Source organism: Oryctolagus cuniculus, chromosome 7 (genome assembly GCF_964237555.1).
Source record: "Oryctolagus cuniculus chromosome 7, mOryCun1.1, whole genome shotgun sequence".
Lineage (NCBI taxonomy): Eukaryota > Metazoa > Chordata > Mammalia > Lagomorpha > Leporidae > Oryctolagus > Oryctolagus cuniculus.
Genome location: NC_091438.1, coordinates 150,151,553 through 150,220,864, shown reverse-complemented (window position 1 = coordinate 150,220,864; position 69,312 = coordinate 150,151,553). Strand labels below are relative to the sequence as shown.

The 69,312-nt window shown below is 56.8% G+C and overlaps 2 protein-coding genes across 3 annotated transcripts; both read left to right on the top strand.

Moving 5' to 3' along the window:
• Positions 1-14,188: 14,188 nt before the first annotated feature.
• FAM43B (family with sequence similarity 43 member B) lies at positions 14,189-16,647 on the top strand. Its single transcript, XM_070079201.1, has one exon. It carries the CDS (start codon positions 14,659-14,661, stop codon positions 15,664-15,666), a length of 1,008 nt encoding a protein of 335 aa, XP_069935302.1. The 5' UTR covers positions 14,189-14,658; the 3' UTR covers positions 15,667-16,647.
• Positions 16,648-49,382: 32,735 nt separating this feature from the next.
• CDA (cytidine deaminase) lies at positions 49,383-69,088 on the top strand. 2 transcript variants are annotated; one of them, XM_051858023.2, is made up of 4 exons: positions 49,383-50,017; positions 59,540-59,651; positions 63,879-63,936; positions 64,046-64,255. In XM_051858023.2, exons 1-4 carry the CDS (start codon positions 49,864-49,866, stop codon positions 64,223-64,225), a joined length of 504 nt encoding a protein of 167 aa, XP_051713983.1. In that variant the 5' UTR covers positions 49,383-49,863; the 3' UTR covers positions 64,226-64,255. The 2 variants fall into 2 exon arrangements, with proteins under 2 accessions (XP_051713983.1, XP_051713984.1); XM_051858024.2 differs by lacking the exon at positions 64,046-64,255 and adding an exon at positions 68,377-69,088 and having other exon boundaries at positions 49,427-50,017.
• The last annotated feature ends 224 nt before the right edge of the window (positions 69,089-69,312 follow it).

The window sequence follows — 69,312 nt, the reverse complement described above, 5'->3', positions numbered from 1 at the left end:
AACAGTGTGCATAACGCATGTCACACACACACACACACACACACACCCGCACAAGTGTCCCTCTCCCAAACAAGACTGAGCGCCGTGGGGGTGGGGACATTGGTGCCTCCCTCACACAACGCCTGGCACAGCGGTTGCTGAAGGAATGAATGAATGAGGCCGGCGGTGGCAAGATGAGGGGCTCAGGTGGAGGAATCCACGGGAACATCAGCTTCGGCACAGCCTGCCTCCAAATCCCCTCCCATCTGCTCTGGCTCGGGGCCTGCTGGCTGCAGGTGTCTCCTCTGGTCTGCATTCCTGACACCCAGCTGCGTCCAAATCCTGGCCTTTGTTTAGACTGCACTGCTGTTTGTGGTGCAAACATGACTTTGCTGTGAACCGGAATGTAATTTGATAGATGCCGGAGAGCTTATCTCCTAAGCACAGGTGCTCCGCAGGTGCCTTGCCAGCCCTCAGCTTTGCTCACTCCTACATTCAGACTGCTCCCTAGTCGGCCCCTGACCCTAAACCAGTGCTATTCTGATGGCTCCTTTTCATTGGAAATACTTCGGAATGAGAAGTAATTTTTGTCTATTTGTTTTTCCTTATTTTTTAAAAACATTTATTTCTCTATTTTCATCTTCTTGAATGGGAGGGAGAGAGAGAGAGAGAGAGGGAGAGAGAGAGAGATCTCCCATCCACTGATCTACTGCCCAAATACCTGCAATAGCTAGGGCTGGCCAGGCTGCACCGGGAGCCCAGAATTCCATCCAGGCCTTCCACGTGGGTCACAGGGACCCAAGCACTCGACCCATCATCTGTGGCCTTCCAGGGTGCACATTAGCAGAAGCTGGGTCAGCACAGTAACGCAGCACCGGCACCTGGCCCAGTCCTGGGGAGTGAACCAGCAAGCAGGCAAAAGAGCTGTGTGTGTGTGTGTCTGTCTGTCTGTCTCTGTCTCTCCTTCCTTCTGTCAAGGATGCTTACATTTCAAGTAAGCAAATCAATATAGCTCTTAAAAAAAAAAAAAAAAGATTCTGGGGCCAGCATTGAGGCATGGCAGGTTAAACCATTGCCTGCAGTGCTGGTATCTTGTATGGGCTCCTATTCAAATCCCAGCCACTCCACTTTCAGTCCAATCCCCTGCTAATGTGCCTGGGGAAGCAGCGGAAGATGACCCAGGTCCTTGGGCACCTGGCTCCTGGCTTCGGATCAGCTCATCTCTGGCCATTGCAGCCATCTGGGGAGTGAGCCAGCAAGATGGAAGACCTCTCTCTCTCTCTCTGTCTCTAGCTCTCTCTGTAACTCTTTCAAATAAGTAAAATAAATTGGAAAAAAAAAAAAAGTAACAGTAACCAGAACTTGAAGCAGCACTCTGATACGACATGTGGGTGTCCCAAGGCAGGAGCTTAACCTGCTGCACCATAACACCTACCCACCTTGTTCCTTTTTCTCTTAGTCACAAATACACAAGCACAATTTTGCCAAAACTCAAGGAGCGCACAGATTTCAGTTACTGCTCTAACGTGTACTAGCTGTGGGACCATAGGCAAGTTATTTGACTTTTCCCAGCCTCAGTTCTGTCATCTGTGTCATCTATAATGGGGATTCTATTAGTTCCAACCTTGAAAAAACAGTTGTGAGCACCAGCTTTGGTAAAGAAAAAGAGTTTGCATAGCGCCTGGCACCAAGTAAGATGTAAGTCAATATCAATTTGTTTCTAGAAATGAATACAGCGTCAAAGTCAAATCATTACATCTTAAATATATCCGCGGCAGAATTTAGGATGTTCATGAGCATTCTAGAGCAAACGGAGACTCTTCAAAATAATCTGCAGGGGCTAAACAGATGGAGCTGCAGATCACCAAGCTAAATGAAGTAAGCCAGATGCGGGAAGACAAATATTGAACGTTCTCCCTCGTGTGATGGTAAAGAACAGTTGATCTGGGGTGGGCATTCGGCTGAGTGATTAAGATGCCACGGCCCATATCAGAGTGCCTGGGTTTGAGTTCTCTTTCCACGCCCAATTCCAGCGTCCTACGAATGTGCACCCTGGGATACAGCTTGTGTGTTGAGTCCCTGTCACCCACATGGGAGACCTGGATTGAGCTCCTGGCTCCTGGCCCAGCCCCAGCCATCCCAGCAAATAGGCTCATGCTCTCTCTTTCTCTCTCTCTCTGCCTAGCAAATCAATTAAATAAATAAACATTTTTTTTTAAGATTCATTTATTTATTTGAAAGTCAGAGTTATATAGAGAGAGGAGAGGCAGAGAGAGGCAGAGAGAGAGAGAGAGAGAGAGAGGTCTTCCATCCGATGGTTCACTCCCCAAATGGCTGCAACAGCCAGGGCTGGGCCAGGCTGAAGCCAGGAGCCAGGAGCTTCTTCCAGGTCTCCCACATGGGTACAGGGGCCCAAGGACCTGGGCCATCTTCTACTGCTTTCCCAGGCCATAGCAGAGAGTGGGATCAGAAGTGGAGCAGCCAGGTCTCAAACCAGCACCCATATGGGATGCCGGCACTTAAGGCTAGGGTGTTAACCTTCTTTGCCACAGCCCCGGCCCCAAACATTTGTTTTAAAGAAAGAATAGTTGATCAGAATATAGACTAGCGACTGGCAGAGGCCGAAAGTGGGGGGAGTAGTGGGGTTGGATAACAGGTACCCAGACACAGTCAGGTAGAAATGTCAGTTCTACTGTCGCCATAGCAACGCGTCACCTAGTGTGTAGGGAAGTGCAGGAGAGGAGCTGGCAGGCCCCAACCACGGGAAAGGCTAAGAGTGAAAGCCCCGCCACCCGGCTTGACTGGCTTGAGCTGTGTCCACGTGGGGAGCACTGCACCATGGCCTTTAAAGCTGGACGTGCATTGGCGTGCACGTTTGGCCGCGCGGCTCAGACGCCAGTTAGCAAGCCCACATCCCCTATCAGAGCACCTGGGTTCAATTCTGATTCAAGCTTTCTGATAACATATACCCTGGGAGGCAGCAGGTGACAGCTCAAATAATTAGGTTCCTGCCACCCATGAGGGAGACCTGGATTGAGTTCCTGCCTCCCAGCCTTGGACCCTTACCCTCACAGCAGGCATTTGGGGAATGAGCCAACAGAAGGGGTCTCTCTATGTCTCTTAAAAATATATATAAATGTAAATGTATATATATATATATGGTAATCAAGTTCTATACTTAAAAAGGAAAAAAATCTGCATACACAAATGTATACCAATCTAACACCAAAAAGTGCAGACACACACACACACACACACCCCGCCAACGGAGCTCCATCCACACGGTGAGCCGTAGCTCATTTCCATTCACTACTTATATAATCACTTACAACCACCTGGATAGTAAGAAAATCGAACGCTGGGAACACTGAAAGCCCTGCCAGCATCTCTCGCTCCCAGCCTTCCCGAGCAGCCTGGTACCCATCGCTACCCCGCTTTTCCAGACAGGAAGGGCAAGCAGCCCAAGGTCACGAGATGAGTCAATGGCAGAAGTGAGACTTTCTGTCTTTAAATCAAAGTGGATGTGCTGTCCTTCGAGAACAAGGTGCGGACCTGACATCCATTAGGGGATTGCTCCGAGCTGTTTTCCTGGCAGAGGAAGTGGTGGCGATGCATGCGCCGGCAGGAGCCTGCCTCACCCAGCCCTCCCGCAAGCGAGCCTCCTCTGTTCCAGGCGCTGTCCAGGGCACTTGCAGCCAGCAGGGCCTCAGACAGACATGGTCTCTACCCGCAGAGCACTCAGTCTTAGGAGGAGACAGGCATGTATACGCTTACACAAACAATACATTGGCTGCTATTCTTTTTTTTTTTTTTTTTTTGACAGGCAGAGTGGACAGTGAGAGAGAGAGACGGAGAGAAAGGTCTTCCTTTGCCGTTGGTTCACCCGCCAATGGCCGCCGTGGCCAGCGCGCTGCGGCCGGCGCACTGCGCTGATCCGATAGCAGGAGCCAGGTACTATCCTGGTCTCCCATGGGGTGCAGGGCCCAAGCACTTGGGCCATCCTCCACTGCACTCCCTGGCCACAGCAGAGAGCTGGCCTGGAAGAGGGGCAACCGGGACAGAATCCGGCACCCCAACTGGGACTAGAACCTGGTGTGCCGGCGCCGCAAGGCGGAGGATTAGCCTAGTGAGCCGTGGCGCTGGCCCATTGGTTGCTATTCTAACAGAAGCGTGGAAGGCACCTTGAGGTCAGGACTCTGGGCGCACTTAGGGGTGTAGTCTGGCCATGGTCAGGGTCATTCACAAAGTGACACTGGACACAGGAGCTAGGGCCACAGCCGAAGGCGTGGCTGGGCCTAGAGGGTCCGCTCCCAAGATGGCGCACTCCTGTGGCAGGTGGACGGTGCTGGCGTCGGCGGAAGGCTCAGGTCCTAGCTCTGTGGTGACCTCCCGACCTGGCAGCTGGTTTCTGTAATGGCCAGTGATCCAAGAGGCCGGCTCAGCAGGTGGCCTGCAAATCTCTGTGCACGCCCGCAAGTCCCCTTTGTTGGCTCCATTTTGTGTTTTTTTTTTTTTTTTTAGATTTATTTATTTATTTGAAAGGCAGAGCATCAGGAAGGGAGAGAGACAGAAAGTGAAAGAGAAAGAGAGAGAGAGAGAGGTCTTCCATCCATTGACTCACTCCCCAAATGGCTGCAACAGCCAGGGCTGGGCCAGGCTGAAGCCAGGAGCCCAGAGCCCCATCTGGGTCTCCCATGTGAGTAGCAAGAGTCCAACTACTTGGGCCATCCTCTGCTGCCTTCCCAGGTGCATTAGCAGGAGCTGGAAGTGGAGCAGCCGGGACTTGAACCGGTGCTCCCATATGGGATGCCAGCAGCACAGATGACAGTGTGGTTCACAGCCCCACAACGCCAGCCTCCATGTCTGGCTTTGAGCACGGCACTCAATAAAATGATTCCTCAGCTGATAGAATGTCTAAACCAGAAAGGAATGGGCCAATGACTTCAACTTTCTCATTTGATGGAAGAAAATTGCTGAATGAATTTCATAAATAAATATGAATTAATCAGTTGCTATGCAGTGAAGGCCTTTTGTGCTCCCAGGAACAAATGACAATGAGAGCGAGGCTCTAAGACACATGAATCCCAAGCAGTCATGAACCATGAACAGTCTCGTTAACGAGGCAAATTGAGACACAGTCCCCGCTCCCGCCCCAAGCCTCAACACAAAGGAATCAACGTGGCGGAAACGGACAAGGACAGAGAGAGGTGGCGGCTGAGAGAGTTCACTGCATTTTGGTGGATGGAGGATGAGAACAAGAGGTGGGGAAGGTTGATACCTACAGCATCAGCCACGTGACCGCGGACCCTGGAAACCCAGGGTCGCCAGCCATAGCCATGGCTGGTGACGGAGGCACAGGATCCATGGGACGCCTACAGTGGGGACCCTAGGGTCCCTCTCTGTCCTGAGCACCACAGAGACACCACTTCCTCTTTGCCCGCTGGGCACCCCAGCCAGAGGGCCCCTGCAGGCACAGGCCAGGCAAGGGAGCCCCAACTCCAGCCACAGGGTGCACTGACCAGGGAGCTGTCCCAGCCCCATCGCCACACCACTCCCAGAGTCGGGGCAGCTCGGTTCACACCTCCCCACACCCCCCCCCCCAAGAATGGGGACAGCTCGGTTCACACACCCCGTCCCCCAGGACAGAACACTGTGCCAGCGCCCTCTAGGGCCACTGACCAGCTTACAAGCAAAGACTCCTGACCTCCCCAAGCGCTGCCTTGCCTGATGAGGCCAACATCTGGCCAGCCCGGTCCACCCTTCCCTGCCCCGCCCCCGTACCCAAAGCACTTCCTCAGAGAGGACAGGACCACAATGATCACAAGCAGAGAGCCACAGACCTGACAGCCAGAGTCACATTTGTTAAATTATTAAAAAAAAAAAAAAAAAAAAACCACCACAAATACAGTGAATGCAGGGAGCAGATCAATACAGGAAACTGAAGAAATCTTTAAAAAATATTATGGGGTGGGCATTTGGTCGAGCAGGGAAGACACAGGTGAGAGGCTTAACCTAGAGAGCCCAGGTTTGAGCCTGCTCTGCTCCCATCCAGCCCCTGATGGTGGTGCACCTTGGGAGACAGCGGCGATGGCTCAAGTAGTTGCATCCCTGCCACTCACATGGGAGACCTGGACTGAAGTCCCGGCTCCTGACTCACGCTGCTGCAGGCATCGGGGATGACCCAGTGGAGAAGAGTGCTCCCTCCTTCTCCGCCTCTCAAATAAATAAATACTTTTTAAAATAAAAACAGCTATAGCTAGAAAACCCTAAAGATGCCATCAACATAACTTTACGACTAACAAATTCAGTAAAGCTGCAGGTTATAAAATCAACATACAAATAATAGTCGTGTTTTTATACACTGACAGTGAACAATCTGAAATAGAAATTAAGAAAACAATTCCACTTACAATACCATACAAAGGAGTAAACTTATTACAAAGCTACAGCAATCAAAACAGTCGGGTACAACATAAAAACAGACATGTAGACGCACGGAATAAAACAGATAAACAAATCGTCATTAAACATTATATAAATAAATATCCAAAAATAAATGTTTGCATATATGTTCAAATGATTTTCTAATGAAGATACCAAGAACATTTAGTGGGGACATGATAATTTTTTCAATAAGTGGTATTGGAAAAACTGGGTCAGGGTTGGCACTGTGGCGCAGTGGGTTAAAGCTCCGGCCTAACGTGCCAGCATTCCATATGGGCGCCGGTTCAAGTCCCGGTTGCACCTCTTCTGATCCAGCTCTCTGCTATGGCCTGGGAAAGCAGTAGAAGATGGCCCAAGTCCTTGGGCCCCTGCACCCGCGTGGGAGACCCGGAAGAAGTTCCTGGCTCCTGACTTCAGATCGGCTCAGCTCCGGCCCTTATGACTATTTGTGGAGTGAACCAGTGGATGGAAGACCTCTCTCTCTCTCTCTCTCTCTGTGTGTGTGTGTGTGTGTGTGTGTGTGTGTCTCTACTTCTCTCTGTAATCTGTCTTTCAAATAAAAATAAAAATAAATTTAAAAAAATCCACTGGGTCTCCACTTGTCAAAGCACAACCATTAGCAGATACACCATACACCACGATCAGCTCAAGTGGATCAAAGTCCTAAACATAACACCTGAAACCGTGCAACTTAAAAGAAGCACAGGAACAAGACCCACAATAATGGAATTGGCATTGATTTCTTGAATATGACATCAAAAGCACAGGCAACCAAAGAAAACAATAGATAAACTGGAGTATATACCAAAATTTTAAACTTCTATGCTGGTCTGGCATTGTGGTGCAGTGGGTTAAGCCATAGCCTACAATGCCAACACTCCCTATCCAAGAACCAGTTCTAGTCCCAGATACGCCACTTTTTTTTAAAAGATTTATTTATTTATTTGAAAGGCAGATTTACACAGAGAGGCAGAGAGGGAGAGAGAGAGTCTTCCATCCTCTGGTTTACTCCCCAGATGACCGCAATGGCCAGAGCTGCGCCGATCCAAAGCCAGGAGCCTCATCCGGGTCTCCCACATGGGTGCAGAGGCCCAAGGACTTGGGCCATCTTCTACTTCTTTCCCAGGCCACAGCAGAGAGCTGGATGGGAAGTGGAGCAGCCAGGACTAGAATCGGTGACCATATGGGATGCCAGCATTGCAGGCAGCAACTTCACCTGCTATGCCACAGCGCCATCCCAGATGCTCCACTTCTGATATGGTTCCCTGCCAATACGTCTGAGAAAGCAGAAGATGGCCCAGGTACTGGGGCCCTGCACCAGGATAAGTACCTGGCTCCTGCCATCGGATCAGCGTGGTACGCCGGCCGCAGCGGCCATTGGAGGGTGAACCAACGGCAAAGGAAGACCTTTCTCTCTGTTTCTCTCTCTCACTGTCCACTCTGCCTGTCAAAAAATTTAAAAAAAAAAAAGTTACATAAAAAAGTTAGAAGAGAAAGTTGAGATAGTATACCAGAAAAGAGAACAAATATTTTCTAGAACAGAAAACTGGAAAGAACATTTTGAAAACACAGAAACTCAACCCCAGAGAACCAACCAAAATAGATCTGGAAAAAACAAAAACAGAGAAAATGAACCGGAGGAAATGAACACAGAAAAGTCCCCAAAATCGATCCCCAGATTAAAAGAGACTGATGTTCAGAACAAGGGGCGCACCGCCAATGCACATCATCAGAGACTTCAGGCCCCTGAGCACCCCAAAATCTCCCAGAGAGGAAAAGCACACACAGGGGATCAGACGTCAGAAAGCCGTCTGAGGGACAGCACTGTGGCACGCGGGTTCACCCTGCCTTCCAGTCCACAGCACCTGCTTCCGATGCAGCTCCTGCCAATGCGCACCCGGGAGGCAGCCATGACAGCTCAAGGACTTGAGTCCCTGCCACCCACCTGGGAGACCCGGATGGAGTTCCAGGCTCCTGGCTTTGCCCAGCCAGACTTTGGCAGACATTTGGGGAATGAGTGAGTGAAGGCACATCTCTCTCTAGCTCTGCGTGTGTGTGTGTGCATGCGTGCACATGTACCTTTCAAATAAAAATAAATAAATTTAAAAAAAGATTGTCATTTGACTTTTCAACAGTGGAGCAGATCTTCAAAATTCCAAGGGAAATGCATTTCCGTCTGGAATTCGATGCCAGGCCAAACCCCATCAAGGCTACTGGGGCCCACACTTTGCCAAAGCAAGGAAACAAACCGAGGTTGACACAGCGGGAAGCAAGAGATCCGGAGAACAGGATCACAGACAGAAAAGAAGCAAAGGCAGGCACCAGGATGGCTAACGTGTAGAGCAAAAGTCCAGGCCAGAGGGCCCCAGTGTGCGGAGTGACCAGCCCAGAGGCAGCCCCGGGAGGCGCGACTGAGAAGCACAAAAACCTGAGCACGCGTGGGCTGTGCGCAACCAGGCAGGAGGGACTGTGTGCAACCAGGCAGGGAGGGGCCAACCAGGCAGGGAGGGGCTGCACTGTCTGTCCAGGGCTGGGGGAGGCATAGTGATGGGGACAACAGCGAGCTGCTTCTTTTTTTTTTTTTTTTTTTTTTTTTTTTACAAAAAAGGAGACAATCACTAAGTTCTGATAAAGCAGACAAGCTGTCCCGTGAGGAAATGGAGCCCAGCACGGCTCACAAAGCTGGGCTTTGACCCCATTCACACCTCGTAGGAATTAAACACTGAATATTGTGCACCTGCAAAGTGTTCCGACTGAACGGAGACGGGAGGAGGGAGGGAGGAAGAATAATGTGTGGGTGGGGTGGACAAAAGGGCAAGGATCTCCAACGTCCACTGAGAGAACGCTTCAAACACGGGAAAAGCTGCATTAGAAGCGCTCTGGGGGGCCCGGCACTGTGGCGTAGCAGGTAAAGCCTCCGCCTGCAGTGCCAGCATCCCACATGGGCACCGGTTCAAAACTCGGCTGCTCCACTTCCTATCCAGCTCTCTGCTATGGCCTGGGAAAGCAGTAGAAGATGGCCCAAGTCCTTGGGCCCCTGCACCCATGAGGGAGACCCGGAAGAAGCTCCTGGCTTCGGATCGGCACAGCTCTAGCCATTGGGGTAAATTGGGGAGTGAACCAGCAGATGGAAGACCTCTCTCTCTCTCTCTCTCTCTCTCTGCCTCTCCTTCTCTCTCTGGGTAACTCTGACTTTCAAATAAATAAATAAACCTTAAAAAAAAAAAAACGAAGCCCTCTAGGAATACATAGGCAATGACAAAACGCCATCTAAAATGTGTACCATCGTAGTTGACTGTGCAAGGGAGAATTGAGACCAGGGAAGGGGGAGTGCCAGGGATTTTGTTTTTATTAACATAAACAAACTGTTTGACTTTTTAAACTAATTATATATAAATATATTAGAAGCAAAAATTAACCTGGGGGCAGGCATGGTGGTGCAGCAGGTTAAGTCATCACCTGTAACGCGGGCACCATGCATGAGCACTGGTTCAAGTCCCGGCTGCTCCACTTCCAACCCAGCTCCCTGCTTAGGAAAGCAGCGGAAGATGGCCCAAGAGCTTGGGCCCTGCCACCCACATGAGAAACACGAACGGAGTTCCAGTCTCCTAGCTCAGCCTGGCCCTGGCCCTGGCCCAGCTTCAGCTGGTGTGGACATTTGGGGAGTGAACCAGTCAATGGATGGAAGATCTCCTCTCTCTCTCTCTCTCTAACTCTGCCTTTCAAGTAAATTACATAAATCTTTGAAAAGAAAATGCAGTTGAAAAAGTCCGACTACATGCCCGTCTGTGAGTTAGTGAGGATTCAGTGCGCAGTCCGGCGCCCTCACCACGGACCGACGTGAAGGGATCGTCAAGAGCAGGGACAGCCTTGGGCTCTGCCTCTGTGCCCGAGACCAGGCCAGCTTTCCTCGCTGTCTGACAGACAGCGGCAGTGGGAGCTCCGAGACCAGCTGCATGAGGACCAAGTTTGGAAGAAGAAGAGCAGAAGATGAGCAGGAGCCTGGGGGGAGACAGGGAACCAGGGCGGGGGTGAGGAGAATGGAGACCAGGTGGGCGTGGGTAAGCAACACAGTGCCCCCCACCCACCCACCCACTAGGGCTGTGTTCCAAGCCTCTCGGTGAATGCCTGAAACCTTGGATAGGACCTCACACTGTCTACACCACACTTTTCCCTGGATACCAATTTATAAATTAGGCACAGTCAGAGATTAACGACAATGATTGAAAATAAACTACAACACATTTAGAACCATCTACTGTGACATACGCCGCAGGGAACGGGGGCTGTTGCTTACTGCACTTCCACTTAGCTTTACGGCTTCTTGTCACCATGTCCACATCACCAGCATCACTGCTCTCCAGGCTTTGGAGCCTTTATTAACTGAAATGAGGGTGCCGTGAGTACCGGCACTGCAATACCAGGACAGTCCACGCAGTCAGCCGGGCAGAGGGACAACTCCCGTCCTGCGCCGGAAGGAGCAGCACAGCCCAAGTCTTCATCGTGCTGCCCAGAACGGGGCACAATTTCAAACTTATGACTTGTGGGGCTGCTGCAGTAGTGTAGCAGGTAAAGCCGCCACCTGCAGTGCCGGCATCCCATATGGGCACCAGTTTGAGTCCCGGCTGCTCCACTTCTGACCCAGTTCACTGACAATGCACCTGGGAAAGCAGCAGAGGGTGGCCCATGTGCTTGGGCCCCTGCACCCCCATAGGAGACCTGGAAGAAGTTCTTTGGCTCCTGGCTTCAGATTGGCTCAGCTCTAGCCACTGCGGCCATTTGGGGAGTGAACCAGGGATAGAAGACCTCTCTCTCTCTCACTCTCTCTGCCTCTCTGTAACTCTGCCTTTCAAATAAATAAATATTTTTTAAATGACTTGCTTATTTCTAGAATCTTCCATGGGTTGATTGAAGGCAGCTGAAACCTGAGGGCAGCTTTGGGGTCAACAGGACTTAACAAAAAAACAGACTAGTGTAGCCAACACCATGGAGTAGCAGGCAAAGCCTGCAGCACCAGAATCCCATATGGGTGCCGGTTGGAATACCAGCTGCTCCACTTCCAATCCAGCTCCCTGCTAATGCACCTGGGAAAGCCATAGAAGATGGCCCCTGGGCCCCTGCACCCATGTGGGAGACCCAGAAGAAATTCCTGGCTCCTGGCTTCAGATCGGCCTAGCTCTGACCATTCCAGCCATTGGGGAGTGAACCAGCGGATCGAAGATCTCTCTCTTTCTCTCTCTCTCTCTCTGTCTCTCTCTCTCTGTCTCTCCATCTCTCTCTGTAACTATGCCTTTCAAATAAGTAAATAAATCTTTTTTTTTAAAAGACAATTACAGGCCGGCGCCGCGGCTCACTAGGCTAATCCTCCGCCTAGCGGCGCCGGCACACCGGGTTCTAGTCCCAGTCGGGGCACCGGATTCTGTCCCGGTTGCCCCTCTTCCAGGCCAGCCCTCTGCTGTGGCCAGGGAGTGCAGTGGAGGATGGCCCGGGTGCTTGGGCCCTGCACCCCATGGGAGACCAGGAAAAGCACCTGGCTCCTGGCTCCTGCCATCGGATCAGCGCGGTGCGCCGGTCGCAGCGCGCCGACCGCGGCGGCCATTGGAGGGTGAACCAACGGCAAAGGAAGACCTTTCTCTCTGTCTCTCTCTCTCACTGTCCACTCTGCCTGTCAAAAATAAATAAATAAATAAATAAATAAATAAATAAGACAATTACACTTGTGATCTCACACAATTATGGGTGACCTCCTCCTCCCCCAGTTTTTTCCAAAAAGTAAAGGGAATAGAAGCCACGCCCCCAGGAGTAAGGAAAGTGAGCGGGGCTAGGGAGGGAGTGGAGACTCGGGGGCTGCACGCTCCAACCTGCGTGGCGTTGCCAGCTACAAGGACACTCAGAGCCACCTGAGAACACACAGGCCATCCTTGGGACACACTCAGGCTAAGAACACTCTTGATCCGAAACTCAGACGCAACTAGATGTCCGCGTCTTAACCCCCGCAACCCTAAGGAGGCTACACCTCCCTTCAAACAAAAGCTTGGGGTTTTCAGTATTCCAGGCTGAGCCTATGCCCCTGGCCACTGCCACCAACTCCTGCCTCCAGGTGGGGAGGCCCCAGGAGCAAGGCAAGGAAGGTGGCCCAGGAGACTCCAGGCAGGACGCGTCAAAGGGTTTCCATGTGCCGACTTCCAGGTCAAAAGCCACACGCCTTCCTTTCTATAAAGGGAGTTGGTTGCCTTAATGTCACCAGCGGCCCAGGAGGTACACATGGCGCTGGGAAGAACCCGGCCATGATCACCGGCATCACACAGCCTGTTCTGTCCCTGGGAAGCCGGGCCACATCTGCCAGGCGGAGACAGCGGGAGACTTTCATGTCCCCCATGTGCTCATCTCTACCACCGGCATGCATTACTTTGGTAATCAGCAAAAGGCAATAAAGACACTTCCATACGGAAATGCGCAGAGCTGCAGCAGACCAGAAAATCTGTGAGGCGCCCTCCAAAGCCGAGCTGTGCAATTCGAAGAAATCCCCGGCCCCCGGTTTTTGTGTGTCGTGTTAGGAAGCCACGGAACCACACACAGCACTTTGCTTTGCTGTCTTACTGACTCCCCCTGGGATCCTGAACCCGGCCACTCACTGCTGCTGCCCGCTGGCCCGGAATGCTGCTGGTGGCCAGAGCACCCTTCCTTCCCACTGTCCCTGGTGTTCCCAGGTCACATGGTTGGGCCTGGCTCTGAATGCAGCCCCCCACCCCACCCCCACCAGACCTGGGCTCACTCCTGACCTAGAAGACGCCCCCCAGACGGCCCATTCAGAAACCGAGGATGAAATGCCTGGGGCCCATCTCAGAGCTGTCCCGGGAGTCTAGGGCGCTTGTGGCTTGAATGGACTCTGCAAAGGTGCAGAGATGTGTCCCAGACCCTGGGACAGCTGTCTCTCAGTCCGTCAGAATCCTCACTTCCCATCAGGGAGGCCCAGGGCAAGATGGAGACACCCCAGCTGTGTAGAGCAGGTGGAAGGTTGGGGGCCCGGGGAGCCCTGGTGTGACCTTGGCCATTCAGTTGAGCCGGGCTGGGAGGGAGGATTGAATGAGATAACCAATGCTGGATATTGGGGACAGCTAAAGCGCTCACAAACAGGAGTTGATCTGTGTAATCTTCCCCGGACTCCTCTGCAATTCCCCCAAACCAGTCCGCCCTGGAAGGCTCTCCCGACCCTCTGAGCCCACCCTCCCTGCCCCAGTCCAGGGGACCCCGCACTGAAGCAGGCATGGGTCTCCCAGCTCAGGCACCGGCCTTGGCCCACGACCTTGTGCAGGAACCTGGGAGAAAGCATCACTGAGCCACAGTACTTTTCCACCGCACTGCTCAGCCACCGGCCACCGCAGCTGCCTCTGGGCTGTGCAGACAGGAGGCAAAGTGCACCAGGCCGGCGCCCCCAGGAACTCACCCCCAATATCAACCCAGGAGACATGCTGTGGGTGAGGGGCAGCCCAGTGGTGGGGGGCGGGGGGGGCGTCCACAGATGCCCCCCGCGGAGCTGGGAGGCCACTGGGGAAGCCGGAGGCATGGGCATTAGCCAAGCCCTCCGGTGCATTCCCAGCGACTCCCGCTCCTTACCCACCCTGCCGGCTCCCACCCCTCAGATAATAACGATTAAGCCGGTGGCAGGGCGCCTGTGCCGGGTCCGGGCAGCGCGAGCCTGCGCAGGGGGAGGGGGAGAGCAGGGCGAGGGGAGGGGACAAGAGAGCGAGCGGTCCCGCCCGGTGATGTAGGCAGCCCGGGGAGGTGGAGCCGCGACGCCTGGAGGAGTCCCCACCGCAGCCGCGCTCTCGGTCTACCCCACCAAGCTGCCGCCAGCCCCGGCTCCGGCGCCCTCCCTGCCGCCGCAGTCTGGGCGGCGGGGACCGCGGGAACCACCCTCCCCCCAACTCACCTGCTCGGGCCTGGGGGGCGTCCCTGCCCCTCCTTGCTACCCAGACGGCTGGAGTCGCTCCCAGCGAAAGCTGCTCTTGGCCGCTCGGCCGCCGCCGGGCATCTCGGCGGGCAGACCGGCCGGCCCCCCGGCATCTGCGAAGCCAGCCCCGCCTGGCACTGGGCGTCTCCGGGCACCGCCTGTCTCCAGCTCCGCCCGGCTCCTCGCCACCCCGGGGCCACCGAGTGGGCCTCGGCGCGCCTGCCCCTCCCCCGGCCGCCCCGCGCTCGCCGCGCCCCCGGCCCCTTCCTTCGGCCGCCGCGATGCTGCCCTGGAGACGTAACAAATTCGTGCTGGTGGAGGACGAGGCCAAGTGCAAGGCGAAGAGCCTGAGTCCCGGGCTCGCCTACACGTCGCTGCTCTCCAGCTTCCTGCGCTCCTGCCCAGACCTGCTGCCCGACTGGCCGCTCGAGCGCCTGGGCCGCGTGTTCCGCAGCCGGCGCCAGAAAGTGGAGCTCAACAAGGAGGACCCCACCTACACCGTGTGGTACCTGGGCAACGCCGTCACCCTGCACGCCAAGGGCGACGGCTGCACCGACGACGCCGTGAACAAGATCTGGGCGCGCTGCGGGCCGGGCGGGGGCACCAAGATGAAGCTGACGCTGGGGCCGCACGGGATCCGCATGCAGCCCTGTGAACGCGGCGGCGCCGGCGGCTCGGGGAGCCGCAGGCCGGCGCACGCCTACCTGCTGCCGCGGATCACCTACTGCACGGCGGACGGCCGCCACCCGCGCGTCTTCGCCTGGGTCTACCGCCACCAGGCTCGCCACAAGGCCGTGGTGCTGCGCTGCCACGCCGTGCTGCTGGCGCGGGCGCACAAGGCGCGCGCCCTGGCCCGCCTGCTCCGCCAGACCGCGCTGGCGGCCTTCAGCGACTTCAAGCGCCTGCAGCGCCAGAGCGACGCGCGCCACGTGCGCCAGCAGCACCTGCGCGCGGGGGGCGCCGCCGCCTCGGTGCCCCGCGCCCCGCTGCGCCGCCTGCTCAACGCCAAGTGCGCCTACCGGCCGCCGCCGACCGAGCGCGGCCGCGGGGCGCCGCGCCTCAGCAGCATCCAGGAGGAGGACGAGGAGGAGGCGGAGGACGTGGAGGAGCGCAAGGGAGAAGCCCCCCAGCGCGAGCGGCCTGAGGTGCTCAGCCTGGCCCGGGAGCTGAGGACGTGCAGCCTGCGGGGCGTCCCGGCGCCGCCACCGCCGCCGCCGCCGCCGCCGCCGCCCGCGCAGCCCCGCCGCTGGAAGGCCGGCGCCAGGGAGCGCGCGGGCCAGGCGCGCTGAGAGCCCTGGGGGCAGGACTCCCGGCCTCAGACCCGGGCCCGCCGGACTCACCGCCTCTAACCCCGGCCCTGCCCGCTTCGGCTCCCCACCGGTCCCTGGCCCTGCCTCCCTCCTGGTCTGGGCTGTGGCCCTCCTCCGCCCCTCTGCCTCCTCCTGGCTCAGGGTGCCACCTGCCCTGCCCTTGACTGTGGGGGGAGGGGCGTACTCACCTCTGCCCACACCCGGAGCTGCCCGGGGCCCTCCACAGTGGAACTGCCTCCCAAGCTTTGCACCGCAGCTGCCCACGACCACCCTGCTCCCTCCCCAGAGACCTTTTCGAGAGAAGGGGGAAAGAAGTTTCCAGAAATCCAGGAGGATGGGTTTGTACTCTGGCCAGGTGGAGGCGGTGGCTTTGCCCTTGGTCCGGCTAGCGGTCCTCCCTGTGGTGAAAAGGACCCTGGAGAGCACGGGGCATGGGGAGGGCAAGGCGGCTGGGGGCGGCTAAGGCCAGGCCCAGGAGGGGCACTGGCTCTGTGGTCGCACCCATAGGGAAGAATCCTCAGGCCCCCTGCTGGGCCTCCCTGCCCCTTGGAGGATTCCTGAGACTCTGGAGAGCAAGGGGAGGGCTTTACCAAGTTCAACAGATGAGGCCAGGCCACAGGTCTGCAAGCAGGCAGCTGCCCCTCCTCTTAGGGTGGCCTTCACTCACCCCCTCCATCTGCCGACAGATGTGCGGGGGAGGGAGGGTGCCCAACAGGTACCCCACAACCAGGACCAAGGTGGCACTTCCGAAGGAGGTAAGGAGAACCTTTGGCAGGTGTCCTCAAGCTGAGGCTGGTCAGGGCAGGTAGACCCCAGAGTTTCCTAGCAGAGGGAGGGGTGTTAACCCCACCGAGGGAGTGGGCCCTGCCCAGGCATCTCCAGAGGCCACACAAAACCCAAAGACCCATGTGTCACCATGATCATTGTAAATAAAGTGGACCTGCTTTTCCAGCCCTGTCACCACTCCTGTGTTGTCTTTGATGCCCGGTCAGCTGGGGGTGAAAAGACCCTCCATCAGAACCCTGAAGACCCCAGCGGGGAGCCCCTGTAAGCAGCTGGAGCCAGCTGCCAGGATTGGGATGGGGCGAGGCTGACGCTGCGAGGCAGCTGGCCCCGTTTCACGGGGAGGAGGCAGCAGTACCTGCCTCGTCCCAAGATCGCCTGTGAGAAGTCCTGGGTGCGCGGCAGGGGGCTGTCTGTGCACCTGGCACTCAGGAGCAAGTGTCTCTGGGATGGTGGGCAGGAAGTGGGCTCTGGGCTGGGGAGGTTTCTCATAAGCCACGAGTCTTTGAGAAGGTTCATGTGCTTGTCCCAGCTTGTCCCCTCCCTGCATATGTGTGTAAGGAGCTGGGGACATCTGTCCAGACCCTGTGACAGACAAGGTGAGCCTTGAGCTGGGAGCTCTTTATCCCTGTGCTAGGCTGGGCGTGGAGCCCAGAGTTGCGGAGCCCCGGAGAGCAGCCTCTGCCGTGGCCAGCCGTCAGAATGATTCTGTTTCCCAGAGCTGCCAGCAGAGGTACCACTGTCCCCTCTCCTGGGGGGACCCACCCAGGGTCAGGGGGCTTTGAAGAGGGAAGCTGTGGGTGATGCCCCAGGGCTGACGAGGACGAAGTGGGCAAGGTGGCCCCGTGTGTTCACGGCTTCCCTCTGACACACGGCCAGGGCTTCTGAGCTGTTGCTCCTTATTTGCAGGAGACGAGGAAGTGGGAAGATGTCAGACCCAGGGCAGCCCTGGTGTTGGCTGAGACGACCTCACCCAGAAGCAAGGTCACGGGCACACCCGCTGTCACCAGAATCCCACAGTAGATATTTCCCATGCCCCTGCCGTGCAGCAGGCCCTGTGCTAGGCCCCGAGACCAGGAGTCCAGGCTCTCACAGCCTCAAGGGAGGGGCAGAAAACTAGGGAGCAGTGGCCGGGTAATAGTTCACAGTTCTGCCCCCAGCCTTGCCCTGCTCCTCCACATTCTCCAGAAGCCTCACAACGCACACTTAACACACATACACACACATGCATGCACACACACGAACACACATACACACACTCACACGTGTATGCACACACGGACACACATGCATACACACACGAACACATACACACATGCATACACACACGAACACACACGTGCGTGCGCACACATGCGTGCACACACAAACACACACGTGCAGGCACACACATGCATGCACATGTGAACATACATATGCGCACACGCATGTGAACACATGCATGCACACACATGAACATACATGTGTGTGCACACACGCACGGACATGCATGCACGTGCACACACACTCGCTGAGCTCTCTCCACCTGGAACTGGAAGGCCTGCAAGTGGTTTATCTGACCATGCCTCTATTTCCGATGTGTGTGGCCAAGGAGGGCTTGGCCCAGCACGAAGCCACAGAGAAGCCAGCACAGCTGCCAGCAGGCCCAGAGTCAGGTGTTTGGAACTGCAGCAGCCACGGCCGCCCCGGGCACTGCTGCCCAGGGGAGGGCTGCGAGTCCTGGGGAGCCACCCACCTTCTCCAGGCACTGAGGCAGAGTCCCTCCCACCCACTGCCGCACCTCACCACCGTTATCAGGCACAACGCTCCCTGGGCCAGTGGTCAGGCCGTCTGCACCCTGTGTCTCTTCTGGTTTCCGATTCCTCGCCGGGAAGATGAACATAGGAAGATGAACATGGGGTGGATCAGTGGTTTTCTTTTTCTTTTTTTTTTAAGATTTATTTTATTTATTTGAAAGAGTTACAGAGAGAGGTAGAGACACAGAGAGAGAGAGGTCTTCCATCCACTGGTTCACTCCCCAGATGGCTGCAATGGCTGGAGCTGCGCTGATCCCAAGCCAGGAGCCAGGAGCTTCTTCCTGGTCTCCCACGTGGGTGCAGGGGCCCCGGATGACCTGGGTCCATCCTCCACTGCTTTCCCAGGCCACAGCAGAGAGCTGGATCACAAGAGGAACAGCTGGGACCAGAATTGGCGCCCATATGGGATGCCAGCACTGAAGGCCAGGGCTTTAACCCGCTGCACCACAGCGCCGTGGTGTTCCTTGAGTCCTTGATTCCCAGGGGTGTCCCAGGAGCGACGTGGGGACAGGGTGGGAGTCCCTACCCTGCTGTCACCAGCACTGTGTGGGTTTTCTGTGGGGAAGTTCTGGGATTCCAGCTGAGTAATGGGAGCCTACAAGTTGTTGTTATTTTTAGTCGCTGGATGAGATACTCTCCAAGCCAAACCTGCCTCCCACCCTGACGCACCAGGTGCTGGGCTGACTCGGCCAGGAGGTACTGTGGGAGCAGGTAAGGGATTCTCAGAACAGCAGTGGGGGCCTTGTGAGGATGACAGGCACAGTGGGTTGAGCCACTGCCAGCAACCCAAATGGGCACCCGTTCGAGTCCCGGCTACTCCATTTTGGCCCTGTCCAGCTCCAACCATTGCAGCCATTTGGGAAGTGAACAAACAGATGGAAGATCTCTCTCTCTCTTCTCTAACTCCACCTTTCAAATAAGTAAATCTTAAAAAATAAATAAACAAATAAAGAAGAGCAGCACGACAGGCTGCCAAGGCCAAGGCAGGAGGAGTGCTCCCAGTGCACCCAGCAACTGAGGGGCTGGGACCTCTGGGCCCATCCCCACCCTCCCAAAGCCACTGCAGAGGGGCTGGGCCGAGGCTGTTGTGGCATTGGGCCCCACCATGTGGCTCACAGCATGGCGCCAGCCGGCCCACCCACTGACCAAGCCGACCCCACACTGCCAGTTCCCCAGGCAGCCCTGGGCATCGCCACCCCGGGCCTTGGCTCACACCATTCCCACCACCTACGTTGCCCTTCTCTGTGGCTGCACATCTTCAGATCCTGCCCAGCTCCAGTTCCGCTTCCTGGACACTTTCCTTCCTGCACTGCCCTCCCCCACTCCTGCCAAGTCGGAGGGGAGGGGATCGTCCCTCTCACACTCACGGGGGGCTCGCTCTGCTTTCCCATGGTCCTCATCGCGGTCCACCTTTCTAAGTGTCTCTTGTAAGCGCTTCTTCTCTCGTCCAGGCCATCTCCAGCTCCCTTGTCCACTGTAAGGTGGGGAGCCGGTGCTCAGTAATGATTTGTTGAATGAATACAAGGATGAATGAGCCAGATGGGAGTGCCATCACGGGCCAGGAAACCGAGTGGGTGGAGCAGCCTTCCCCGTGCCAAGCTTCTGCCTGGAGGCGCGGAGGGAGAAGCGTCCTCAGGCGCCCGGCTTTCACAGATGACCCTACTTGGGGACAAGATCTATTCCTGGGGTCTGCTCTGGTTCCACTGGCCCAGTCCAGCCCCCAGCACAGAGCGGACAGGCGGAGCACAGAGCAACTCCTGGCGGTGGCCAGCCAGGCTCCAGACACGCGGGCTGAGGTTTGCAGTAAGTGGCCGGAGAGCCAGGCAGACAAGCGCAGTCTCTGACTTAACGCACAAGTAGGCAGACCCGGGCTCTGCCATCAGACAGACCTGGACGCCCATCCCCATGCTGCCCCGTGATGGCCGTGCAGTTTCGGGCAGGCTCCCGAAGGCTTTTGGAGCCTCGGTGTCCCGTCCACATCCATAGGGATAAGAAGTCCACATCTTGCATGGCTGGGGGAGAAGATGCGAGGCGTCACCTGTGGGTTGCCCTTGGCTCTGGCACAGTGCCCTGTGCACGCAGGAAACGGTCATCGCGGCTGTTTTCTGATTATTATCACCTCTTCCTCCTGGACACATCTGAGAGGCAATCAGGTGCCGGTCTTGGAGACACTACACAAGCTATGTGTCCCTGCCCCATCTAGGTCTCATTCACCTGGAAATGGTGGAAGGGTCAACCAAATCTTGCCTTACTGACAGCCTGCTTTTAGTAGCTGACCTACACATACCTGCTAATCTTAATACTGGTTATGCTTGGAGCTGGTGCTGTAGCTGGCGTCCTACATGGTCACCAGTTCCAGTCTTGGCTGCTCTACTTCCGATCCAGCCCTCTGTTATTGCACCTGGGAAAGCAGCGGAGGATGACCCACGGGCCTGGACACCTGCACCCACATGGGAGACCTGGATGAAGCTCTTGGCTCCTGGCTTCAGCCTGGACCATTGCTATTATTAGGGGAGTAAACCAGAGGGTAGAAGCTCTCTTGCTCGCTCTCTCTCTCTCTCTCTCTAACTCTTGCCTTAAATAAATAAATCTTTTTTTAAAAATATACTAGTTAGACCCAAGATCTTGTATTTCTCAAGTGTCATTTTTGCCTAGCAGCCTGCACAATACCAGACATACAGTAAACAGTGAAAGAATGAATGAATGAATGAATGATAATCTGCTGCTATAGAGATATCGCCACACAACCTTCCCAGCCGTGGTCTTCAGAAGCTCAATGCCATCCCTCTCCCTTCCTCCCTTCTTTCTTTGTTTTTCAAGATTTATTTATTTATTTGAAAGGCAGAGAGAAAGAGACAGATCTTCCATCTGCTGGTTCATTCTCCAAACGACTACAATGGCTGGGACTGGGCCAGGCCAAACCCAGGAGCCAGAAACTCCATCTGTCTCTCCAACATGGGCAGCAGAGACCCAAATACTCGGGCCATCATCTGCTGCTTTCCCAGGCGCACTGGCAGGGAGCTGGATTGGAAGTGGAGCAGCCGGGACTTGAACCGGTGGTTGCACGTGGGATGCTGCTTTGCCGCTGGGCAGAGCTGTCCTCTCTTACCCTTTGCTGCACTCCTGCCTGTCCTCAGGGGTTTGTTGGCTGATCCAAGTCCCTGAGTGGCATCATCATGAGAGGGTCATTAGGAAGTTGGGCAGGCAAGCCTGGGGCGAGAAGTTGGCATCCAGGCCATCGCAAAGGAGACCCCAGCTGGGAAGACGGGGCCAGTACTGCTGCCTGCAGGGAACCCTTAGCCTAAAAGGGCCAGAGGAGCGGGGCGTGCTAGAAAGCTCAGGCGGCCTCTTGTTTGCGCCTGCCCGGCACCCCCATCCGTTCCTCCTGTGCCGTGAAGACCACGTGCCCTTCCTCCTAGGCATGTAACCAGAGCTTCCTCCGGTCTCCCCTGTCTTCAGCCATGGTCACGTGGCTGACTTTGGGCAGTAGAGTTGATGGTGAGTGCTCAGGCCTAGGTCGTGAGAAAACATGGCCCTCCTGTTGCTCCCTTCCTGCCCGATGAATGTCACTGCCTAGGGTGTCCTCGGAAGCCGAGCACTGAGGATGGCAGCGTGCCCAGCAGCCCGGACACGCGAATGACCACATGAGCAGGCCCTGTCCCTGCCACCACCAGGAGCAGAAATAAAACGGTTTTGTGCTGCCGTTGACCACTCGGGGTTGTTTAGCGCGGCAGGTAGCAGCTCACCGTGGCTATCGCACTGTCTGGTAGCCCCCTGCCCCTGGGGTATCTGATGGAACCACCCCTTCCCCACACTCAGTCTCTGGGGTGCTAGGGAGCTGAGCCACCTAGTGTGATGCAGGCCGGACCCACCAGAACCTCCCATCTCTTTTTGCCAGGGAGATTGGTTCAGAGAAGGGCATGTGGCACCATCCAAGCCATGGAACTTGGTTCTTTTTTGGGAAGAGAAATGCTCCCTTCCCGTTGAAGGGGTGGGCAGCATGTCTGCTGCTGCTGGCAGCCATCTTGCCACCATGAGGAAAGAGAGAGCCTGGGAAGGAAGCCGGCATCGTGGAAAGCAGAGCAGGAGACGGAGTGAGACCCAGCGCCGTGGCAGTGCTTGAGCCGTGGAGCCTTCCACGCCTGCCCAGATCTGCCGCAGGGGCTCTCACTTCCCGGAGCCAACGAGCGGTAGTTTCTGCTCAGGCCAATGCAAGCTGGGCTCTCCTCTGCACCACGGAGGGCTCAGGCCCTCCCACCCTCTTCTCATGAGGTCTCCAGGTCTAGAAGAGGAAGATCATTCAGAGGGGCCTGGGTGGAGGATAGCTCTCCCCACCACCCCGCCCTCGCCAGCTCATGGATCTCAAAGTCTTAGGCCCTCTCTCTCTTGGGGCCACCCGGTCTTCTATCCCGGCCGCCCCTTGCACACCTTCCTGGTCTTCTGCCTATGGACTGACTATTTTCTCTGCCCATAGCGCCCGTCACTCGGTGCCTATGATCAGCATGTGGCTCCCAAGCTGACCCCACATCCCTCTTCAGTTCCTCCAACCCAAAGTCTCGGTGCTTCGTTTAAGTGTGAGAGCATGGGGCTGACAAACAAGTGGTCACACGGTGCTCATAGCCTGGCCTCTGATGCCTACGTGGATCACAAGCCCACCCTGATCCGTTTGGTTGCAAGTGAGGAGTGAGCTCCCCAGGTGTTAACTTTTGGAGGTCAGCATGCCCCTGGGGACCCCACATCTCATACTGGAGCGCCGGGACTTGAGCCCTACGGCTGCTTCTGATCCAGCTCTGCTAACCCACACCCTGGGAGGCAGCAACTGCTGGCTCAAGTGCTTGGGTCTGTGCTACCAATGTGGGAGACCTGGATCATGTTCCTGGTTCAGCCCCAGCTATTACAGGCATTTGGGGGGGGGAGGGAAGTGCTCCCTCTGTCTGTTTCTGTCTCTGTCTTTCAAATAAACGAAACAAATAAATATTTTTTAAATAACCAAATCTGTTAAGGACCCTGGGCATGGAGGGGCATGGAGGGGCATGGAGGGGCATGGAGGGGCACTCCGTTCAGTGGAGGGTGAGCTGAACAGGCCGACCTCTGGACTCGCCTTTGACTCCTTCTGGGACATGGGTTGCTTAGCGCTTACTCTGTGGGGCCATTTAAATGGGATGGAGTTCGAGAAGGCTGCAGAAAGCGTCAAGCTGCACCAGCGGTCGGGGCAGGCTGATTCCACACTGGCCCTACGACAAGGAAGCTGGGGGAGTCAATGCGATTCCGCCCCAGGCTGGCGGGCTCCTCGCTGGCGGACGGACGGAGCCCAGACTGGAGCAGGGTGGTGACAGCAGACATCTGCGGGGATTTCCTGGCCTGGCGAGCGACTGCCCAGGAAGCAGTGTGGGGGCCCCACCAATAAGCTCCCACGGCCACCCTGGGATGGGTTTGAGGGTGTGTGTGTGCATCCCTGCCGGCAGTCAGGGGAAGCACCTAGCACGGGAGGACCCCCCCACTCCCACCCCCCCCACCCCTTCCCCCACACCCCCTCCCCCCGCCACAGCACCTACTGCTCTGAAGCAGGAAGGGGAAGAACAGGCAGGGGCGCTGCTTCCTGGGCCGCGACCACACCTGTGATCTCGGATCCTGCAGGGGTGGGACTGGGATCGGTCAGCCGCCTTGGCAAAGGGGCAGGGGTGCAGGATAGGTCCCAGAGCCCGCTGCCCTCTCTCCTTCCTCTCCTCCGCCCTCAGGACAGGAGATGCAGGATCTTGCCTCCCATCGCCGCCTGACGCACAAGCCCAGGCGGTGGGAGGGGTGCCAGCAAGGCCCCCCGCTCTGCCTCCGGGAGGTGCACACTGGGAGACACCACCGCAGGGCAAGGGTCACCTGCAGGGGGAGCTGGAGTGAGCGGTGTGACAAGGGCCACCCCTCCCCTCCAGCTGGTGGAGCCAGAAGACACGTGTTACATTGTTTCCAAAATTATAAAAGTAACACATGGTTATGTGAAACAGCAAATATATAAGCAAATAAGGGAGCCTCCTTCCCCCCCCCCCTGCATCCCATGGCCATGCCCTTAGCACACACACTTACAGGGAGCAAATGGGACAGCTGGGACTTACCCTCCCCCATCCCTCTCCACCCTCGTGAACGGGAACACGAGCGAGCACGAACACACACAGAGAGCCGGTTGTTTGTCTTCACAAAAAGGAAGTCATCTCTAACACGTTAGCCTGCAGCTGGCTTTATGCTCACTGACATCACGCACGCCCCCAGCACCACAGACTGAAGTCTCGCTCAGTCTTATTTTTTTTTTAAGAATTTATTTATGTATTTATTTAACTAGAAGGCAGAGCCGCAGAGAGAGGGAAGGAAAGGGAGAGAAATTGATCTTTTGTCCTCTGGTTCACTCCCCAAATGCCTGCAACAGCTGGGGCTGGGACAGGCTGAAACCAGAAGCCAGGAACTCCATCTGGGTGTTTCATGTAGGTTGCAGGGACCCGAGTACTTGGGCCGTTGTCTGCTGCCCTCCCAGGTGCATGAGCAGGGAGCTCGATGGGAAGCAGAGCAGAGGACTCCACCCAGCACTGCAATGTAAGATGCAGGTGCCCTACGTAGCAGCTTGACCCACTGCACCACAACAATGGCCCCTAACTCGCTCGTTTTTAAATAGCTGCACAAAATATTGCACCATTCCCTGTTACTGTACGCTCAGGCTGTCTCTCGTTTTTAAAAGCAGAGGACAATTGGCTGATGTACACAGAGCATCAGAACAGGCCTCTGCTAACACGTGCAGACCGGCAGCAGCACAGGATCCGGGGGAGCTGTAGGGAGATTGCTGGCGCCAGGAATGCTCAGCCAGAAAGGGGCCTCACCCCTGGCTCTCAGAGGACGGCAGGGACCTGGCCAAGAACACACCGCTTGCTACCCAAAGAGCTGGAGCCAGGACTTAGGTCCCCTGACCCGCGGAACAATGTCCTATCCCTTGTACAAAAACTCTTCAAAGATTATTACCAAGTCCCTTCTGTCAGTTTCTATTTGCCTCTCCATCAGAAAACGTTTCCGTGGCTTAGACAGCACCTCTCTTAGGTCCTCTAGTAATGACTCTGCCCTTTGTGCTAGACCCTGTCTAGCCCACTTAGGGCCTCATTCCTTTGTAATCATAGCCTCTACTCTAACATCAATGGCTCTACTCTTGACCTGTGTGTAATGATGGTCACACTTAATGTTGTATGATTGTTCAGGATTTCTCTACAGACAAACCCCTCTACCTGCAAAAGATGAGAGGCCTTTCTCCCGGTCTTGGTTGGGATGAGCTTCAAACCGCGTCCATCAAGCAGTCTTCCCAAGGATCCAGAGACCCTCCTCATTTCCTCTCCTCTATGAAATCCTCTCATTACTTGGTTAATGCCACTCTTAGGGTCATTGGTTGCTATTCTCATCCTGTCTTTTACTACCGTGTCTGCTTAAGTGTTTATAGGAATTGATAATGGAATGAACCAAGGCCTTCAGCAACCAGGCGGTCAACCAAATGCTGCTACAGGGATATTCTCGGCTCCCCACCCAGGAGACAGTGGCTTGAGACATCGCCCCATGCCAGCATAGAGTACCTTGTCTCCCCATGTCAGCAGGAAGTAGCTCTAAAGACAGGTTATTGTCCTTCTATCCCTCCTGGAATTTTGGGGCTAATGTAATCCCATACAACTCCTGCTTTATAAAAAACAAAAGGGGGAATGTTAATAAATGGCACAGTACTGACACCATCCTAGGCTCTAGCCCCTGCTGCCATTGCTGGAAGCCAGGTTGCCACATGGCCCAACCACCAGTGTCAGCCCCTTCCTCATTCTAATGGGATTCGCTGCGGCTACTTCTCTGCCCACCCCTTGGTAAAGTTTTAAAAGGACCTGTTCGTGAACACGTGGCTCTCTTCATCTCCATCTCCAGATCTCTCTCTCTCTCTCTCTCTGGTTCTCTCTCTTACACTCTCCTTCTCTTTTTCTTTCTTCGCCCCTTCCCTCTGGTCTGTCGGGTTTCCCCCAATAAACCCTTTCCCTTACTCTGGAAAAAATAAAAGAAAAAGAAAAGTTGGCCGGCGCCGTGGCTCAATAGGCTAATCCTCCACCTTGCGGCGCCGGCACACCGGGTTCTAGTCCCGGTCGGGGCGCCGGATTCTGTCCCGGTTGCCCCTCTTCCAGGCCAGCTCTCTGCTGTGGCCAGGGAGTGCAGTGGAGGATGGCCCAAGTGCTTGGGCCCTGCACCCCATGGGAGACCAGGAAAAGCACCTGGCTCCTGGCTCCTGCCATCGGATCAGCGCGGTGCGCCGGCTGCAGCGGCGGCCATTGGAGGGTGAACCAATGGCAAAGGAAGACCTTTCTCTCTCTGTCTCTCTCTCTCACTGTCCACTCTGCCTGTCAAAAAAAAAAAAAAAAGTGGAGGAGCCAGCGCTGTGGCATAGTGGGTAAATTGCCACCTGCAGTGCCGGCATCCCATATGGGTGCAAGTTCAAGTCCCAGCTGCTCCACTTCTGATTCAGCTCTCTGCTGTGGCCTGGGAAAGCAGTAGAAGATGGCCTAAGTCCTTGGGCCCCTGCACCCATGAGGGAGACCCAGAAGAAGCTCCTGGCTCCTGGCTTCAGATCAGCTCAACTCCAGCCATTGCAGCCATTTGGGGAGTGAACCAACGGATGGAAGATTTCTCTCTTTCTCTGCCTCCCTGTAACTCTGTCTTTCAAATAAATAAATCTTTTTTTAAAAAAAAAAAAAGAAAAGAAAATTGGAAACAGGTCTAAGAAATGCTTATTTAAACCTACAGATATCCAAAATCAAGGGGTCCAATTAGGAAATGGATTGTACTTAAATCCTACAGAGAGTTCACGGCAAAGGGATGGTGTCTCTGTTGGTTCTTCCTCCTGCCCTCACCACTCCCCCAACTTCCCCATTCATTTCTGCCTCAGGGTCTTTGCACATCTCGCTTCCTCTGCCAGAACCACACCTCCCTCAGGGTTTTACAGGGCTGCCTCCTTCTCACACGCCGATGGCAGCTCAAATGGCACTTCTCAGGAGGCGCTCCTGTGTCCACCCTCTCCCCAACTCAAAGTACCACTGAGCCGTCCAGCTGCCGTCTGCCCCATCACCTGCTTATGGCTGCCACAGCTTTGTCATGACCTCAATCATGGCTTTGAATTTTTAAAAAAGTAAATCTATTTGCAATTTTTTTAAAAGATTTATTTGTTTGTTTGAAAGCTGGAGTAACAGAGAGAAAGAGAGAGACAGAAAGAGAGAGAGGTCTTCAAATCACTGCTTCACTCCCCAAGTGGTTCCAACAGCCTAGCCTGGTCCAGGTTGAAACCAGGGGCTTCTTCCAGGTCTCCCACAGGGATGGCAGGGGCCATCTTCTGCTGCTTTCCCAAGCACAGGGGACTGGACTGGAAGTGGAGCAGCCGGGACTCACACTGTTGCTTTGACATTGGATGCCAGCGTCATAAGCAGCGTCTTAACCAGGATCTTGTATTTGCTGACTTGTTCATTAGCAGTTCTCCCCATCCGAATAGAAGCTCCATGAGACAAACACCTTGCCTGGTGAGGACAGTGCTGGGCACACAGTGGGTGCTTCATAAAGATTTGGACCTATAGGGCTTGAGCCTCCCACCGCCTCCTCAATGTTGCTGCCCCAGAGGTGGAGCTGCAGGAGCCCTGGCTGCCCCAGCTCCTGGCAGGAGCCCCAGCTGCTGGTCTCCGTGGAGGCTGGGAAAGGGGCCGGGCTCCTGCAGGGACGCAAAGCTGCAGCGGTGACACGTCAGGATGATGGTCTTTCTTGGTCCTCAAAGCCGGGGCCCCGCCCTCTCTGCATCCTGTCCCAGCTCCCTGCAGGCCACCACCTCTGCCTGCCGCCCCCACCTGCTGTTCCAGGTGTCCCCAACCTGCACTGGTGCTTCTCCCTGGAGCCCTGAGTGGCGTCCCCTCATCACACCTCATTCCTCCTCTCTTTGTGCTCCAACTGCCCCTTCTCCAGCCCACAGGCATCCTGGTGCCTTCACCAAGGTGGGGGGGTGAGTAGAGAGGGGACCTCGAGACCTTCTCCTTTGGAAGTGGGGGAGGGCACTAGCCAGGAGTTCTTGGCCACCAGTTCATGGAGCAGCTTTGGCCAAGTCCCTCTTCCTCTCTGGGCTCTGTCTCCATTTGGAAGCAAGGTACAGGAAAGCTATAGGGGTTGGGACCCTCCAAAGCCACTATCTTGTCATCATATTTGTCCCTGAAAATTGGCAAAGGAGAACCAGGCTCCCTTCTGTACTTTATGTGGAAAAAAAAAAAATCCAGCTTTGGGTGGAGAGAGGGACAGGAAAGATGAAAGATGGGCCGCCCTGTGCTTGAGATCGGCACCGGGCAGAAGTGACGCAGCGGGCCTGGCCAGGGAGTGGGCGCCCAGGTCGAGGTGAGGGCAGTCCCTGGGAAGAGCTCAGCTGGCCCCTCCCTGGCTGGGTGGGCTCACCCATGAAATCTTTCTCTGCTATGCTGGGCTGTACACGCCCTGTGTTAGTAAAATGGCACAGTCCTATCTGTGGAGCCATCTATGCCCGGGTGCCATCTTGGGCTCCAGCCCCCGCTGTCATTGCTAGAAGCCAGGTGACCAGATGGCCCAACCACAGGTGTCAGCTCCACCCCCACCCTAATGGGATTTGCTGCTCCTACTTCCCTGCCCACCCCCTGGCAAAGGTTTAGCAGGACCTGTTCCCGAACACATACTCTCGCTCTTACGTTCTCTTCCTCTCTCTCTTCCTCTCTCTCTTCCTCTCGCCCTCTCCCCCAAGCCCGTGGGGCTTCCCTCACCCAGCAATAAGCCTTTCCCTTAACTCTGTGTGGTGTGTTTTGTGGCGACCTTACACTGAGCAGTTGGAATTCTGTGCTCCCCACCGTATCCCAGCAGACAGAGGCGAGGCTGGCTGTCCACCCGGGGCCTCATGTGCTCTGCAGCCTGGGCTTCAGGCCAGGCACCCACTGTCCCCACGCAGCCAACTTTCCTCTAATGAATGCGGCTGAGTGCTTCCCGGCGCTGGCCGCTGTCCCTGGTGCTGAGAACACAGCTGGGAGCCACACACAGAGACCTTGGCCTTCCCAGAGGGCACATCCTGGCAGGGAGAGACCCACAGGAAGCAAGAGGCTCTGTGAACATGCAAATGACATGAGAAGGTGACACAGCACATGGGGACAGAAAAGGTAAAGCAGTCTCAGAAGAGTGGGTGGCCCTCTCCCCTGACCCCGGACCCTCGAGTCGGAAGTCCAAGGTTATCACGTCCCTGGGTGCCACAGCTCACACAGTTTGGCTCCTGAACTCATGCAGACATTTAAGCCTCGAATTCACAAGTTGGTAGCACCAAGAGGGTGAAACTTAATCCAGTCGTGGTGTTTAGGAGGCGGCCCGGGTGCCGGGGAAAGTCATTCTCCCACACAGCTGATCACAGAGCCCGTGTGAGGCCTAATCCCTCTCTGCTCCCTGGCTCAGCAGGAGGTCCCCCCTCTGCACATGCTCACCACTGCCACCTGCCATCCTCGCCAGACACCAAACCAACGGGGCTGCCCCATCTTGGACTTGTAGGCTAAGTAACCCTCTTCTCTTTACGGCATTTGTCGCCTCTGGTATCTTGCTGTGCTAACAGAAAGCTGACAAATATTCTGGGCTGGAAATAGCAGTCATGGCAAAGCCTGGCGGGATGTCCTACACCCATCGCTTCTTCCAGTACCATAGCAATGCATTTCCCAGCCTCCCTTGCAGGTGTGTGTGGCCATGTTGTCGCTCCCCCTCTTCGTGGAGGAGCAACACAGGACCCTGCGCTGTTCTTTCTGTCTGCTCGGCCCTCCCCAGGTTTGCTGCTGGTTCTTCCCGGGTTGGCTACTATCCCTTCCACCTCCGTGGAAGGGCAGTTCCCCCTGGCCACATTCCCCACTTCCGCAGGGGAGCGGCACACCGCCGGCCGGTTCTCTCGGGGGCTGCACAGGTTCCCTTAGATGTTCCCCATAGATGTTCCTGGTGCATGCCGTCTCTCTCCTCCTATATAGTCCTCTCCACCAATCCCAACTCGGCTGCCCACACGCCGAGCACGCCGCTCTCCTCCAATCAGGAGCAGCTCCTGCAGCTTGTCAAGTTGGTGAGAGGCAGCTGGGTAGAAGCTGTTTACTTCTCTCCCAGCGCCATATTGTGGGAGAGCAGATGCATAGAATAAGTCTTAATTCCAGTAACTTAGTCTAGTCCGGTTTGCTCCCCACACATGTGACCAAGTTCCAGCCAATAGGGTGTGAGCCTCCGCTATAACTGGCCCAGAAACACTCCCAGCAAGCCTTGCTTCCTCTTTCCCCATTGGCCAGCAGAATGTAAAGGTTGCTGAGGACCTAGAGGGGGGCAGGGCCGCAGAGGGAAGAAGCCGGGTCCCTGAGGACAGCACAGAGAGGCAGCCCCCTTGCCTCCAACTGATTAGATCTGACACAGAGCGGGTGGCTCACCAGGAGGCCTGCAGACCCGGGGTTGGGGTGGTTTGCCATTGTTTTAGGCAGAAAAGCAAAGCCAAGTGCTTTTAGGGACCTCTGTAAAGGTTGTAAAGATTTCTCAAAGCCACAGCTCTGTTCATTTCTCCCCTCTCCCACATGTCCCACCCCCAAACCCCTCATTCAGTCAATCAACAATCATCTATTGAGCACCTACTGAATTCCAGTCACTGGGAATATGGAGGTGAGCAAACCAGACAGAGGCCGGTGCCGCGGCTCACTAGGCTAATCCTCCGCCTTGCGGCGCTGGCACACCGGGTTCTAGTCCCGGTCGGGGCACCAGATTCTGTCCCGGTTGCCCCTCTTCCAGGCCAGCTCTCTGCTGTGGCCCGGGAGTGCAGTGGAGGATGGCCCAAGTGCTTGGGCCCTGCACCCCATGGGAGACCAGGAGAAGCACCTGGCTCCTGCCATCGGATCAGCGCGGTGCGCTGGCCGCGGCGGCCATTGGAGGGTGAACCAACGGCAAAGGAAGACCTTTCTCTCTGTCTCTCTCTCTCACTGTCCACTCTGCCTGTCAAAAACAAAAAACAACAACAACAACAACAAAAAACAGACAGAAAAAAATTCCAGCCTCAAGGAGTCCGCATCGCAGTAGGGCAAGAGTCAGCAGTGAACGACCTGAGGGGCGGTGAAAGAGGGATTTCAGGCAGAGACTGCAAGAGGTGGCTGCAATGGGGGCTCCTTAAGATTAGGGAGCCAAGATCAGTGGCGCTGCTGGGGACCCGCTGGCCTTTTCTGGGGTCCGGAGTTTTCCCTGAACTCTAAATGGAGGCTTCCCACCCTCCCATCTCTCCACACTTTTATTTATTTATTTATTTTGAGCCTCTAAGTGTGCCAGGCAGTGGCATTGGTCTAGGAGCCCAGGTCACAACAGGATGTGGAGAGTGAGCATCCCTAGCCCCATTTTACAGCTGGGAAGTCTGAAGAGCGAAGAGGTTATGTGATTTCAGCTAATGCAGCTGTGACTACACTGGAACAGAAGTGCGGCTGGGAGCCTGGTGCACACGGCCCTGACACCTGTCATCCTGCCAGGTGGGGATTCGGAGCCTTTGGGAGCCAGTGGAGACTCAGGCCTGTGAGGCGAGCATTCGCGCTCCACGCTGCTCCCAGCTGCTCTGTGGCCTGGGAGTGGTTCCTGCCCTTCCCGATCCCTCATCTCCCCACCTGTAAACCACGGATGATGCAGCACTGACCTCTGGGGAAAAGGGCCTGGCAGGGGCCTCCTAGAAACAAGTTCTCCCTACGTCCACCCCTGTGTGGCCCCCTCTGCCGCTGACCCTGGGCTGGCTGTGTGACATCCTTGGCACTAGAACACCAGCAAGCACGACTCAAGCTAAGGCTTGGAAAACGCAGTCCACTGTGGCTCGCTCCCTGGGGATCCTGCCATCATGGAAGAGGGCCAGGCTGAGCTGCGGGAGACACGGGACCCCACTGATGGTCCCATTTCCCAGGCACATGAGGCCGTCTTAGCTCCCCCTGCACTCCCAGATGATCACACACCAGCAAGCCCAGGAGAGACTGGCAGCAGAGGAAGCACCCGGCTGAATCCAGTCCAGATTGCTGGCCTACTGAACTGAGAGCAAATAAAACGTTTGTTCGTTCAAGTCACTAATTTTTAAGGTGGTTTGTTAATGTGGCATTAGGTAACCAATACCAAAATCTCAAGGGGTTTTTCTTGGGGTTGAATAAGAAAAGGCAGAGAGAGCATTTAAAATCTTGGTTGGCATAAAACAGTAGCACAATAAAATGTGGTTATTATCACCTTACATTTGGAGCCGAGTTTCTTTGTTGGCCTCTTTCATTACCCAAGTGAAATAAGATGAATCGGCACTGGAGAATTCCGTGAGGCCGCCCTGGGTCTGCAGTGGCTGTAGGAGGTACGGGCGGCTTGGGTGGACCTCGGCCAGCAGCTCTTGAGAAGAGGAGGAAGGGGATTTCAGACAGACTGGTGACTGCAACAGGGAGTTGTTCAGGATTAAGGACCAGGGCTGGCAGCTCTGCTTTGAACCCTCCAGTGTTTTCTGAGGATCCAGAGTTGCCCTGAACTCTACGCAGAAGTTTCCTGCCCTTGCTTCCTTTTTTTTTTTTTTAAGTTTTATTTATTTATTTGAATGTCAAAGTTACACAGAGAGAGAAGCAGAGGCAGAGAGAGACAGAGAGAGGTCTTCCATCCACTGCTTCACTTCCCAATTGGCCATAACAGCCGGATCTGGGCCGATCCAAAGCCAGGAGCCAGGAGCTTCTTCCAGGTCTCCCACACAGGTGCAGGGGCCCAAGGACTTGGGCCATCCTCCACTGCTTTCCCAGGCCATAGCAGAGAGCTGGATAGGAAGTGGAGCAGCCAGGTCTCGAACCGGTGCCCATATGGGATGCTGGCACTGCAGGAGTCGGCTTTACCCGCTACACCACAGCGCCAGCCCCCATCCTTGCTTCTTTCCACGCACACTTTTTGAGCCTCTGCTGTGTGCCAGGCACTGGCCTAGGAGCCCAGGTCACAGCAGATACAAAACGGACACCTGTCTGTCAGTGTGGCCAGATGGACAGGAAGCCCCCAGCTGAGCTCCTGAGATCAGAGGCCGGAAAGAAACCCAAGCAGGTGGGGCCTTCCGGTGCAGCAGTTCAGATGCCTCCTGAGTGCCTGGGTTCGAGTGCTGCCTCCGTGCTCCGTTCCAGCTTCCTGCCGATGCAAAACCTGGGAGGCAGCAGGCGATGGCTCAAGTACATCGGTCCCTGCCACTCATGTGGGAGACCCAGACTGAATCCTCCACTCCATTTCTGGTCCAGCTCCCTGCTAATGCTCCTGGGAAGGCAGCAGAAGATGGGCCACGTACATGGTCCCCTGCCACTCCCATGGGAGATTCAGATGGAGTTCCACGTTCTTGCCTTTGGCCTGGTCCAGCCCCAGCCATTGTGGCCATTTGGGGAGTGAACCAGCAGAAGGAAGATCTCTCTCTCTCTTTCTGTTTGTAACTTTGCCTTATAAATGAATAAACAAATCTTTAAAAGAAACAAGGAAATAAAAGAGGAAGGAAGGAAGGCAGGCAGGCAGGCAACAGGATGGAGCTGCGGGAACAGGTGCCTCGTGCAGTCTGGGAAGGCTCCTCACAGGAGGTGCCACTTGCAGACCCCGAGAAGCGGGAGCACAGTCTTTGCACAGACCTCACAGCGTGAGCAACCTCAGCTCCTGTGGGACCACCCAGGGCTGGGGGGTGGGGGAGGCGGCAGGACAGACTTTGCAGGCCATACGGGACAGGTGGGATGGCGGGGCGTGGGGGCCACAGAGGAGGGGGCAGCAGACAGGAAGCGGGAGAACCAGGGAGCTGGCCCCTGGGGGGTCCAGGTGAGAAATGGGATGTCTTGGACTTGCTGTAGCAGCAAAGCTAGTGAGAGGCAGCTGGACTCAAGACCTACTTGGAAAGTGGAGTCACCGAGTGGTGGGAGCCGCAGGTGGGGTGGGAGCTGGGGTGGGTGGGAGATGGGGGTGGGGTGGGAGCTGGAGTGGGGTAGGAGCTGGGGGTGGGGTGGGAGCTGGGGGTGGGTTGGGAGCTGGGGGTGGGTGGGAGCTGGGGTGGGGTGGGAGCTGGGGTGGGGGTGGGAGATGGGGGTGGGGTGGGAGCTGGGGTGGGGTGGGAGCTGGAGCTGGGGTGGGAGCTGGGGGTGGGGTGGGAGCTGGGGGTGGGGTGGGAGCTGGGGTGGGTGGGAGCTGGGGGTGGGGTGGGAGCTGGGGGTGGGGTGGGAGCTGGGGTGGGGTGGGAGCTGGAGCTGGGGTGGGAGATGGGGGTGGGGTGGGAGATGGGGGTGGGTAGGAGCAGGAGGTGGAGTGGGAGCTGGGGTGGGAGCCGCGGGTGGGGTGGGAGCTGGGGGTGGGTTGGGAGCTGGGGGTGGGTGGGAGCAGGAGGTGGGGTGGGAGCTGGGGGTGGGTTGGGAGCTGGGGGTGGGTGGGAGCAGGAGGTGGGGTGGGAGCTGGGGGTGGGGTGGGAGATGGGGTGGGTAGGAGCCGGGGGTGGGGTGGGAGCTGTGGTGTGTGGGAGCTGGGGGTGGGGTGGGAGCTGGGGGTGGGGTGGGAGACGAGCGTGGGGTGGGAGCTGGGGGTGAGGTGGGAGCTGCGGTGGGGTGGGAGCTGGGGGTGGGTGGGAGCAGGAGGTGGGGTGGGAGCTGGAGGTGGGGTGGGAGATGGGGTGGGTAGGAGCCGGGGGTGGGGTGGGAGCTGTGGTATGTGGGAGCTGGGGGTGGGGTGGGAGCCAGGGGTGGGGTGGGAGCCGAGGGTGGGGTGGGAGCCGGGGGTGGGTGGGAGCAGGAGGTGGGGTGGGAGCCGGGGGTGGGTGGGAGCCGAGGGTGGGGTGGGAGCTGGGGTGGGTGGGAGCAGGAGGTGGGGTGGGAGCTGGAGGTGGGGTGGGAGCCAGGGGTGGGGTGGGAGATGGGGGTGGGGTGGGAGATGGGGGTGGGTGGGAGATGGGAGTGGGATGGGAGCCGAGGGTGGGGTGGGAGCCGGGATGGGGAAAGGAGTAGTGGAGGTGAGGGGTCTCCTTGCCACAGCAGGTGCCAAGGTCACTGCTGCTGCCCAGCTGTTGAAAACCCATGAAGCTGGCAACGAGTCCACGGACCACGGTCCCACTGCCCCACCACGCTGCCGCAGGGAGACAGGCTTTGTATCCTGTAAGTCTTCCATGTCTCACGGGACCACTCCCGTGAGTGGTCTGATTGGCAGCGCTACATCTCGTCCAAACCCTAGCTACAAGGAAGTCTGGACAAGGTCAGTTTTAGTCATTTAACCTCTGCAGTAGAGATCAGACTGCAGCAGGGGACCAGGATGGATATCAAGCACCAATGGACACTGGGTAGCCCTCTGGTGCTAGGCACACACTGTAAGATGTAGTGGACATGGAAAAGCAGTGGAAGATGGCCCAAGTGCTTGGGCCCCTGCACTGTGTGGGAGACCTGGAAGAAGCTCCTGGCTCCTGGCTTTGGATCGGCACAGCTCTGGCCATTGCAGCCAACTGGGGAGTGAACTGCCCGGTAGTGAATTCAGCATGGTAGGCAGCATATGCTGGACTATGTACCCGCGTGTATAATTTTCTGTAAGCAGAACTTTGAGGGTCTGATTTCAAGGGGGTAAAAAAAAGTTTCTTAATGTCATATTTATTTTTTAAGATTTATTTATTTATCTGAAAGGCAGAGAGACAGAGGGAAAGAGAGGAGAGAGAGAAACATCTTACATCCACTGGTTCACTCAATGGCCATAGCTGAACTGGTCCGAAGCCAGGAGCCAGGAGCTTCTTCGGGTCTCCCACGCAAGTGCAGGGTCCCAAGGACTCAGGCCATCTTCTACTGCTTTCCCAGGCCACAGCAGAGAGCTGGATTGGAAGAGGAGCAGCTGGGACTCAAACCAGCACCCATATGGGATGCCAGCACTGCAGGCGGCGGCTTTACCTGCTACACCACAGTGCTGGCCCCCACAGTGACATATTTAAAATGAGCTACAATGCACCAGGCGTGGTCCAGGGTTTAGAGTCCTCACTGTGGCTGTTCCCACCGCTGGGAACACCCTTCCCTTCATGTCTGCTCAGCTCACCTGCTGCGCTTTGCATCTCAATGAGGTCCACTCAAATGAACCCCACAGCCCCCCACCCCCGGGCAGTACTGTCGCCTGATGCTGTGCACTTGGTCTGTTTCCCTGGGACCTCCCAGCTCCTCACCCACTACCTACTAACACCCACTCAAGACGATCACTGTGGTTGCCGTCTCTCCTTCCAGAAAGCAGGCTCCACGAGGCCAGGAAGTTCCGTCTGCCCTGCTCACTGATGCATTCTAAAGGCATGTGACAGTGCCTGGCTTGTAACAGCTACTCCACAAGGACATGCTGGGTTACTGAGTGCAGAGTGGAGCCCGCTTATCCACAGGATGTGTGCTCGCTAGACGAGACCCCCGCAGTGCGCGTCCGAAACCCCAGACAGCACCGAGCCCTGTGTGGACCACACTGTTCCCATGTTTGCAAATCTGTGATGAAGCTTAACTCAGAAATCAGGCACGGCAAGAGATCAATAATAGTAACTGCTAAAAAGTAGCATTAATGAGTAAACAGTAATCACCAATCTAATTAGAAATCCAGTGGAAATTCAATACTAGGGAATGAATGAACTAGAACACTTGTAGCAGTAGACTGTAATACAAGTTCGCCCCGTGGCCATTACTAAGCACAGTCAGGGTTTCTTGAGCAGGAGCTCCGTGGCGCCGTGGCAGCCAATCTGGTCATCCAGACGGCTGCTTAGTGACCAACGGGTGGGGGTGGGAAGGACAGAGCGATGACTCCTTCCCAGGCGGCCACTGCAAGATTATGTCACCCTACCCGTAACATCACAAAACTGAAAACATGAACTGTGTATTTCTGGAATTGTCCACGTACTATTCTCAGAGCGGATTGGCCAGAGGTAACAAACCACAGAAAGTAGAGCTGCGGATGAGAGGGGACTACTCTGTAGAAATGATTCCAAAGGCTGGTGTTGTGGTGCGACGGGTGAAGAAGCATCGGCAGTGCCGGCCTCCCACGTTGTCGAGCGCTGGGCTGAGTCCCGCCTGTTCCACTTTCCACCCAGCTCCCTGCTCATGCGCCTGGGACTGCAGCGGAGGACGGCCCAAGTGCCGGGGCTCCTGCCATCCGCGTAGGAGACCTGGATGGAGTTCTAGGCTCCTGGCTTTGGCCTGACCCAGGCCCTGGCCCAGCTGTTTCCACCATCTGAGGAGTGACCCATTGGATGGAAGACCTCTCCCTCCTCTCTCTCTCTCCCTCTCTCTCTGTAACTCTGCTTCTCAAATAAATAAAAATTTAAAAAGAAAATATACTTGAACATCTGATTCCAGGGTCCACAAGGAAACAAGTGACTGCGCCTCTGTCATGCGCGCACCAGCCCCCGACATGCGACCTGCTCACCCCCTTTCGTGACACATTCAAGGACACCTGTTCTTGCACGGAGTGAAAATTCGTGTTAGGAATAACACACCTGCCGTTCCCAGCAACATCACCCACAGACAAGGCCGGCTCCCTCGAACCTGGCCCGGGAGTCCCCCGGAAAACCAGCTCAGCACTGGAGCCGCAGCAAGGGGGGCTGGATGTGCCTGAGCTGTTTGGTTGGGAAGCTTTGGAAGTGGAGGAACGTGACACAAGGCGGAATTGTCACAGCTGTGCTCAGCCGCTAGAGCAGGAAAAAGGAAATGAGTCATTTTCTCACAGGCAGAAGAAAAAAGTCTCAATGTAACAAAAAGCAGGAAAAGAAGCAAAAATAAAGGGGACTGGTTCGGTTGCAGAGGGCAGACCCGACGCCACTGCTTCAACGAGAAGGGCCGCGAAGGGGATGGCGTCGGCCTCAGCCTCCTCAGAAGGTCCTGAGCTTCCAAGGAAAAAAAACCCCGAATCCCACTGCCACACGGGCCTGGCAGGCGGGCTGCTGCCTCAGGGGCCCCCACCGCGGCTGGGGAGCTGCCAGGGCGCCGAGCTGCTGGTCCCCCACGCCCCACGGAGAAGCCGGGACCTAGGGTCCCAGTGCAGCGCGCCCAGCAGAGCCGCAAGGCCGCCCCGGCACAGGGGCTCTGCGCTGCCCCCCGTGTCACGGAAGTCCAGAAAGGTCCCCTCTGGCCTTCTCGGGAGGGAAGGAAGCGCAGAGGGCGTGGGCAGGGTGCATCTCCAGGGTTTGTCACTGTCCACGCCTCAGTTGCCTAACCTCCACAGTCACTGTAATTTCTATTCTTTTTTTCAAAATTACTTATTTGAGAGGCAGAGAGAGAGAGAGAGACAGAGTTCTCAACTGCTGGTTTTCCCCTGAATGCCCACAATGGTCGGTGCTAGGCGGGGAAGAGGAAGCTCCCACGTGGGTGTCAGGAGTCCCACCAGCTGAGCCCTCACTGCTGCCCCCTAGGGTCTGCATTAGCAGGAAGCTGGAGTCAGGAGCCAGAGCCGGGGTCAAACCCAAGCACTGCAATGGGGGACCCAGGGACCCTGACCAGCATTTGACTGCCAGGCCAAACACCCACCCGAATTTCCTTTCCTAAACTCGCATGATGCAACCAGAGCAGGCTACGGCAAATGTGTCTCAACCCAACAAGAACAGTCTGGGGCAGGCACTGACCCAGCAGCTAAGCTGATTAAGTCGCCCACATCCTGTGTTAGTGCGTCTGGGTTGGACTCCTGGCTCTGGCGCCTGAGTCCAGCTTCCCGCGATTGCAGTCCCCAGGAGGCATGGGGGGGGGGGTGCTGGCTGCCCACCACCCCTGTGGGAGAGCTGGATTGAGCCCCCGGCTCCCAGCTTCAGCCTGACCTGTGGGCATTTGGGAACTGAATCAGATGGAAGGTCGGTCTCTCTCTCTCTCTCCCTCTCTCTCCCCGCCCCCTCTCCCCCCTTCTCTCTTAAATAATTAAATAACAAAAACAAGAACAGCCTTATTCTTTCCCCAGGAAAGGCCATCTGGACCCCCACACACACACTGCACCCAGCTCCTACCCCAGGGAGTCTGATGATATTCACGTCTTCCCTGGCTTGGTCACAATCTCCCCTTGCTCTTCTGTGCCCTGTGCACTAAGTTTGTAAGTCTATGATCAACAAACCGCCCAGTGCAAAACAGCAAAGGAAGAAAGTTCGCCCCACCCATAAACAATGCGTGATGGAGGTAGTCAGAGAGGCAGAGCCTGCGCCGGTTGACACCAGGACTCTCGTTCCGCCCCTGGGGCCGGAGGCACCCGATAACATCCTTTCTCTACTGCCCGGTCCATCTTCCTTTGCCTCTAGCAAGCACCTCACGTGGTCAGTGGGGGTCCACCTCATGGGACCACCCACATTTCATCCCGGTGGAAGCCACGCCCATGTCTGTCCTGCTCAGACTGGGTGGCAGCATCTTCCGTCAGCTCCGAGTTTTCCCGGTTGCCCTCCAGCGCGGATCACGGCAGCCATCGTAGATCGGACCTTCTCTTAGATTGTTTCACTTTCTTCTGTTCACCCAGGGCGGGAGGAAACGCCCAGGTTCGGGGCTCACTTCCCGGTTCGGCCGACCCCCTGCGAAGGTCCTTCATGGAAACGTCTCCTTATAGACATGGGGCTCCACATTTGCAGAGTCCGTGGTCATGGGGAAAGGGAAAAAGTGTTTAATGAGTTCTCCACCCCGGGGGCCAGCATTGTGGCATAGCTGGTAAAGCCTCCGCCTGCAGTGCCAGCATCCCGTATGGGTGCCAGTTCGAGTCCCGGCCATGGCTCTTCTGATTCAGCTCTGCCTACAGCCTGAGAAAGCAGCAGAAAATAGCCCAAGTGCTTGGATCCCTGCACCCAGGTGGGAGACCTGGAGGAAACTCTGGGCTCCTGGCTTCGGATTGGCACAGTTCCAGCCATTGTGGCCATTTGGGAAGTGAACCAGTGGATAGAAGACTTCTCTCTCTCTCTCTAACTCTGCCTCCCAGATAAATTAAAAAAAAATCTTTTAAAAAAAGTTGTCCAGCCTGAGATCTCCTGATCATGGATCCTGGGAAGACAGAAGCATCACGGTGTATTTGCTACCACTGCGAGCATGTCCCAAACCCTGGGGACCGCACTTCAGATTCACATAAGGTTGTCTTCTTCTTCTTCTTCTTTTTTTTTTTTTTTTTTTTTTTTTTTTTTTTTTTTTTTTTGACAGGCAGAGTGGACAGTGAGAGAGAGAGAGAGACAGAAAGAAAGGTCTTCCTTTACCGCTGGTTCACCCTCCAATGGCCGCCATGGCTGGCGCGCTGCTGCCGGCGCACCGCACTGATCCGAAGGCAGGAGCCAGGTACTTATCCTGGTCTCCCATGGGGTGCAGGGCCCAAGCACTTGGGCCATCCTCCACTGCACTCCCTGGCCACAGCAGAGAGCTGGCCTGGAAGAGGGGCAACCGGGAAAGAATCCAGCGCCCTGACCGGGACTAGAACCTGGTGTGCCGGCACCGCAAGGTGGAGGATTAGCTGAGTGAGCCGCGGCGCCAGCTAAGGTTGTCTTCTAATGTGACACCGACAGGGTCCCAGTTGGCCATGTCACCACCCCATATGCCAGACGCCACGAGTATGTCACAAGACCAGTGCCTGTCACACTCACCCGCCAATTCTTGCACTTCCACTTAAAACTGAGGTTGGTGGTGAGAAGCAATGCTGTCTGGACTTCCATGTTCATAAAATTGACTAACGAAGCCTGGCAGGCAGAGGATGCAAAGACACGGCTGCCCCAGGGCCGATGGAGGCAACCTCCACTTGGAGAGGAGCCCAGTGTCAGCCACCGGCCACCAGAGGGCAGGCTGGGCCGCTCACGGCTGAGCGCCATATTGACGGCCCAGAGCCACTGCCATTTGTGCTTGGGCATTCACTCACGTGTTGGAGGAGGAGGGAGAGGAAAGCAGAGACATCTTAACAGGAGCGCAACATCTACCGTCCTTGTCTTCCTTAGCAACAGAACCTTGACCTTAGGCCACCAGAGCTGGCAGCCAACCCAGCCGAAGGAAACCATCGTCGTTTCTTTGCCACTGGGCGGGGCCACGGAGCTAAGCGCTGGTCAAGGACGTAAGGGCAGGTGCACCTTCTTCACCTCCCCTCATTCTCCTAACCGATGCCTGGAACGAGTCACTGACCTTGAGATGAACTTGAAGATGAAAGCTCTAAACTGGGCAGGTGGGAGTCACATCAAATTTAAACCCTAACATCTGAAGCTTTCTGTAAATCCAACCTGAGTCTAATGACACACGTAGTAAATATGAAGAGGAAAGTATTCCCAGATGTAGCAATAATTGCAGTCGGTATAAACAAACCGAAGTACCTGGTGGAAAACAGGCTTTCAGATGGGATGTTCAAAGCCAATAATATGTCAGGGCCTGTGCTGTGGTGCAGTGGGTTTAGCCACAGCCTGCAGTGCCAGCGTCCCATGTAGGTGTTGGTTCCAGTCCCGGCTGCTCCACTTCCGATCCGGCTCCCTGCTAAAGCAGCAGAAGACGGCCCAAGTGCTTGGACTCCTGCACCCAAGTGGGAGACCTGGGAAAACTCCTGGCTTCTGGCTTTGGCCTGGCCCAGTCTTAGCCAATGCAGCCATTTGGGAAGTGAATCAGTGGATGGAAGATCTCTCTTTTTTTTCCCATTTTTTTAGGTATTTGAGAAGTAGAGTTACAGACAGAGAGAGGCAGATAGACAGAGAGAAAGGTCTTCCATCTGCTGGTTCACTCCCCTAATGGCTGCAATGGCCGGAGCTGGGCGGATCTGAAGCCAGGAGCCAGGAGCTTCTTTCAGGTCTCCCATGTGGATGCAGGGACCCAAGGACTTGGGCCATCTTCCACTGCTTTCCCAGGTGCATTAGCAGAGAGCTGGGTCAGAACAGGAGCAGCCAGGACACGAATCGGCACCCGTATGGGATGCCAGTGCTGCAGGCAGAGGTTCCACCTACCACACCACAGCGCCAGCCCCTGAAAGCTTTCTCTGGGAAAGGAACTTGCAGGCATCACCAGGCTGCCGAAGGGATTTATGGCGCAATAAAGGTTAAGAACCAAGATAAAGGGGTCCTCACACTATTAATAGTAACATCAGGAAAACAGGGTACGAGGCTTTAAAAAAAGAAACGAGAGACGTCAAATATAAATAAAAAATAAATTGAAAAGGTCTAATGATTAAAATACATATGCACCTAACAATACAACTCCAAAATACATAAATCCATTACCGATGGGAATACATGGAAACTGCATATGATTTAACAAACCTCTCCCAGAATTAGGTAGATGAGTTAGATACAAAAAAGACAGATGTAGTTTTTTAATGAGATGATTGGTAAGTTCCAAGCACCGTATAGAACCCCATGCCCAACAAACCTAAAGGACACAAATCTCCCTGCTCCTACGAAACAGTCACAAAGAGCAACCATGCGCTAAACATGTGTCAAAGACTCAGTGACAGTAATAAAATCTCATCTAGAACCTTATACTAACAATTTTGAAATTTTAGTTGAAAAGGTAGTATTCTTCAAAAACCACAATGGATTTACTAAAACTGACTTCAGAAAAAAATAGAAAGCTTCAATACCCTACAATCTTTAAAGATACTAAATTGGTCATTTAAATTTTTTCTTAAAATACCAGGATCAGGATGATTTTGCTGAAAAATTCTTCCAAACCATCAAGATGTAGACTATCCTGACAGAATTAGAGCTCTTGTGGAAAGTGAGAAACCGACTTTAAAATTTACACAGAAAATAAAACCCTGGGGCTGGGGCTGTGGCACAGACGGTTAAGCCTCTGCCTGCAGTGCTGGTAACCCAAACGAGCACCGGTTCAAGTCCCAGCTGCTCCACTTCTGATCCAGCTTCCTGCTATGAACCTGGGAAAGCAGCAGAGGGTGGCCCAAGTCCCTGGGCCCCTGCACCCACCTGGGAGACCCAGATAAAGTTTCTGGTTCCTGGCTTCCTGGTGGCCATTTGAGGAGTGAACCAGAGGATGGAGGACCTCTCTCTCTCTCTGTCTCTGTCTCTGTCTCTGTCTCTCCCTCCCTCTCTCTCTCTCTCTCGTTCTCTCTCTGTATCTCTGCCTTTCAAATAAATATTTTTTTAAAAAAAGCAAGAAAAAGAAAAGCCCAAGAAGGAAAAAATAACCTCTAGAAATGAGCACTCATATAAGACTATAATAATAAAGACAGGTGTGATACGTGTGTAGGGACGAACAAATTCACCAGTGGAGCATAACAGAGTCCAAAGCCATTGTCACTCGAGTATAGACGTTTGCAAAGTGAACGCGCTGGCATGGCGGACCTCTGAGGAACAGGCGTGTTCCGTTCGTGCTGCAGCGGAATGTGGTGTCCATAGGAAAAAATTACACTGCTACTGCCTCCCACCGGAAGGAATAAAGATGATTTCCAGATGAATCAAAGACTTGAAAATGGAAAGTAAAATTTTAAAACTTTTCCAAAAGATGTCTTCACACACATTCCCTCGTGAGCGTGTGAGCGTGTCTCCGTGTGCTTCGAGCTGCAATCCTGAAGCCGGGGGTGAACCCAGCGAATTGCACCAAGTCCTCCTGGACTGCTCTCACGGCTGCATGGGGAATCCTCGTGCCCTCTCGTTCTTCCCAGCGCTTGGCATTACCCACTTTTTAAAAATATTCTGACGGGTGTGAAGCGTCTCCTCATTGTCTTAATTGTGTTTCTGTAAATTAGAGAAGCCGAGCAGAAACCTCCCGGTGACTTCTGTTGGCCCACGGGAGCTTCCTGTTCCTGGGCTTTGTCCACCTGCACACCATTTCCTGCCCTTCTCTCACTGGGCTCCCATGAGTTCCTCACACAGTCACTATTTAAGTCATGTGCCATAGTTTTAGCTATTAAAAAAAGATCTTTTTCCGGGGCTGGCACTGTGGCATAGCGGGTAAAGCTGCTACCTGCCATGCCGACATCCCACATGGGTGCCAGTTCAAGTCCCGGCTGTTCCTCTTCCGATCCAGCTCTCTGCTATGGCTTGGGAAAGCAGTGGAGGATGGCCCAAGTCCTTGGGCCCCTGCACCCATATGGGAGACATGGAGGAAGCTGCTCCTGGCTTCTGATCAGCACAGCTCCAGCCATTGTGGCCAACTGGGGAGTGAACCAGTGGATGGAAGACCTCTCTCTCTCTTTCTATCTCTTTCCTCTCTGTAACTCTGCCTTTCAAATAAATAAATAAATTTTTTTAAATATCTTTTTCCAATTTTTCAACTTATTGCTAGATTTGTCTAAAAAGTCCTTAATTTAATAAAATTTCTTTTTTTACATTTTATTTATTTTCATTTTATTTGAAGGCAAGAAAGACAGAGAGATATTCCATCCAATGGTTCACCACCCAAGTGCCTACACAGCTAGGGCTGGGCCAGGTGGCAGCCAGGAGCCTGGAACTCCACCCAGATCTCCCGTGGGGTGACAGTGCCCCAGCTCCTGGAGCCAGCACCTGGAGCCTCCCCGGGTGCACATTGGCAGGAAGCTTAATCGGAACTGGAGTAACTGGGACTCGAACCAGGCGCTCTGACACAGGCTGCAGGTGTCCCAGGTGGCGGCTGCCCTGCTGTGCCAAACGCCTGCCCGTGAACAAAGCTTCGTAATGCTGATGTGAGCAGCTTTGAAGACTTGCACGTTTGTAGAGGGGTTCCTTCCGCCGCCGTCTCTTCCGTGAAATGTCTGCTGAAGTCTCGGGCCCACGTTCCTAACGGGCTGCCTGTCTTTTTCTTGCTGGTTTTAGGAATTCTTGATACACTGTGCACCTTCCCAGAGAGTGCTGTGGTCTCGGGGCGTCGTCACTCGCTCGTAGGCTGGCCCACGCCGTGCCCGGCCCAGCGCGCTCTTGTGCCCGGGAAAGGCTTAAAGGAGCTCTAGGTGTGTCTAGGAAATCCCTTCTCAGCCGGAGGTGACTTCTGGGGTGGCTGACGGGGTGTGGCAGGGGCGCCGCCGGTACTGGCAACACCTGCTCTGTCCAGGGTGAACACTCAGCCTGCATCATCCCGGACGTCTGCCCCACCCACCTCTCCCTCCAGGTAGTTCGTTCAGAGTTGCCATGGGACCCGGGGCCTGATGCTGTGTTTGTGTGTTCCTATCTGTCTGTTGCTGGTCTGTCTACCTCGCTGGAGTTCGAGAGCCCCGAAGGCAGGAACCAAGTCTCACTCGCCGTCATCCCCTAGCGCCCAGCCCAGGGCTGGCAGAGTCCTCAGCAGGACACCAGCTAACGCTTGTCAGACACTCACTGTGCCTGTGCCGTCCCGGGGTGATGAGCTCTGTGCGTGTTGTCTCAGCCGAGTTTCACAGCCGTCCCAGGAAGAAGTGTGCTTCTCTAGATGCCACAGCGTCGAGTTTAAGCTGGAAGTGAGAGCCGTAGCTCCATGAAGGGAAAATGTCCAGGTTTGCCTTCAGGCATGGCTGGATCCAGCCACGCACAGCAGTCAGGTTCTTTCTCTCCATCTCTTAGCCCTGCCGGCTTCTCTCCACCTGGTTTCATGTTGCCAGCAAGCTCTCCTACCCAGAGGGAAGCTGCTGTCAGCAGCAGTCACATTTTAGATTAGCAAGAAAAACGGGAAAACCCGACATTCCCACTACTTCAGCAGAAAAGTGAAGCATCTGATTGGCCCACACCGTGTCACACTGTTCTAGGGGTGGGGGGAGCGGGATAGAAGCAGTGACTGGCAGCCCCCTGGAAGGTCTCCCCTAAAAGAACCTAAATAAAACAGAAGAATCAAAGGCTGGTCACCGTGGGTGTTGCCGCATTTACTGGGCTCGGCACCCAGCTGCGAATAAGGGGCGGGAGGAAGATGGCGGCTGCCATGATGAGTGACAGGTCATCGAGTGATGGTAGCTGGACCCGCATGTGGCTCCCCTCCCACAGGAGGAGGGCTTTGAGCCCTTGGTGACCATCACCAGGGGAATCCTCTCCTTTCTTTGAGCCTGGCAGTTCAGGCTCCTTCATTAGGTGTAAAGTGGAAATAGATGTACTTTTACACGATGCTGGTCATACTGTTGATCTAGGGGCCAATGTAAGCGCTCTCTCTCCTCTCTCTCTCTCTCTCTGTATGTGTGTGTGTGTGTGTGTGTGTGTGTGTGGTCCTTCCTCCCTGTCATTCTGCTTTTCAATTAAGTAAATCAATCAATCAATTTTTTAAATGCATGGATGGATAGCATAGCTCCAAGCACGTTTCCAACTCATTCATGGCCTCTCCATCCAGATGACCTCCCCAGGCCCTTTCTAGAAGGACTTCTAGAGCCACCACTGGCCCCAGGCTCCCCACAGCCGGCAGTGGGGCTGTCCCCTTCGGAGTCCATGAGCGGGTACAGAGCCCTGGCAGTGCCCTGGGCCGTGATGCGTTCAGGAGTACAGAAGGCAGGGCTTGGGGTGGGGGAGGGCCGGGGACAGGAGCCAGCTGGCCAAGGCCCCGCAGCCCTCTTCCCGGGCTGCACAGTGATTGGCACTCGGAAGGGCGTGCCCTGTCCCCAGAGGCTCCTTACCTGGTCAGAGCCTCGGACCGCTCCAGAGGCCAAAGGTGACGACCTGGGAGGAGACTGCAACTGGGTGGGGTGGGGGAGGAGCTGGATGTGGGAGCAGGGCTGGGGCAGGGCAGGAGGAAGTGAGGCAATCTGCCGGGCTCTGGGGCTGTGAGCTTGCCTGGGCCTCTGCGTGGCTGACTGCCCCAGGTCCGGATACAGAGCCAGGCTGCCGCGCGCACAGGACGTGAGATGCTCACTCAGGCTCCCCTCCTCTCCTCCACCTTTCCCTGCCTTTTTCCCATCCAGCCCCATGCAAGCTCTCAGAGAGCCCCCCGCTGCTCTGGCCGGAGCTTGGTCCCCCAAGCAGCCTCGCTGTACACGGATGACCTCATTCAATCCTCACAGCATCACTACGAGGCACTGTGAGTGTACCCATTTTACAGATGAGGAAACTGAGGCTCGGAGCCGTGTGACCTACCCAGGTCACAAGGCTAAGGAACGGGAGAACTGGGTCTACGCAGCACCAGAGCGCTTGCTCCTTTGGAACCAACAGCAATGACCACTGTCCCTACTGTGGAGATGAGGCAACGCGGCTGGGGCGGTCAGGTGACCCGACAAAGGTCGCACACGTAGCAAGCGGCTGAGTCAGGACGTAAACCCGTTTCTGTCACTGCAGAGGAAATAGGGCTGCAGCCAGAGACAGAGAGAGAAAAGCCGACACCACCCCCGGCCCCAGCACACGCGGGAGAGGTGGCTGCTCCCAGCGAGCCAGTGCGGCAGCTCCCCCTGTGATCCTGTCCAGGGAGGGAGGATGTCCTAAGTTCTGCTGTTGTCAATGCCTAATAAGCCTGTCCTCTTAAATCTGCCCCTGGTATCTCTTCTACACACATACCGGACGCACCGACCGTGGGGAGTGTGGTCCTAAGTCACGTAGGCTGCAATGGAAAGCCAGCAACGCTGGACAGCTCGGGTGTGATGCTGATGAACCTACAAACACCGTAGGAAACCTGGGACTGGCGCTCGGTTCCCAGGGACCGGTTCCAGCTGAGCCTGCTGGTTAATCGGCTGCTCTCGGCCCCTCCACCGTCTCCGGTGCCTGTTTGAACGCAGGGAGTCTTCCCACCCCAGGTTTCTGTGACAGCGCCGCCAACCCAGTGTCCGTTTTGGCAATAAACAGAGGAGAGGAGCAGTGGGCATTTAGTCTGGCAGCTGAGACGGCCGTGTTCCACGGCTCCCGGCTCTGCCTCCTGACTCCAGCTTCCTACTAGCGAGCACCCCAGAGGGAGACAGCGGCGATGGCCCAAGGAACTGGTTCCCTGCACCCATGTGGGAGCCCTGGACTGCGGTCAGCCGACCTAGTCCCAGCCATTGTGGGCATTCGGGGGAGTGAATGAGCAGGCGGGAGCTAGCGCTCGCTCGCTCTTCTCTCTCTCTCTCTCTCTCTGCCTCTCAAGAGTGTCCTCTGCTGACATACTTTTTTGAAATAGAGATTTGATTTATTTGAAAGGCAGAGTTAAAGAGAAGGAGATCTTCCATCCGCTGGTTCACTTCCTAGATGACCAAATGGCCACGGCTGGGCCAGGAAAAAGCCAGGAGCCAGGAGCTTCTTCCCGGTCTCCCATGTGGGTGGCAGAGACCCGAGCACTTGGGCCACCTTCCGCTGCTTTCCCAGGCGCATTAGCAGGGAGCTGGATTGGAAGTTAAGCAGCCAGACTGGAAGCAGTGCCCTATGGGATGCTGGCGCTGCAGGCAGTGGCTTTACCGACTGCGCCACAGCGCCGGCCCCTGAGATACTTTTTTTTTTTTTTTTTTGATAGGCAGAGTGGACAGTGAGAGAGAGAGACAGAGAGAAAGGTCTTCCTTTGCCGTTGGTTCACCCTCCAATGGCCGCCGCGGCCGGCGCGCTGCGGCCGGCGCACCGCGCTGATCCGATGGCAGGAGTCAGGAGCCAGGTGCTTTTCCTGGTCTCCCATGGGGTGCAGGGCCCAAGCACCCGGGCCATCCTCCACTGCACTCCCTGGCCACAGCAGAGGGCTGGCCTGGAAGAGGGGCAACCGGGACAGAATCCGGCGCCCCGACCGGGACTAGAACCCGGTGTGCCGGCGCCGCTAGGCGGAGGATTAGCCTAGTGAGCCGCGGCGCCGGCCCCTGAGATACTTTTAATTCTGCGGTGGGGTGGGCAGAGGTCAGAGGGCAAATGAACGAAAATAAAGCGAAGCAGCTTTCGGTCTCCTTGCTGCTCTTCTCACTCCTGACTCTGCAAATCAATGTGGCTGCTCCAGCCCTGCCCTCTCAGCTCATCCCTCCCCTCAGAGAAGGAGAGCGGTCACTCAACAGACCAAGAAGGGAACTGTGGGCCCGTGGAGTCTGGCCCTCTGGCTCCCACACGGATTCCCTGGGGAGTGTGTGGGCACAGAGTTTAGACAGCAAGACAGACCCTAGCCTATGTGTGCAGGAGGCGCCAGAGAACTGGGGACTTTTAAGCTTTGTGCCGTGGAAGGCGGACCAATCCCAGAGGCAGACTGGCGAGCACACCCCACATCTGGACTCCTGACCCAGGACCCTGTTAGCTGGGGTTTCGCCCTCGCCCTGGGGCCGGCTGATGGGCGGTGACAGCATACGGCTGCGGTGCTGGGAGGGTTTTCCGGGAATCCGCATCCCGAAAACCCGCACGCTCGCTTTCCCAGAGGAGAGAGGGGGAGAGGAGGCACGGGGGAGCCGCGCTCGTGTCCACAGAAACTCCCGCCCGAGAGGCACCAGGTGCGCCGCTCTGCGCAGACCCGCCGGGACAGTCGGGCGCTCCCCGGACACCCGCCTCTGCGGCTCACGTGGGCACCCCGCGCGACCCGCTGGTCCTGACCCGGGCCACACCGCACCCCGGCCCCATCCACGAGGGCGCGGGCGGGACGGCAGAAGCGCGCGGCCGCCGCCACCGCCTTCTCGCCACGCCCTGGGCGCTGACTGTGGGCGGCTCCGCTCCCGGACCGGCGCCGGCCCGCATCCCGCACGCCCCCGGGAGCCTCCGGCCGGCCGTCGCCGCGGGGACACACCCCGGGGGAGGAGCCGCCTGCTCCGGGCGCAGCGCCGGCCGGCCGCGCGCTCGGCACCTGCCCACCCGGGGACCGACATGGCCCAGCAGCCTCGGTCCCGCGCGCTGGAGCCCGAGCACGTCCAGCAGCTGCTGCTCCGCTCCCGGGAGGCCAAGAAGTCGGCCTACTGCCCCTACAGCCGCTTCCCCGTGGGCGCCGCCCTGCTCACGGGCGACGGCAGGATCTTCTCGGGTAAGGACGGCGGCCGGCGCGGGGGCGGGGAGTCGGAGGGGGCCGGGCAGCGGCGGCGGAGAGAGCGGTGCAGCGCGTCCCCTCTTCGCGCGGACCCTCGGAAACTCAGCTGCTGCCCCGGGCCAGCGGCGAGCCTGGGGTGGCCAGGGAAGTTTGCAGCGAGACAGGAGGGGGCGGCCATGGATCTGGAGCATGGGCGGGGTTAATAGCTTCGTAGCCTGCTCTGTGATAGGCACTTTGCCAAGGTCTCCACAGAGCGTATCAGTAAATGTCCTGGCCTCCAACCCCTAACCTAGGTGTTGTGCCCATTTGTAGATGAACAAACTGAGGCCCCTAGAGGGGATATGACTTGCCCATGGTCAACCGGGACTGGAGTCCCCAAAGCGCTGCTTTCTTCTCTGCCTCAGTGGTGCTGGGGGATGCTGGAGGGGGGAAGAGGGCATCCAGGTGGGTCCCTGTCAGCGGGGTGTGGGCCTGGCCCAGGGTCTTGGGGTGCAGCCGTGAGTGACAGCCTGGGGAGCTGGGAGGGAAGGGACCCCTGAGCTGCTTTCCTTTGGTTTGCTGCTTTTGTTGAAAACCCAAATTCAAACTTGTTAAGCTTAGGGGCAGCCGTTCAGGACATCTGGGACATGGCGTGGGCGTGGCAGGACGCAGCCACAAGTGTCCAGTGTGTCGAGGTTCTGTCGGTGGCCTGGGTCTCAAACACCTTTGAGGGGGAGAAGTGCCCTTGACTGAGGGTCCCCTGTGAAAGGAAGGGGGTGGGTGCTGCTAGCCAGGGAGCCCTCAAGCCCCACAGGACAGAGAAGGAGGCCGAGGACCGAACGTGTCCAAGGTCCCGGGGCTGGGATTGGAACCCCGAGCTGCCCTGTCCAGAGCCTGCTGCTCTGTGGGGAGACACAGGCTGGCCTGCAGGCGGACGCGAGTGTTAAACAGTAACCACCGCGCAAACATCACTGCAGCCTGCAGCTCCCAGAGCCCTGGGCGTGGAGTCAGCCCCTGATTCTCTCCGAGGGAAGAGAAGGTCCCCTGGGCCTCACCCAGCGCCCGGCTGACGCCTGCTGGAGCGCCGAGCTCAGGGGTGCCGCGCACTTCCACACCTGCCTCCCCACGGGGCTTCGGCTGGGATCTTTGTACCTTGGACCTCCTTCAGCTGCAAAGCACCTGTCCAGGTGCAGGGCGGGCACTGAGCACTTGTGTACTGGGTGCCTGAATACATGACTTGAGCCTTGCAGGTGGGCGAGTTTGGAGGGGCAGAGGTGAGAGGCGCTGGGGCCCAGCAGGTCCAGGGAGGGGCAGCAGTGGGACTGCTTTTCCAGCATTGAGACTGGTGTCCTGCTGGGACAGACAGGTGGTCAGACAGCCACCGGAGCCATCACTCCAAAGCCACGTGCCGATAAGCTCTGGTCTTTTCTTTCTTGAAAAGCCTGTTGAGAAAAAGCTAACTCTCACACCTTTGCAGCCCCTGGAAGCCCCTTCAAAAGAAGCCTGGGGTGGGGGCCTGTGTTGTGGAATACCAGGTTAAGCCGCTCAGCATCCCATATGGGCACCGGTTCGAGTCCTGGCTGCTTCACTTCCTGTTAATGGCCTGGAAAAAGCAGCAGCAGATGGCCCAAGGACCTGGGCCCCTGCCACCCATGTGGGAGACCCGGATGAAGCTTCGAGCTTTGGCCATTGCAGCCATCTGGGGAGTGAACCAGCAGATGGAGGTTCTCTCTGTCTCTCTCTGACTGTGACTTTAAATTAGTAAATCTTCAAGAAAAAAACAGGAGACAAAGCTGCCCACTGCCATGGTGTAGGTGGAACTCCCCACTTGGTGTGAGGCTGTGTGAACCTGCTTTCTGTTAGCGTGACTAGCGGGGCTGAGAGGAGTCTCTTGGGAGGGAGAAGGTTTATTCTGGAGGTTCACAGCCCAGGATGGGGCGGCTCCATCCGTCTGGCATCTGGTGGAGCAACACTGGAGCCGGGGTAGAGAAGGGTTGCATGGTGAGCCACAAAGCAGAGAGGGAAGCCAGACCGAACTTGGCTTAGGTAGCCAACGCCCTCCCTGGAGGGCAAGGCCTCAGGGACCTGAACTCCTCCCACCGGGCCCTCCTCCTAGCCACCCTGTGGAGCAAGTCCCCACCTCTCCCACCGACTGCTGACACGGTCAGGGTAAGACCCTGGGGTTTCAGCTTAGGGAGCCAAGTCCTGTTCAATCCAGGCTTAACTGATTGGAGGCTCATAAGGTGCTTAGCACAGTCTCTGGCTCACAATAAGAATGGCACAAATGGTGGCTGCTACCCCGCTGCTACTGTTAATGGGATCATTACTACCGTCTGCAGGACAGATGGTGTAGGAGTTCAGGAGGAGAGCAGAGGCATTAGATCTGAAGAAGTAGAAAGTAGGAACCAAGGAATGTCACTAAGAACAGTGATATCAAAGTGCCATTTGCAAACAGTTGGTCCGACAGGTACACGGGGTGACTGGAGCAGAGGGAACAGTGCCAAGGAGACAATGCCTGCCTCGGTCACTACCTGTCCATGGTGTCGGCACATTGCCTGGCCCATAACCTGCTCCTTGGTTAAGGTTCATGAAGGCATGAATGGATGGCTTGGACCACAACGGTGGCCAGTGGAAGGAAGAGGAAGGAAAGATGTGAGAGACGGTGCCTGGGACAGGTGGACCCGGCCTGGGATGGGCAGCATGAGAAATGAAGGGGACAGACCTAGGGATCTGCAGCCACATGTCCCGGGACGTGACAAGGGCCAGCTCTAGGTGAGAAGCTGAGGCAGAGCTGTGTCGTGTGTCAAGGTGCAGCGTTAATGGTTACAGTGGTGCAACAAACAGGAAGCCCTGCGTGTGGCTGATTGCTCGTCATCTCACAGCCCCCGTGTGAGGGAGACGCCGAGGGTCACGTACAGCTAGCTAGAGTCACACACACAGCCAGAACCAGAACAAGGGTGGGTGTTGGCTCAGGGCGGCTGGATCCGGAACTCGGATGTCCCATCCTTTCTTTAACCTTCAGGGTGCCGGTTTCTTACTCTTACCCCGCGGGCAGGTCTTGCCTGGGTGTCCGGCTGCACAGCCCCTGGTTTTCAGCTACACAGGCTTGAAAACAGAATGCAAAGAATTCTTTCCCACCAACTCCAGATGGAAAAAAAGATTCCAGGACAGGGCCCTGATTGGTCCATCTTCAGTTACAGGCATATTCTTCGTCCAATCACAGTGGTCCTGATGTGGTAGCGTGATTGCGCCTGCTGAGTCACATAGCCCTCCTCAGCAGACCAGACCAGGAGGCAGAGCGTCTACAGTTCATGAGCAGGCTAAATGAGGCCCAGTCTGTTCTGGGCTCTAACACTGTGCTCTTCCTGCTGCCCCTGGCCAGGGTGGGTAGGTGGGAGGAGACAGAGAGCAGTGCTCAGAAGAAGATGGGGACAAACCGGGAATTAGGCTTTCTGGGTCTGCTTACTGAGACTGGGACTGAGGCCAGATGCAGAGGGGTGGGGGTGGGGGAGGTGGGTAGCAGTAAGGTGGGACTTGGAGAGGAGGGGACCTCAAGCAACTGGAGGGCAGGAGACCTGGGGACAGAGAGGGCACAGCCGAATCTCTACACTGAGTTGAAAGCTGCTGGTGGGACAGCTCTGCCCAGGCCTGTGGCTTCCCGCAGCTGAACCCAAGCCCAGGCTCCCTGGAGTTCCCACCCGCAGAGGCAGCTGGGCCGTCCCATTCAAAAGCCAGCCTGGCTGCAAGACAGCTCTGCTGTCACGACCTGGTAATCACCATCATTATCCCCTCTGCTCCTGCCCACCCTGGCCAGGGCCTTGTGCTGCTCACACTGGGCCACCCAGGATGATAAATTAACACCTGCAACAGATTGATTGCTCCTGGGGAGAGGCAGAGAGGGGCGGAGCCCCAGGAGAAGCCGGAGCTGCGGGGTGGGGGGGGGTGGGGGGGAGCATCAGGAGCAGCGGTGGGATGGGACAAGGGGCACTGAGAAAGTGGGGGTGGGGGGCTGGGCCGCACACACGGGGCAGAGGCTGCCTGTGGAATGTCCCTTGGGAGACGGGTGCAGGGGAGTCCTACGGGATCTTGGCCAGCCTGGGAGGCGCTGCCCAAGGTGGCACTGTCTAGGGACAGTGGGTGACTGACCCAACTCTGCAGGCACCACCCAAGGGGCGGGGGAGTCCCTTGTTCAGCCCATGGCCTCGGGGCAGTGGTCTCACTCTCTTTCCTGCCCTCTCCGCCTGCCGCTTAAGGAAAAAACCCCTGTACCAGGCCAGCTCGGGTCACAGGGAAGAAACATTTAAGGTTGTCCTCCTTACTGGCTGACTCCAGCGGCCTGGGCTTACCCCTTCCAACTGTCCGCTCCCAAACCCAGCCCCTGCTCTCCGACTCCCCCTCCCTGGGTTCCTTTCTCTGCTTGGAAGGGCTTCCCTGCAGCGGGAGACCCCCTGTCCTCTCCCCTGCCCCCCCCCCCACAGGGAGCGCCATTCAGTCCTCTCCGCTGTTACCCAAAAGTGGCTTATTACAAAGCTGAGCTTGAGTTGTGTTAAAATATCATTTGCCCGGCCGGCGCCGCGGCTCACTAGGCTAATCCTCCGCCTAGCGGCGCCGGCACACCGGGTTCTAGTCCCAGTCGGGGCGCCGGATTCTGTCCCGGTGGCCCCTCTTCCAGGCCAGCTCTCTGCTGTGGCCAGGGAGTGCAGTGGAGGATGGCCCAGGTGCTTGGGCCCTGCACCCCATGGGAGACCAGGAAAAGCACCTGGCTCCTGGCTCCTGCCATCGGATCAGCGCGGTGCGCCGGCTGCAGCACGCCGGCCGCGGCGGCCATTGGAGGGTGAACCAACGGCAAAGGAAGACCTTTCCCTCTGTCTCTCTCTCTCACTGTCCACTCTGCCTGTCAAAAAAAAAAAAAAAAAATCATTTGCCCATGAGCTGATGTCTTGCAAGAGGGCAGGGGACTAGGAACGTGCAGAAGCCAGGATGTCTTCAAGCACACACGTGGGCGTGGCCTTCCTCTGGTCGGGGGACTCTCAGATGGGACCCCAGACCCCAAGACCCAGAGGTTCCGTGTTAGGAATGCGACTCCTGGACTCCAACCCAGATCTGTGTATTGAATTGGGAGCTCCAGGAGTGGGGCTTTAAGGGGAGAGGCAGAGAAAGTCAGAGGCAGAGAGAGATGTTCCATCGCTGGTTCACTCCCCCAAATGGCTGCAAAAGCCGGAGCTGGGCCAGGCTGAAGCCAGGAGCCAGGAGTTTCATCTGGGTCTCCCAGGTGGGGTCCCCCATGTCAGGGCAAGGGCCCAAGGACAAAGCTCAGTGGCTGGAACAAGAAGGCTGCTTCTTTCTCGTCGTGGCCCAGGGCAGCTCGGGAGGTCAGGTTCCTTCTCATCCGCGGTCCTACACTGGCCCTCCTCGTCCCATCCACGCCCCAGCCCCGAGTGTGCAGCAGGGCGTGGAAGGCAGCAGTGTTCTCGGAATGCCACCACCGTGTGCTCACTGCACCCCCGCTCCCGCCCACACCCCCTGGCTAAAGCTACGGCACTGCAGGAAGCGGCAGGGAGGCAGGGCAATGCGTGGCCCTGTGCCCAGCCAACCCCAGCGGCGTCCCCTGGGAGAGGGGACACGGGGGACGAGTGGTAGCTTCTGCCCCCACCCGGGGCCCTTCTGACCCGGAAGTATTCGTACACCTCCTTCCTCCCGGACACAGCACCCACTCACCACCCCCAGGAGGGGTGACCGGAAGTCCCGCCCCAGCACAGTCCTCGTGATCTGCGCTCAGGTTCACTTCCGCTTGTGGTTTACATTGTGAAATGGCAGCAGTGAAGAGAGGGACCAGGGAGCACGCAGCAGCCGCGTGTCCACAGCCCCCTGCCCTGGCCCTCGCCCCCTGCCCTGGTCCACGCCCCCTGCCCTGGCCCTCGCCCCCTGCCCTGGCCCACGCCCCCTGCCCTGGCCCTCGCCCCCTGCCCTGGCCCACGCCCCCTGCCCTGGCCCTCGCCCCCGCCCCCTGCCCTGGCCCACGCCCCCTGCCCTGGCCCTCGCCCCCGCCCCCTGCCCTGGCCCTCGCCCTCTGCCCTGGCCCACGCCCCCTGCCCTGGCCCACGCCCCCTGCCCTGGCCCTCGCCCCCTGCCCTGGCCCACGCCCCCTGCCCTGGCCCTCGCCCCCGCCCCCTGCCCTGGCCCTCGCCCTCACCCCCTGCCCTGGCCCACGCCCCCTGCCCTGGCCCTCGCCCCCGCCCCCTGCCCTGGCCCTCGCCCCCTGCCCTGGCCCTCGCCCTCACCCCCTGCCCTGGCCCACGCCCCCTGCCCTGGCCCTCGCCCTCTGCCCTGGCCCTCGCCCCCTGCCCTTTCTGCTCCGAGTAACCTTGCCTGTCAGCTGCTGGGGCCCTGGCTCTGCCCTTCACTGTGATCGTCCTTGGCCACACATCCGGGGGACTGTGCTGTGCTGGGGAGAACACCGCTCTCCCAGCCACTTCCGGGGGCGCTCGGGGGCCCCAGAGTCTCCGCAGGGATTAAACCCAGGCTTTCGCAGGCCTGCCCCGGCTTGTGGCTTCTTGGGCTGAGCAGTCCTACAGGAATTTTTTGAAAGCTCCTGATGTGCCTGCTTCTAGCCACCTCCATGCAGGAGTGCCGCACCCAGAGAGCCCCTCCGGGCGCGCTCCGGAGCCTGACACGTTCTGGTTTTTGCGGACTGGCCTCCAGGCCTGGCCCGTCCCTACTTCTCATCTTTCTTCCTTCCTTTTTAATTTTTTTTATTATTTTATTTGAGAGAAAGAGAACTCTCTCATCCGTTGGTTCACTCCACAAACGCCTGCAGGGGCTGGGCCAGGCCGAGGAGCGGGGAGCTCACTCTGGGTCTCCCACGTGGGCGGCAGGGACCCAAGTACTTGAGCCACCACCTGCTGCCTCCCAGGGAGAACTTCAGCAGGAAGCTGGATTTGGGAACGGAGACAGGATTCGAACCTGGGCAGTTCAGTATGGGGTGGTGGTGTCACAAGCAGTATCTTTTAATAAAAAAAAAAGATTTTTTTTATTTGAAAGGCAGAGTAGACAGAGAGAGGGAGAGAGACAGAGAAAGAAGAGATCTTCCATCCACTGATTCACTTCCCAAATGGCTGCAATGGCCAGGGCTGAGCCAGCCAAAACCAAGAGCCAGGAGCTCCATCTGGGTCGTCCATCTGGGGGCAGGGGTCCAAGTACTTGGAGCATCCGCTGCTGCTTTCCCAGGTGCATTAGCAGGGAGCTGGATCTGAAGCAGAGCAGCTGGGGGCTGAACCAGTGCTCTGGCATTGGACGCCAGCCTTGCAGTCAGCGGCTTGACCTACTGTGCACAACACCAGCCCCTACCCCGCCCCCGGCCCAGCAATGTCTTAGCCACTTGGCCAAATGCCTGGCCCTTTGCTCCTGACTTCAGTGGCAGCTATGGAGGTTCCTGCAACAACAGGCTGAGTAGGAAAATGATATCTTCAGTAGATCTCTCCACGAGGCCGATTCCCGTCGCCGGGTGAGCGGCCAGCCTTCTAGGTGACCACAGCGTAACCTGCTGCAGGCTGACGAGGCTCATCTGCGTTCTGCCTGACCAGCCCTGTGTGGTCTCGCTCCCAGTGACCAATCACTAAGCCCTGCATTTCAGAGTTTTTGGCTATGATGCATCTCACTCTGAGCGCACATTTCCCTCTTAGTGAATGTAGGTTGCGCTGTTGTAACAGGAAGATCCCAAACCACACTGAGGCAAACGTGATAGAATTCCCTTTTCTCTCACAGCGCAACTCAGAGCGGGCAGCTGGCCCAGGACAGAGTGGCACCTGTGCGCCATGAGTTGACACAGTGTCATCTCTCTTTGCTTCTTCATCCCAGTGACATAAACCACATGAAGCTGTCTCACCCTGTCACCTCCACCTTCCTGCTTGGGAAAGGGGAAAAGAGGAATTAATAGGCAAGCAAACTCCTTGCCAAAAAATATGAGCTGGGAGTAGGTGCTGTTGACACAGCAGGTAAGCCACTCTTCGCTCGCCTGCACCCGTATCCCAGAGCCGGGCTTCAAGTCCCATCTCTGCTTCCCACCCAGCTTCCTGCTAACGTGCACCCTGGGAGGCAGCGGGTGAGGGCGCAAGTTGGTTCACTCCCTAGCACTCACATGGGAGACCTAGATGGAGCTCCTGACTCTCGACTTTGGCCTGACCCAGCCATGGCTGTTGCAGGTGTTTGGGGAGTGAACCAAGTGGATGGAAGGGGTGTGTGTGTGTGTGTGTGTGTGTGAGAGAGAGAGAGAGAGAGAGGCTGCCTTTCAAATGAATGAAAATGAATTTTAAAAACACATTTAATCTGTAAATCTTCCGTATCACTTTGGGTCACATTCCATTGGCCAAACCTTAGTCACATGGCCACACTTGGCCTCAAGGAAATCTGGGACATACAGTCTCCGACTGAGTGGCCATGCAGTCAGCCGTCTTAGAACAGAGTCGCTTGGGTTCCATAAAGGGAGAACTAGGCATTGAATACCAGGGACCATCAATAGCGCTGCTCTCGGAGAGAGGCAGGCTACAGTGTGGCGCGGACCATTTGCCAGAGCCCAGGGAAAGCTCAGAAAATGGGGTGTTTCTTTGCTCCTCTGGCCAGGCCGTGGTTTTGTCTCTGGGAGCAGCCGTGGCTCACTCCTGAGAGAAACACCCCTGAGAGAAACACTAGCCCCGAGGGAGGACTCCCTTCCCAGGAGGTGAGCCCACCGCCCCCAGGAAGCCCCAGGACTGCCCCATGCTTGTGACGTCCCAGGCACCTGCCACAGAGCTCGCAGGCTCAGGTTCGCTCATTCACTGATTTATTGGCTTGGACAGTTTGTTTAGCAACACGACTCATGGAGAACACTGGCTGAGCCCTGTTGGGTAACCAGCACCCCACAGCCAAATACCCAGGTAGCTTCTAGACAACAGAAGTTTTTTTCTTACAGTTCTGGGGCCTGGGAAGCCCAAGTTCAAGGTAGCAGCAGGTTCAGCGCCTGGCGGGGACTCCGCTTTCTCAGGGTTGGCACCTTCCTGCCACTGTGTCCCCACAGGCAGCTCCCTGGGCACTAATCCCCCCACCTCCTAACATTATCATCTTGGGATCTAGGATTTCAACATATGAACAGGGGAGGCAGGGTATAAAAACATGAAGACCACAGCAGACCCCAACCCATGGCTCCCAGCACTGAGATCCAGGCCTGGGGGCTCTGCTGATTTTCTTGAACCTGAGCCTTCACTTCACCTTGACCTCTGCAAGGGGGGTCGGTTGCTTAGTCCGCCCTGTTGCACTGCCCCTGCTCCCAGACCGGGCATCAGGATGGAGGCCCTGGGGCAGTGAGGGCAGAAGCCTTGGGCGGGGCCGCTGCACAAGGGGCCCAGGAACCCAGCACTGCTTCGGATCACGTTGCCCTCCCCTTCTCCCTACCATGTGTGGGTAACCATTTCCGCCCTGCCCTGGAATGAGGCAAGCCGCTTACCCAACACAGGCAGCAGGAAGTGGCCCTGCTGGATCCACTCCTGGGCGCCCCTCTCTTTTTAGGGTGCAACATAGAAAATGCCTGCTACCCACTGGGCGTCTGTGCTGAGAGGACCGCCATCCAGAAGGCCATCTCCGAAGGGTACCAGGAGTTCAGGGCCATTGCCATTGCCAGGTAAGTGGAAGAGCCCTGCCGCTACAGTACCCATTCGCCTCTGCAGCCCATGTCCTGCAGGTACCTACTGTCCACCCATCCATGTGTGTGCTTTCTGTGTGCCGGGCCCTGAGCAGGACCCTGGGCTGAAGGCCAAGGATAAAGAGATACAGAAGAAGTGGCCCCAGCCCCCATGAGCCCACAGAGTCGGTAAACCAAGGACCAAGGTCGCTCCACTGCAGGGCAGGTGTTCCTGTTCCAACCCCACAAAGTACAACAGAAAGCAGAGAAGCCCAAAGCTGGAGGGACCTAAACATCACCTGGTAACGGGCTCCCCTGCCATCACCCCCATTTTACAGCCAAAGAAACTAAGACCCAAGGGGCAGCAGGTTGAGTTCTGGCTGGGCCTGGACCCAGACTCAGCGGGCTGGGCGGGTCAAGCCCAGCCCCATTTCCTGACTCGGACCCCATTCGTTTCACGATGAATGGCGCACTGCTCTCGGCAGTGAGCATTTTCTCAGTAGATGGACGCTCCGGGGAAAACGACACAGAAGTGAGTAACCCACCCAGAAAGAGCTGCACGGCGGCCACGTGAGACCGTGCAGTCAAGACGAGTCTTTTCTAGAATCCGGAAGTCTGGTGGCGGTCTGGCCTCCCCAGGCGCTCCCGCTTATTCAGAGTTTGTGCCCGAATGAGTGGAGCCAAGGGTGCACTTGAGAAAGGCCAGGCTGCCCAGAGCCATCGCAGCGACCGGAGGTCTGTCCTGGCTTCCCTCTGGCTGGGGGAGGAGCGAATGAGGCTGTGCTGGGGACATTTTGTGCAGATGAGCAGAGATCAGTGTTCAAATCTCGCTGTAGGAAAAAAAAAAAGGGGAGGGGAAATAACTCAATTTCAAAGCTGATCCAAGAAAATAATGCTCTTCTGGGAACAAAGAGGCCAAAGTCAACGAGAGGGCACGGGCACAGCCGCCTCCCCTGTCAAGGATCCTCCAAATGAGAGGCTTTTTCCCTCCTGGTCATTGCCTGCTGGGAAACCTCCCTGGGTGGTGCCAGCAATCGTTAGCAAATGTCCTTATTTACACAGAACCTCCCATTCTTGTGCACCCAGCAGCTCTCCGCAGGTACTCCCCCTGCACCAGTCATTACTGCACTAATGATTTGTTAAATTGGGAGCGTGGATGAATGGAAGCTGCCAAGTGCCTTGTTAAAACGCTGGACGGGGCTGAGCAGTCTGAGAGCCCCTCTGAGATCTGTAGGGCGGGAGACTGCGCCCACAACAGGTGCGCGCGTCTGCGGAGCCCTGGATGGGACTCTGAGCGGGCCTCCTGGGGCCCCGCTGGAGGCATCAAAGCAGATAGGTTTCCAGCCCGTCAAGTCTGATAAGCATGATCTCAGCGTGTGACCAAGGTCAGCACAAACCGGAGAACACCATGGATACTCAGCGAAAGGCAGGACTGGGGGCAGGGAGCGGAGAGGGAGAAGGGGGCCGGGGAAGGGGGGAGCATGGAAGAAGCGTCCTGATGCAGCCGGCCCATTCCGGCCTGTTCCGTTCTTCCGGGCAGACGTGGAGCAGTGGTTGCAAGCTCAGCCTGCAGGGTTGGTGGGACTGGTTTCCAGTCCGGCTCCATTGTCGGCTGCAGCCAAGTCCCATAGTTCCTCTGGGCCTAGCTCTTCATTTTTTCCCACACTGGGCTGTTGGGAGGACTCGTGGGATGGTCTCTGTAAAGTTCCTGGTGCAAAGGATGTAGGGAATCAAAACCACTGCTCTAAAGGTGTGATTGCTGCTTCCGCAAGGACGCAACTGCTCGCCCTGCGGCCCTGGGGCCGTGCCGTGCTGCGTGTCCCTACCCTCCAGGGCTGTTGCGGGATCAAGTGAGCTCACACACCTGAGGGCCTTGGCACCATGCCTAACCCACGCATGACAGAAATCCTGCCGACGTTGGTCCGTGTGCCGGTGCCCAGAGCCAGGCTGCCAGAGGCACCGTCTTGTGACTGGGGATGGCCAACGCCTGGGCCAAGTCTGACTTCCCCGTGTGCTGCATGTTTACCCCCCTTGAAAGCCCCAGTGCAGGTCGCCTTGTCCAAGGAGCTGTTCACTGGGGCTCTGATCGCAGGGCCGCATCAGCCAGGGCCTCAGGCCACGGAAGGGAGGCTGGATTCCACACCTGCCCAGGGCCCTGCCTGTGTGGCCGCCTCTACATAGAAACCCATCTCCCCCTGCAGCCGGCAGAGGGCCCTGAAGCCAGGCCTGCCTCACCGACAGCTGGCTCTCAGTCCACGTGGCTGGAGTGAAATAGACGGACCGCATCGGTCCAGCCCCCAAAGAGCTTGAGAGAGGCCACAGCCTTCACCTGGGTATTGCGAGGGTTAACTTGGCCCAGTGGGCATCCTGGGCCAGGGTCCCCGCCCTTTTGTGTTCCCAGACTTCTCTTCTGAAGCTGGAAGCTCAGAGGGGACCCCAGTTTTCCATGCAGCAGAATCATTTTTTGATGGGAGCCCCGCAGGTGAAAGGCAGTTACCAGGGAGCGTCTGCCCCACGGCTGCTCCGTGCTCTTCCTGTCTCTGCACTTGAACTCTGGTTGCTGGGTTGCCGGGTGCTGGCTTGCTGGCTCCACTCTCCGGTTTATAAGCTCCAAAGCACAAGAACTCGTATCTGTTTGGCCACCACTGCACATCCAGCACCAGGGTCAGTGCGTGCTCAGTAAATATTTGTCGATCAAAATGAGACAATGCATAGACAAGACTCTGCAGGGTGCCTGGCACATTCTAGGCACACATGAGAAGAGGAAACCATTACTGGTGATATATAAGACGAAGTATAAAGTAGTACGTAGAGGCTGGCGCCGCAGCTCAATAGGCTAATCCTCCACCTGCGGCGCCGGCACACCGGGTTCTAGTCCCGGTCGGGGCACCGGATTCTGTCCCGGTTGCCCCTCTTCCAGGCCAGCTCTCTGCTGTGGCCCGGGAAGGCAGTGGAGGATGGCCCAGGTCCTTGGGCCCTGCACCCCATGGGAGACCAGGAGAAGCACCTGGCTCCTGCCTTTGGATCAGTGCAGTGCGCCGGCTGCAGCGCGTCGGCTGTGGCGGCCATTGGAGGGTGAACCAACGGCAAAGGAAGACCTTTCTCTATGTCTCTCTCTCTCTCACTGTCCACTCTGCCTGTCAAAAAAAAAAAAAAAAAAAGTAGTGCATAGAGTACAGCGTATACAATAAGATGATACGGGATAAACTCACCTTCAAGGATCGCCCTCAGAGGCAAGCCCTGGCTGTCAGCCTCTCTTCTGCGAGCTTTCCCAGATGCAACGAGCCCACGTTTCTCTTTGATTCTCAAATGTCTTAATTCCTCTGAGCCTCAGGGCCTTTGCACATACTACTTATGACCATTGCCTGCAACACAGAAAAACCTGGTGCTGCAGAAGACCATCTGTGTTCCTTTACGCCACCAAAACATGAAATGGCCGTTCTGAGGCCCCCCAGGTGAAGTGAAACAACGTGCGTCAAACGCCTCCTGCTACAGAACCTGGTGTCTGTGTAGGAGCTGCTTCCGAAATGATGCTGTAAGATTCTACACTTCGCTAAGCCTGGACCCAGTGCCACTTCCTCCAGGGAGCATGCTGTCTCTGTAGGCAGAGCTCACCTCCCTGCCACTGCGTCCTTACTGCATTGTCTTGGAGGTGAGAACTCAACATTTTCTCTTTCACCCTCTGGTGTGAGCCGGCTCTCAAGGGACACAGACAGGGGCCGGCGCTGTGGCATAGAAGGTTAAGCCTTCGCCTGCAGTGCTGGCATCCCATATGGGCGCTGGTTCAAGTCCCAGCTGCTCCTCTTCTGATGCAGCTCCCTGTTAATGTGCCTGGGAAAGCAGTGGAAGATGGCCCAAGTCCTTGGGCCCCTGCACCTGTGTGGGAGACCTGGAAGAAACTCCTGGCTCCTGGCTTCAGCCTGGCCCAGCCCCAGCCATTGCTGCCATTTGGGGAGTGAGCCAGTGGATGGAAGACCTCTCTCTCTGCCTCTCCTCTCTGTCTGTGACTCTGCCTCTCAAGCAAATAAATATTTAAAAAAAAAAAAAAAAAAAAGGCCACAGAGAAACCCTCCCCAGCCTTTGCAGGGCTGTGGGCACCTCTGCGTGTTCATGAACCTTCCGCCCGTGGCCGTGGGGTCCGCGGGGACGCGGAGCTGCCTGATGGGTCTGACCTCCGCTGGAGCGGGGCGGAGAGACTGACCTGGGTTTGATTCTCTGCCTCTCCAGTGACTTGGAAGATGACTTCATCTCGCCGTGCGGGGCCTGCCGGCAAGTCATGAGAGAGGTAAGCAGCTCCGGTTTCTTCCTGGATGTAAACTGACGCCGCGCGCTCCGCCAGGCTGCCTGCGGGAGCAGCTGTCCACGCAGGCAGACGCAGCCGCGGTCCTGCGCAGGTCTGCCCAAGGTCGCCTGTGTCCCTGGAAGAGTGCCTTCGATGTCCCACACCTGCTCTCTGCAGACAGAGCCGCCCCCACGGAGCTCACCCAGACAGGCAGGAACAGGCGTCCAGCACTCAACACCCCAAGTCAGGGGCCTGGGGGCCCAACCCAGCCTCCGCTTGTTTGTGTAAATAAAGCTTTATTGGCGGCCAGCGCCGCGGCTCACTAGGCTAATCCTCCGCCTTGCGGCGCCGGCACACTGGGTTCTAGTCCCGGTCGGGGCGCCAGATTCTGTCCCTGTTGCCCCTCTTCCAGGCCAGCTCTCTGCTGTGGCCAGGGAGTGCAGTGGAGGATGGCCCAAGTGCTTGGGTCCTGCCCCCCATGGGAGACCAGGAGAAGCACCTGGCTCCTGCCTTCGGATCAGCGCCATGCGCCGGCCACGCCAGCCATTGGAGGGTGAACCAACGGTAAAGGAAGACCTTTCTCTCTGTCTGTCTCTCTCACTCACTGTCCACTCTGCCTGTCAAAAAAAAAAAAAAAAGCTTTATTGGCACCCAGCCAGGCCCCTTTGCTCCCATCTACGGCTGCGCAGGCCTTGCAGCAGCGGAGTGGAGCAGTGACCACAGAGGCCGCATGGCCAGCAGCACCAGGATTGCCACTGCCTGGCCCTTGATGGAATAAAGTTTGCCAGTTCTTCTTTAAAAAAAAAAAAAAAAAAAGATTTATTTATTTGAAAGGCAGAGCTGCAGAGGGAGAGAGAGAGAGGTCTTCCATCCACCGTTCACTCCCAAATGGCAGCAATGGCTGGGGCTGGGCCAGGCTGAAGCCAGGAGCCAGGAGCTCCATTCAGGTCGCCCACGTGGGTGGGAGCACCCTCCGCTGCTCTCCCAGGTGCACTAACAGGGAGCTGGACTGGAAGTGGAGCAGCCTGGCCTTGAACCTGCGCTCCAGTATCGGGATGCTGGTGTCACAGGTGGTGGCTCAACCCACTGTGCCACAAAGCCATCCCTGACCCCTGCTTCTGAAGGCCAGGAAGGGGCTGTCTTTGAGTAGAAAAGTAAAGCTCGAGAAAAGATGAGACAGACAGGGGTCTGGAGATTTCCTGGCAGAGGAGAGAGTGAGTTTCCTGCCCAGATACTTGGTGACTCTGAGAGGACTGAGAAGACGGGGGGGGGGGGGGGGGGGGGCTGTGCTGTGGCGCAGGGGACTAAGCCTCGGCTTGCGGCGCCCGCATCCCATATGGGCACCGGTTCTAGTCCCGGCTGCTCCTCTTCCGATCCAGCTCTCCTCTATGGCCTGGGAGAGCAGTGGAAGGTGGCCCTAGTGCTTGGGACTGAAAATACAATAGAGCTAATATACAAGCAAATAAGTGCCCTGTGATTCGTACCGGCAGCAACCACCTGTGCACAGTTCTAAAATATTCACACAAAGAAGGGCGCCCCCGCTGTTGCGGCCATTGGGGGAGGGAACCAGCGGACGGAAGCCCTCTCTCTCTGTCTCTCCCTCTCTCTGTCTGTGACTCTACCTCACAAATAAATAAATAAATCTTAAAAAAATAAATAAATAAAAGAAGGCCAAAAGGGCTGGGACACGGCAGGGAAGCCACAGGATGTGGGTTTATCCCAGAGGGACGCTTTACCCCACCCATAAGGGGAACCAAACCGTACACTTGGAAATGGCTGCAGTGGCAAATCTTACGTTCTACATGTTTGACCCCATAAGAAATAAGTGGGGAAGAAAGAGAGAGAGAGAGAGATAAAGAGAAAGAACGAAAGAAAGAAACCTGAAGGGCATGGGTTCTAAAAGCAAAGGGGTGGTTTAGATCTGGACCCCTGGAAGATTCTGGGCTTGGTGTGTACATGTGGGGAGGGGTAGCTCGCAGGCATCCCCCAAGAGGTGCCACCTCCAGGGTCCGGAAGTATGAGAGCCGCCAGCTCAGTGTCCCATGGCCCCAGAGCTCCGGGAGCCGGCTTCAGCCCCCGTAGCACAGCGTTTGCTCAATCCTCACCGCGTTCATTCTCTGAGCGCCCCAAGCCTGAGAGAAGTCGGAGGCTTCCACAGCTGCAGCCCCGGCCAGCCCCTCCCCCTGCTGCTGTGCCCGTCCTTGGGGAATGAATGGGTCGGTGCTGTCTGGAAGCGCTGGCGCCCCGGGTCGGCCGCTGGAGGCCGAGGGGAATGCTGGGGCCGGGCCTCCGTGCAGGGGCGCTGGGAGGCAAGCGGAGGGGGCCGGCCGCCGCCGGCTTCATGCCTGCCCGGTGCGCAGAGCTCACTCCGCTGGGCCAGCGCTGACTTCACAGGGTGGGGGTGGAGAGAGCTGCCCCGCAGGGTGGCCTTGGCTAAGGTCGCCTAAGGGAGCCAGCCGGGACAGGGCGCCAAGTCCCCGGCTTGATTCAATTGCTCGCTGCTGTTTTCGCCAGACTAGAAGTTGGCAAGTGAGAGTGGGCGGGCGCATGAGAAAAGCCGCAGGAGGGGCGGGCAGGGCTGGGGGCTGGGGGCTGGGGGCTGGGGACCGGCCCTGCACACTCCCTCTGCCCAGCCTCCGTCCAGCCCGCCAGGCAGAGCCTGCCAAGCCGAAAACTGCCCTTCCTTAAAACATTAATTCCGAAAAAGCCGGAAGATTGATTGTGTCTGGGGAAGAACCAGTGACTCAGACCGAAGCAGGGAGGAGCAGGCCCGGCAACAGCGTCACCCGTCAGAATGATGGACGAGCGCCCGCTGCCCGCTTCGCCCAGAGGCCCCCCAGCTCTGCTGACCCTGACCCCCGGGGCTGTCCCCACGAGGCCACAGTTGGTTGAACTCCCCTCCTCCCACCCTCTCGCCAGGGTCTCTAAGACCCCCTTTTTTTTTTTTTTAAGATTTATTTTATTTATTTGAAAGAGTTAACAGAGAGAGGTAGAGACAGAGAGAAACCTTCCATCCGTGGTTCACTCCCCAAATGACCACAACTGCTGGAGCTGAACCAATCCGAAGCCAGGAGCCAGGAGATTCTTCTGGGTCTCCCACGTGGGAGCAGGTGCCCAAGGACTTGGGCCATCTTTTTTTTTTTTTTTTTTTTTTTTTTGATAGGCAGTTAGACAGTGAGAGAGAGAGAGAGAGAGGCAGAGAGAGAGTTACAGTGAGGTAGAGACAGAGAGGTCTTCCTTCTGTTGGTTCACCCCCCTAATGGCCGCCACGGCCAATCCGAAGCCAGAAGTCGGGTGCTTCCTCCTGGTCTCCCATGCGGGTGCAGGGACCCAAGCACTTGGGCCATCCTCCACTGCCCTCCCAGGCCACAGCAGAGAGCTGGACTGGAAGAGGAGCAAACAGGACTAGCACCCGGTGTGGGCCATCTTCCACTGCTTTCCCAGGCCATAGCAGGGAGCTGGATCAGAAGTGGAGCACCCAGAACTCGAGCCGGCACCCATTTGGGATTCCGGAGCCTCAGGCCTGGGCTTTAATCCACTGAGCCACAGCACCAGCCCCTCTAAGACCCTTTCACAGTGCCAGATCCACCCAAAGAGCACCCATTCCTCCAAGGTCACACAGCACACAACTGGGAGACGGAGCTGTCTTTGCTGACTTGCCTCTGCTAGGTCTCAGTTTTCTCATCAATAAAATGGGCACAATAATAACACCTACCACTGAGGGTGGATACTGAAATAATGTGCGTGCAGTATCTGGTGTGACTTTTCCATGAAGTCTGGCTTCAGGGGTCAGGTAACCGCTCTTGTGCCTGGCTGATTCGCAGTGGGGGCATTTCTTGCTCATTAACGTGCCAAGCGCTGGGCTAATGTTTACCAGCATCCACTACCGCGCTCCTCTCTCAAGCTCTATGTCCCAGGAACGGCTAGCATCATCCCCGTCTTACAGATGAGAAAACTAAGGCATGGATGGCGGGCTGGCGCGGTGGCACAGCGGGTTAACGCCCTGGCCTGAAGCGCCGGCATCCCATATGGGCACCGGTTCTAGTCCCGGCTGCTCCTCTTCTTATCCAGCTCTCTGCTATGGCCTGGGATAGCAGTAGCGGATAGCCCAAGTCCTTGGGCCCCTGCACCTGCATGGGGGACCCAAAGGAAGCTCCTGGCTCCTGGCTTCGGATTGGCACAGCTCCAGCCGTTGCGGCCATCTGGGGAGTGAACCAGAGGATGGAAGACCTCTCTCTCTCTCTTCCTCTGCCTCTGCCTCTCTGTAACTCTGCCTTTCAAATAAATACATAAAATCTTAAAAAAAAAAAAAAAAAAAAAAAAAAAGGGCATGGATGGATGGGCCATCAGTCAGTAAGCGGGAGAGCCAGACTGCAACCCGGTCTGTTCCAGTCTTCCCGCCACACCCCCCCCCCCTTCACACTGGCTCCGTCTCTTTTCCAGTTTGGCACCAACTGGGCCGTGTACATGACCAAGCCGGATGGCACGTATGTGGTCAGGACAGTCCAGGAGCTGCTGCCTGCCTCCTTTGGGCCCGAAGATCTGCAGAAGATCCAGTGAAGGCCTGAGAACTGCCAGCGCCTGGGACCGCCTGGGTCGCCGAGAGCTTAAGGGGACAGCGCCTGCAGGACTCCGTAAAGACGGCCTCGCTGGCCTGAGGACACTGCCAGCCGAGTCCCAGCCCTGCGGGGCTGGGCAGGGTGACTTCTGGCCTGGGAGTCTTCTGCCGGAGTGACCGAGAGGCCCTCCCCAGCCTGGGCCAGTGCCTCCCTCGCACCCACCTTGTCCCCGCTGGGACTGGGGGCACTTCATTCCCCCTCCCCCACCCTTCCTGTGGACACTTTAAAAATTCCAGATGGGGACGGAATTCCAGCAGGTTAAGCCCCACTTGAGATGCCTACTGCTCCACTTCCGATCCAGCTTCCTGTTAATGTGCCTGGGAAAGCAACAGAGGATGGCCCAAGTGCTTGGGGCCCTGCACCCACGTGGGAGACCCGGATGAAGCTCCTGGACCCTGGCTTAGGCCTGGAGCTGCAGCCGTCTGGGGAGTGAACCAGTGGATGGAAGATCTCTCTCTCTCTCTCTCTCTCTCTCTCTCTCTCTCTCTCTCTCTCTGTCACTCTGCCTTGCAAATAAATCTTAACAAATAAATAAAGTGCCAACAGCTCTGTGCAGTGGGCGTCTCCCCCGCTTAGAGGGTGCCGGGCTGCAGAGGAGTTGAGGGACTAGCTCTGGGACTCCGGCAGAGCCCAGAACGGAAGCCGGGTCCCTTCCCTCCCACCTCAGTCCCCAGCGTCACCTGCTGTTCGTCAGACACTCTGCCAAGGGCTTCAGCAACACAGGAGCCCAGGAGTCCTCGAAGGTTAGCGTTGTTGCCCT

Excerpts from the sequence above, each read along its gene's own strand:
- FAM43B (XM_070079201.1), top strand. The coding sequence starts at position 14,659 with ATGCTGCCCTGGAGACGTAACAAATTCGTGCTGGTGGAGGACGAGGCC.
- CDA (XM_051858023.2), top strand. The coding sequence starts at position 49,864 with ATGGCCCAGCAGCCTCGGTCCCGCGCGCTGGAGCCCGAGCACGTCCAG. Across the intron at positions 59,652-63,878 it reads AGGGCCATTGCCATTGCCAG|TGACTTGGAAGATGACTTCA; the intron begins GTAAGTGGAAGA and ends CTGCCTCTCCAG. Across the intron at positions 63,937-64,045 it reads GCCGGCAAGTCATGAGAGAG|GTCTGCCCAAGGTCGCCTGT; the intron begins GTAAGCAGCTCC and ends GGTCCTGCGCAG.